The 69,991-nt window shown below is 51.6% G+C and overlaps 2 protein-coding genes across 3 annotated transcripts in view; one reads left to right on the forward strand and one right to left on the reverse strand.

The window, feature by feature from the left end:
* Positions 1–7,572: 7,572 nt before the first annotated feature.
* Positions 7,573–47,927, forward strand: SLC16A2 (solute carrier family 16 member 2). The gene is made up of 6 exons (XM_059859011.1): positions 7,573–7,912; positions 34,146–34,290; positions 38,088–38,550; positions 38,976–39,119; positions 39,777–40,005; positions 41,256–47,927. The coding sequence occupies exons 1-6, from the start codon at positions 7,573–7,575 to the stop codon at positions 41,474–41,476; spliced, it is 1,542 nt and encodes a 513-aa protein (XP_059714994.1). The 3' UTR covers positions 41,477–47,927.
* Positions 47,928–55,109: 7,182 nt separating this feature from the next.
* The window catches only part of RLIM (ring finger protein, LIM domain interacting), a 17,226-nt gene continuing 2,344 nt past the window's right edge, over positions 55,110–69,991 (reverse strand). Inside the window, exons 2-4 of one of the 2 annotated variants that reach the window (XM_059859717.1) lie at positions 62,839–63,027; positions 61,941–62,024; positions 55,110–61,113 (exon numbers count right to left, since the gene is read on the reverse strand). In XM_059859717.1, coding sequence (XP_059715700.1) covers positions 59,579–61,113; positions 61,941–62,024; positions 62,839–63,007 — 1,788 coding nt within the window. In that variant the 5' untranslated portion in view covers positions 63,008–63,027 and the 3' untranslated portion in view covers positions 55,110–59,578. The remainder of the gene's footprint in view (positions 61,114–61,940; positions 62,025–62,838; positions 63,028–69,991) is intronic. The other variant, XM_059859718.1, reaches the window with a different exon arrangement.

Consider the following 69,991-nt stretch of genomic DNA (forward strand, 5'->3'; position numbering starts at 1 on the left):
GGAAAGCATGGTCTTCGGCAGCTTGTCGCTGTCACCAGCTGCTGCTGCCCGAGGATTTGGGGTCCTCTCCTTGGTCATGTCACAGAGACACCCCAAGGGCTGGAGCCCTGTGCTTGGGGGCAGGCTAGGAGAGCTGGGAGTGTTCAGCTGGAGAAGGGAAGAGTCCCTTGCAGTGCCTAAAGGGACCCAAGAAAGATGGTGACAAAGTTTTTAAACCAGTTATGAGGAAGAAGTTTTTTATAGTGAGGGTGTTGAGGCCCTGGCAGAGGGTGCCCAGTGCAGCTGTGGCTGCCCCTGGATCCCTGGCAGTGCCAAAGGCCAGGATGGATGGGGCTTGGAGCAGCCTGGGACAGTGGGAGGTGTCCCTCCCATGGCAGGGGGTTGGACTAGAAGACCTTTAAATCTGCCCTCCAGCCTAAACCATGCCGTGGTTCTGTGCCCCAGTGCCAGCACTGGACCACGCTGAGTGCAAACATCTGCAGGAGCCTCATCTGTTTGGGGATCTGACAAAATCCCAGTCTGGGAGTCGAATCCCTGAATGGTTTGGGTTGGAAGTGACCTTACAGACCATCCAATCCCAGCACCCCTGCCAGGGCAGGGACACCTTCCACTGAGCCCACCTCAGGGCTCTGCCCTTCTCAGCACACTCCAGCCCCATCCCAGGCTGTGCCCACACTCCAGCCCCAGTGACCAGCAGGGATTTTGCTGGCTGGCAAAGGAGAGAGGTGAATTACTCCTTCAGGGGCTGAGACTGCAGGAAAACCACACAGCTCTGCCCATGGCAGCTGCATGCCCGTGCCAAGGATGCCAGCAGAGCCAGGGCAGTGCCCAGTGACCCCACGGCCCTTCCTCAAATCTCTGGCCATGCCCCTGCCCAGCCAGGGCAGCCAAGGGGAACTCTGGGCTGGAGGTTGGGGGTGCAGCAGAGCAAGGCACCCACAGAAACTGAACCTCAGATCCTGGGGGTAGTTCTGGGCCCTCAAGAGAGATGTTGATGGGCTGGAGCTTGTCCAGAGAAGGGAATGGAACTGGGAAGGGGCTGGAGCCTGAGGAGCAGCTGAGGGAGCTGGAAAGGGGCTCAGCCTGGAGAAAAGGAGGCTCAGGGGGGACCTTGTGGCTCTGCACAGCTCCTGACAGGAGGGAACAGCTGGGGGGATTTGGGATCTTATCCCAGGGAACAGGGACAGGAGGAGAGGGAACGGCTTCAGGCTGAGCCAGGGGAGGTTTAGATTGGATGTTAAGGACAATTTTTTCATGGAAAAGGCTGCCCAGTCCTGCACAGCTGCCCAGGGCAGTGATGGAGTCACCATCCCTGGGGGATTTAAAGGATGTGTAGATGTGGCACTTGGGGACACGGGTTAATATTGGGTTTGGCAGTGCTGTGGCAGTGGTTGGACTCAATGGAGCTTTTCCACCCTAAACAATTCCACGATGCCGTGTTGTATGTGCAGCCGCTCCTAGAGGGCAGAGCGAGCCAGCAGAGACAGGTGGTTGGAGCTGTGCGGGAGCTGCCATGCGGGAAGCACGCTGCCTTCCCCTTGCACTGAGGCTGTGGGGGAAGAAAGAACTTCAGCAGCACGAGGGATAATCTGTGACACGGTCTGAGGTTTGGAGGGAGATGACTCACGCTTTGATTTCTTTACGCAGCGCTCCAGGGCGGGATTAAGCCGTGCTTGTCAGGAAGGCGCCGCATCCAGCAGCGAGGAGGCAGCGGGGAGAGCTCCTCATCCCCAGCGCATCGGGATGATGCTCCTCGGTGCTCGTCAGGAGCAAAAAAACGGCACGGATGAGGGGCGAGGGCACCCCAAAAAGGACAGCTGCCATCTCCGGAGCACTCACGAAGCTGGACCTTGGGCACAGGGCTGTGTCCCAGCCCGGAGCCCGTCTCTTCTACAGGCAGCGGTGTAAGGGCAGCCCTGCCGTGCCCGGAGGCACCCGGGCAGCCCTGCCGTGCCCCGAGGAGTTCGGGTAGCTCTGCAGCCCACGCCAGCCCCGGCTGCTGCACCCTCCCTCCCGTCCTCACTCCTGCCGGTGTCCCCAGGGACCTTCCTGAGCAGCGGTCACTCAGGCTGGACACTTGAGAATCATCCTGGACTGCCTTGGCCAAGCTGTCCTGTCCCTGCGCTGGTGCCACCAGAGGTGCTCTCGTCTCAAGAAATAAGTAAAAGTTTTCCGTGAGCCAAACAGAGCCAGAAGTGCAGGCGGTCAGGGCGAGGAGGCTGATGCTGCTGCCAGGACAGCACAGCCTGCGACAGCACCAGGCAGGGGTTTGGGGACTCAGTTTGGACGGGAGGGGTGAGCAGCCCCTCTGCCGTGCCCCGGGACAGAGCTACCCCCTCCTGCCCGCAGCCCTCGGTGATCCCCAGCCCTCGCTCAGAGCAGCTCCGGAGCTCTCAGTGCTGCCAGGAGAGCTCAGCGCGTCACAAGCCCTCGAGGTGCCAGGAGCAAACCCAAAGGGTGGCACAACGGCCCCGGGCCTCAGCCCCTGGAGCCCCCAGAGCAGCTCCTGCATTCCTGGGTGCTCTCAGGCACACACACACCCGAGCCTGGGGGGCACAGGCAGCGTGCCCAGGGTGCCCCACACAGCTTGGGAGGGTGAGGGCAGGGGGAGGGGAGGGTCCCGACGACAGCACCCACAGAGCTGAGCACCTTCAGCACCCCCAGCCCAGGGCCAGCCTCAGCCCAGGCTCCTCCCAGCTCTGTGCACAGCACACGGCGGGTTTGACCTGAGTTTTTTCTGGGTGTCAGAGCAGCAGTGTCCTCTGCTCGAGCTCAGGGGTGCAAACCAGCTGCACAAAGGCTTCTCTGCTCCCCGAGCCGCTCCCCTGGAGGTGTCCGGGCTGGTTTTGTCCCTTTGTGTGGGATAGGAACCTGCAGAGCTCCAGGCCATGCCGCTCCCAGAGATGTTCCAGGCTTGCCATGAGCCAACTTCGTGTCAGGCTGGAGCTGGGCAGTGCCCCCACCCTCCAAAGTGAGGAGCTGATGGGGAATTCACCCTTTCCCAAGGGAATTCATTCCATCACTGGATAAACGATGCAAATATCAGTTAATAACAGTAAATGAATGAACCATAGGGAAAACTTATCCCGAGGGCACATCCACAAACTTTTTGCCAGTGATTCTCTGATCTCCTCAGAGTTTTGAGCAGCTTGGAGTCAGCGGTGGCTCCCACGTCAGTGACCCTGCAGACGAACAGGCACAGCGGGGCCGGGGGAGCGCCCAGCCCCCAACCCCAGCACCCTCCATCTCCATCCACCCCGGCCAGCTCAGCAAGCCAAAGCTGTGCAGCTGGAGTGGGACGCCAGGAGGCTGCCAAAGCTCTTTGTTTTGGGTCGTGGACCCCCAGCTGGCCCAGGAGGAGGTGCCGGGTGCCGCGGCACGGCCGCACGCGCTGCCTCCCGCCGGGCTGCTGCGAGGGCTGAGGTAATCCTGGGTAATTCCTGACTTCCATGGAAGTGCCTCGGGGCCGCGATGATTATCGCTGTAATTAGCCTCTCTGATTTTTCTTGGTGTTCTATAAAATATTAATTTACAGCTGGATCCTTGCCTCCTTTGTGTGCCGGCTCGAGCTGTTGCCATCAGCAGAGCAGCTCTGGCACCTCGTGCCGAGGTCCCGTGGGGTTACGTGGCAGTGGTTGGAGTTGGTGGGGCTGGGCAGGAACTTCCACTTCCCCACAGGAACGTGCCCTTGGAGCTCCTCTTTCAAAGGAAATATGGAAAACCGGTGAGGCACGCTCAGAAAATGCCCTCCACGCCTCTGCAGCTGGATGGTTGAAGGTGAGCAGGCAGCTGAGTGGCTGCAGAAGCCATTTAATACAACATAGATCCACCCTGGTCCTCTGTTTGGGCCAGAAACAGTGGGTTTGCTCAGCTGCATGAAAAATCAGGTAGGGCAGCAGCGTCTGAGCAGCACCATGTTCCCCACCCAGCCTGGAACCACTGGAGTGGACATGGTGCTGTGATTTCCACTGCCAAAAGGAAGCCAAATGTGGGGTTTGGCGGCACCTGGCTCCCTGAAAACCCACTGCTCACACCAGCACTTCCAGGTTGCCTCATTTTTCAGCCAAACTAAGTAGAATCTACTTCAATCTCACCAAAAAGGTGGAAAATGCCACCTGTGATATTTTTGATCCCAGATATTGGGAAGGTCAGGCAGAGGAAGGACGTTGCAGTGTGCTGGTCTCTGCCGTCTCGCTGACACAAGCCTGGGCTCCACACTCTGCAATCCAGCAGCCCTGCCAGGGAGGGAGGTCTGCCACATCCCCAGGGCTGCCCCTGAGCTCCTTTTTCCTCTGGGACAGGGTCTCTGCCAGGCCAGGTGTAGCAGCTGTCTTAACTACAGCTCCAGTCTAAAGAAAGGAGCGCTGCTAATGACAGGAAGGGGCTGTGCCCAGCATGTGAATGTCTCTGCCAAGAGCTGCTCACCACTAGAGATGTTTTCACGGAGCTTTTGGCCCTGCAGCAATGCTGTCAGTGAGGTTTTGTCCTCAGGACAACCCTTACATGTCCCTGATCCTTTGAGAGGCTGCCTAGAACAGAGGTTGGACAGAGTTGAAGGAATAAAGCAGGGATTTATTAAAAGGCCTTCACAGGTTTCACCTTGGGCAGCACAAGAGCCCAGCCAGGGCTGCACCCCAGCTGGACGAGGGTCACCAGTTCTCACACTTTTATCAGTTTTGGTCCATTTCCATGTTGGGGTTAATTGTCCAATTCCAGCTCCAGGGGATGCAGTCCCATCCTCCCAGACTGCTCTCCTCAGTTCTCTGTTGTTTGCACTTTTTGGGCCTGAAGCTGCAGTGGTGTCCTTGGTTCTGGGGCTGGAAAAGGATTGTTCTGTGTGCCTGAGCTGTGAGGAGAGCTTGCTAGCACTTGATATGAAGTGCAGAGTTATGTACCAATACAGTAGAGAATCTGGAAAATATGAAAGCTGAAACTTAAGCCATCATCTCCATGTCACTAAAACCAAGCCAGGTTACAAAGCCACTGGGGATTTGTGTTCTCCACAAAGGCCACATCCTCCCACAGCACTTCCCAAGCTGTTTGCACAGATATTTCCATTCCTCCTCCCCTTCTGCACAACCAGGCACACACTGAGCAGGAGCCAATCCCTCTGGCAGGGGCTCTGGCACCAGGGTTGGAGCCAAGCACACGCTGCTCTCAGCTGTGACAGGAGGTGCTCCCTGCCAGCTCTCCAGGGATGCCAGATGTGGATCTGGAGAGCCTGGAGGTGCTGCTGCCATCCACTGCATCCCTCACCAAGCTGGCAGCTCAGGGCCTTGAGGGAAACCATGTGGCAGACACAGAAGGGTGTTTTAGCAGGGAGTTCAACCGGGGAAGAGCAGCTTTATCTGGTTTTCCTCAGTGTGGCTCTCTCACACTGAAAGTTTTCCTCTTTCATCTTGTGGTTATGAAGCTGCAGAGCCTCTGGGTGGGATGCTTTGTGTTCTTACAGCAGGCAGAGCTGTTCCTGCTTGGATTCCCCAGAGCTTCCCAGGCTGCATCTCCCTCCTCAATGAAACCTCCATAGTCTCACCCAGCCCAGACTTTTAACCCCCCACTTTTTCAGTCTCTTCTGGGATTTTACTCCTCAGTCTCACTGGTCCAGTCCAGCCCAGTGATGCCTGGGCCAAAAATGCTCTGTCCAGGCACCATGCAGCCAACATCCAGGGGAGATGCTGCTCCCTGGGTTTTGTGTCTGGCTCAAGGTCCAAGGAGAATTAACCTCCTGTTTCCCCCTCTGAGAGCCTTCTGCAGCTCCAGAGGGAAGAAATCTCCATAACATGGTGTTTTCTATGGCAAAGGGCTCTCCCGCCTCTCTCACTGCTGTTTTTAATCCAGCCTTGCTTTGCTGCTGTAGAGAATTAACATTTTGGGGGGCAGCTTCCCTGTGCACCACCCGGGGTACCCCAGGCCCCTTCTCTCTCGGGTTGCAGGGGCTTAACACAATAAAACCAGCAGGCCGGCAACCCGAGCAGGCTTTCTGCTGATGTGGAAATCAAAATTTAGCTGCTCGTTGTGTCGGCAGAGGGCAGTGGAAGATGCTTCCAAAGCTCCCAAGCCTCCCCCGGCCGCGCTGTGGAGATGGGGATCCGGGGAGGAGACTCCACCAGAGAGGAAGGGAAATAAAAATGCAGTTCCTCCAGCAGCGAGGCTGACCTGAGCGCGGCGTTCCCGGCGGGCAGCCCACCGGGCGGGGGGACGGGCTCATCCATCGGAGCGGCCCTAGGAGGAAAGGCGAGGGGAGGAGACCGCGCTGCCCATCGGCGCGTCCCTCCAGCCCGGGTCTCGCCATCGCTCACAGAGGCTGCTCAGAGCCGCTGCTCCTCATCCTCTGCCTGGGAGGAAGCGGATGGCGATGGAGCTGGCAGTGATTTGCCGGCGGGAGCAGGCGGGAAGGCCGAGGAGAGGTTTTTCTGGTTGTAGCCCTGTTCCAGAGGGGTTCTCCGAGCCCGGCGAGCCGCGGCACGTAGACTTAAGTCTTCCCAACCCTCAGCCCCTGGCCGGGTGCTGCTCTCCGGCTTCGGGAGAGGCAGGGAGATAGTGCGGCCCTGCCGCCGCCTCCCTGCCGGCTCCGCACCCTGCCCTGTAATTAATATCCCTGGAGGTAAAGAAAGAGCAGCGGGAGGTTGGGATGTATTATTTTACTCTGATAGGAATCTGACACTGACACAGCCATTAGGGGAAAGAAAGAATAATAACTCAGACTTGGCATATATGAAAGTGTAAATACCTTCAGCGTGTGAAAAGACAGGCTTTAATATATCGGTGGGTTTGTAATTATTTATTGAAAGAAGGGGAAAGGCAGAGCTTGCTGCAAAACAAGGCAGAGGCGAGGGAACAGCTCCCGAAATCATTTGGTTTGGGTGGCCGCTGCTCTCCCTCCCGGAGAAGGCAGCGTGGGGTGACCCGCGGCCCTGGGGACAGCCCCCGCAGCCGGGGCGATGTCCGCGGCTTCCCCCGGCAAGAAGCCGGCTGCGGTGGCACACAAACGCCCTCCGAACTTTTCGGGGTAAGGCACGCCAAAAATCGCCCCGGGACGCCCGGCGTGGAAGGAAAGGCGTCCCCTCGCCGGCTGTTTGCCACCTGTTCGGGCGGCTCCGGGGGCTTCGCTGCGGGGCGGAGGGAGCGGCAGCATCCCCCGCCGGGCCGCCGAGAGCCCCCGGGCCGCGCCCGCACGGTGCCCCGCAGCCGGGGCACCGTGCGGGGCCGGGGGGCGGCGGCGGCTCCCCCATCGCTCCCCGCCGCCCCCCGCGCCCCGCCGGGCCCCGCGGGGGCGGCGCTGGCGGGGACCCGCCCCGGGCCGGGCCCGCCGCAGGATGCGGCGGCGGGGGCGGCGCGGCGGCTCGGCGGGCGATGCGGGGCCGCGGCCGGGCCCGGGGCCGCCTTTGAGCGCCGCGGGGGGACGGGAGGGGGGCGCGGGCGGGCGGGAGGCCCCCGCCGCAGGTAGGGACGCGGGGGCCGAGCGGCGCGATGGAGGAGGAGGAGGAGGATGGAGGCGGCGGAGGGGAGGCGGGGAGTGAGGCTGCGGCAGGAGGGGGCGGGCGGGGGGGCCGGCCGGGGGGGGCGGCGGGCATGTGGGACCGGCTGCGGGGCAGTCGGGCGGCGGGCGGCGGCCGGAGCGCGGCCGCGATGGCGCAACGCGACGAGAAGGTGCCGGAGGCGGCGGCGGGCGAGAGCGAGCCCGGGGCCGGGGCCGGGGCCGGGGCCGGGGCCGCGGCTGAACGGGGACAGAGCGGGGTCGCCGCGCCCTTCCAGCCCCCCGAGGGCGGCTTCGGCTGGGTGGTGGTCTTCGCCGCCGCCTGGTGCAACGGCTCCATCTTCGGCATCCACAACTCCTTCGGGATCCTCTACATGATGCTGCAGAGCGACCTAGGCGAGGGGGAGAAGGATCCGGCGCTAGAGTTTAAAACAGGTATGGGCTCCGCGGCCCCTTCCCCGGGCCGGGCAGTGAGGGCGGGGGGTGCCCGAGCAGAGCGGGGATGCCCGAGCGGAACGGGGAAAGGTGCGGCGGCGCGGCCGGCGCTGCCTCCCGGAGCTGGAAGCTCCTTCTCGGCTGTGTGGAACCTCGATTGCTCCCTGCCCCCTCTGTCCTCGTAGCCGTAGCTATATTTATCTCCGACAGCATCATGTGTTTCTAAGCTCCGATGTACTCAATTAAAAGTAATTCGGCTGAAAACACGCCCTTAGCTTGTCCTGCCGGTGTGTCTTGGGGTAAAGCAGAGCAGCGCTGGTGAATCAGCTGCTGGGTGTGAGCCACCCCCTCTAGTTTTCTTTATTATTGTTCTATTTTATGGGTTTTTCAAGCTGCCTCGTTGGCCGGGGGTGGCTTCAGGAGAGCATCTGCCCTGCTGCCGCGCTCCCTCCGAGCCGTGTCCATTCAGTGGGACGGCCGGCGCAGGGCAGGGCTGGCAGCGCCACCTGCGCGGTCACTCCGAGGGCAGCGCGGGGTCTCCAGCACTTCACATCCCTGAAAAGCAGGATCCATGGGCTGCACCCAGCTGTGTGTTTTGGTAGGACCGACAGGACCGGCCAGGGTGCAGACTGGGTAGGGTTAATGTGGAGAAAAGGGATGTTCTTTGCTGCCAAGACCCTGCTGTTGAAGTACACTTGGCAGAGGGACACCAGCCTGCCGGCATGGTGGTCCCAGCTGGACACCGGTGTTGGGAGGCCCAGCCTTGTCCCAGGTCCTGCTGTCCCCCTGGAAGATCACATCCATCCTCGTGATGAACACCCGTGGCCCACCTTGCTCTCATCTGCCAGGTGGAGAAGGGCACTTGACGCTGAGGGGACCTGCCTGTGGCGCTGTCCTTACCCTGGGTGGGACGTGGGCAGCAGCCAGGAGCCAGGAGCGTGCTGGGGAGCAATGAGTGCCAGGGCTGTGTGAGGACCTCAGAGCCTTGTTTGGGGACCAGCGCTGCCCGCGCTCCCTCCCCCGGCTGGCGCATGGCCGGCGAGTGCGGTGGGGAGCGCACCAGGATGAAATTCATTACGGGATCCACCACATGTAGAATCCCAAATTAACTCCGTGATACTCTTACCAGGGAAACGACGGGACCGTGTAATTACGGGCACTAACGGAGTGCCACAGCGAGCTGCGGACGTGTGGCCAGTTGTAATTAGGGTGATTGATGGGCTGGGAGTGTGTGTGTGTTGTGTGCGTGCGCATGTGATGCCCAGGAAGCTCATGGTGTAGCTCTCTGTTTCCTGCTGCCTGTGATTGTATCTAGAAAGCCTAAGGCAGGGCTCTAAAGGTAGAAGCGGTAACAAAAGAAATTAAATACTGCAAGTTCTGGTGGTTTAAAGGCTCTGTGCCCAAGACGGAGGTTGTAGGAGTCAGCATCTGCCTCTTGCTCCTGCCATCTATTTATTTAAGGCTATGACCGCACAGAGGCCTCAGAAAGAAAGGCGTGTGGGTGTGCGAGGTGAACCCAGGCTGGGTAATTAAATTGCCTGGCTGACGAATATCTGCATTTTGGTCTGGGCGCTTAATGAAGAGGCCGCTAATAACTGAGGTCGTGGTGCCGAGGCTCCGGCGGCGGTGGCAGATCCATCTGCGGCACCTCCGGGGCTGCAGCTGCACCGGTTGGGGCTGAGGGCAGCGGGGTGCAGCCCGGAGCCCCCCTCCAGCCCTTCCTCCCTCGCTCCCACCCCTCCCCGCTCAGCATTGCATAATTTCCCCGCGGCGCTCGTTTGCGTGCAAACATAATCAGGAAAATATCGGAGCTCCTTTCCAAGCGCTAAGTGATGTGGTCTTCCTGAAAAGACCGGTGCTGTCTGTTTGTCCTCGACGTCACTCTGAGCCCGCCAGCTGCAGGCAACAGCCGGACCCCAGGGAGCCCCTCATCCCCCGCCAACAGGGAGCAGGTTGGGAGGACGAGGATCCGCTCCCCGCTCCAGCAGCGGCATCCAGTATGGCTGTGGGCACGGCTCAGCCTTTTGTCTGCGCTCTTAAACCTCCTCCGGGTCTCAGGGAGGTGGGTTCCTATCAAACAGGGGGTTTGGAGGCAAAATGGGGAGAAATGCTGTCAGCTGGTCAGGCATCCCTTTAAAAATAGGGTTCTGTTTATGCTGAAGCGGGTGCTAGTCGGCACCAAACAATAGCCGCCCCGGCTATAATTATCAAGGTTTATTTCTTGTTTGCATTGGTCACGTTTTCTCGCGTTTGATCTTGAGAAACGCAGGATCCGTGGAGTTCAGGTCTGGGGTCAGGCTTTGAAAACAAACCCTGTGGCAGCAATGCATCGAATGCATAGGCTCCTCTCTTTAAAGAAATATACTGTGCTGCCTATGTCAACAAGCACGGCGGGCTGGGGCGGGCGGGCTGCTGCGACCACCGCGTGCCCCTGCCCCGCGGGACGCCGCGCCGGGGCCTTTGCGAGGCACACTCTGTGCTCTGGGTTTGTTTTCTTGCGGGGGGAGCGGAGGAATGCTGAGACCGGAATAAAAAAAATAATATACATGTGAGCACTCGGCCAGGGGGAAAAAAAAAAATTGCAGCTTTGCTGGAGAGGTGTTGAGTGATGCTTGAGGGTGTTTGCTGGGAGACGAGCGGTGACGTTTGCCTCCGGTTGTACAGGGCTTGTTCCGGTGCTGAGGGATCCACGGATCCGTGGCTGTCCTGCTGCTGGTCCCACAGTGAGGGCTGACACAGCCAAGGGCCAGATGAGCCAGCCCAGCACCCTCATCTTCCTCAGCTCCAAAAGCCCCTTTGAGTGGCAGCACAGTCCTGGCGAGCACTGACTGGGCGTGAACCTTCTTACCTCAGGGTCTGCTCTGCCTCTGCTTGGATGTGCCCCAGCCTCGGAGAGGGGACCACAAGGTGGCCTTGTCCCTGACCAGGGCTGTGCCCCCAGCCAAGGAGCCACCCGAGGGTCCCAGAGGGAGCTCCAGCTACCTGGGCAGAGCCAGGAGAGTGACATTTCTTGGTGCTTCTTGTTGGTCCAAACACATCCTTGGTGCTGTGCCCAAGGTCTGGAAAGCCCCAGTGGAACAGCCTGCGGAGGCACACAGATTTGGGTTTTTTTAAAAAAAAGGTCTATTTATCTTTTTCTTCTCCCCTCCTCTGCTTTGTGTCAATATCCCAGGTATAGATTAACTCTCTTCACTTAATATTTAATGTTTTGGGGCCTGGAAATGGAACTGAAAGCTTTTGGAGAGATGGTCTGAGGAGCTGGTCTGGTTTGGCTGCAGCTCCTCTGAGTGCATCTCTGTGTCCATCAGCATCCCTTGATCTGTGTGCAGGAATCTGGGGAACAGTTCCCCCCCTGCAGCCCAGCCCCAGACAGGGAGCAGAGGCTGCTGGAGCTCCCTGTGCTGAGGGAAGCAGGAATGGAGAATGGACCACAGTCCCTGAGTGACCATATCCTGAGGCCAAGGCAGGGCTGATGTCACCTTTATTCCTGAATTCTCATCTGTTTTGCTGGGGAATTTCTTTGTGCTGATTTCACATCCTTAGGACAGGTGAGCACAGGTGGAAAAGGCTATTTTTACTCCAGCATTGTAATGATGGCTAAGTAAGAGAGAACAAGGGGCTTTTTTTTTTTTTTTTGGAGAAAATAAAGCACTTCATGCTAACAGTCATATGAAAGAGGGGGAGGAGAAGCCCTGCACTTCACTCTGGGCTGAAGAAGATTCTGTGGGTGGGTGAGCGTGTCTGGAGCTTCAGGAGCTGGGAAGAGAAATCTCAATGTAAGGATAAATCACAGAGTGCTTTGGGTTGGAAGGGACCTTAAAAATCACCACATTCTACCCCTGGCATGGGCAGGGACACCTCCCACTGTCCCAGGCTGCTCCAAGCCCCAATCTCCAGCCTGGCCTTGGGCACTGCCAGGGATCCAGGGGCAGCCACAGCTGCTCTGGGCACCCTGCCAGGGAAGAATTTCTAATTCCCAATCTCCCATCCATCCCTGCCCTCTGGCAGTGGGAAGCCATTCCCTGTGTCCTGTCCCTGTCCAGCTCCCTTGAAGCCCCTTTAGAGAAGCGGGAGAATCTCTCCCCTCAGCCTGTTGGCCACACTGCCTTGATTGCAAGAGGTAATCCTGGAAATGATCCCAGCTAAATTGGGATGATGGGGTCATTGTCCATTGCTGGCCTTTTGCAGGCTCCCATCTCCTGAAGGTGACACTGTGGTTGTCACCTTCTTACCCAAATCTGCAGGATTTGGAGCTTTTACCAATTACCAGGGTGCTGTTCTGGCCCCATTTCACAGCTTGATTGGCCAAGGGTGCTGTGGAGCTCAGCATTCCTGGGGCCTTTCCCGTGCCCATCCGGGCTCCCAGCCCTCCTCTAACCCCAAGGAGGGATGCACTGACATGAGCAATATCTACATAGCCCAGATGGGGATGTAAACTCAGCAAAAAGAGATAAAAAAGAGGTTTTTATTACCTTGCTCTGCAAGCTGGGGAGTACAAAGGGCAGCACAGAGCTTTCCCAGATTTACTGGGGGTTTCCCATGGTGGAATGCCAGCGTGCCAGCACCAGGCTCTGCCCCAGCCTCTGTTTTGGGAGCTGGAGTTTGTGACTACAGAGAAGCAGGGGGGAGTTTCAGAGGAACTGGGGTTTTGCCTGAGCTGATTGCAAGGTGCTGTGTGAGATAAAGCAGCCTGAAAAGCAAACAAAGCCCAGTCATGTTGTTAAACCTGGTTCTTGGGGCTGTCGGGAGCGATTAAGGTTATTAGGAGGCCGGAGTGCTGTTTCTAAGGGAGGTTCTTGTTTTTCAAGACTGCAGGGGCCCTCTCAGCCAGCACATTTGCCATTTTAGTGGTTTTTAATTTACTTTTAAGTGTCCTCCACCGGCCAGCCAAGAAGATGTAAGGCTGTATTTCCTGGTGGCCATTGTCCTTGAGCGGTGGCAGCTGCTGTGACCTCGCTGTGGCCTATGAAGAAGTAGGACATGGGGTTGTGCAGTTGGCTTGGAGTTTTTTTGGTCCTTTTAGCTGCAACTAAATGAGCAAAACCACCTCCACTTTGTGGGGTTTGGATCATAGGTCAAATTTTGAAGGTGCTGAGTTGCAAATCCATCACTGAGACTGCGCTGGGTGCAGGAGGAGGATGAGGAGGAGGAGGAGGGATTGGAGGGTGAAGGGGTTAGTGCTGCTGATCACAGGGCTGGGATGGATGTGGTGGCATCAAGTGACACTGGGGTGTGATGCAGAGCAAGGCAAAGGAACCATTTCATTTCCTGTTTCGGGGAGAAATCCACACGTTTGACAAGTCACCCTTTAATTTCCTTAAAACTCCTCAGGAGCTGGAAGCTGCCCATCAGCTGGGATGGTTCTCATCCAACTCTTTAAACCAGACCTAACCCATCAGGCTGGGCCAAACCCTGGAGCTGGGAGGTGCTGCTGACCTCGCTGGCAGTGCCCAGGGGCTGGCTGGGCATGGCTCCCGTGGGCCTTGTCACCTGCCCTGGGTGACAGCCCCTCTGGCTCTCTCCCTGCTTATCCAGAGCCTCCAGACACGTCTGTCCCAGGGATTATCCCACTTATGAGGCAGCACTGTCAATCACCCCATCCCACCAGCATCAGTCTTCCAAAAGACCTGGTGGTGTGATGGGGACCACCAGGATCGGTGCATGTGGAGCTGAATTCCCTTTAGGGCAGTTTGGGGAAGGAGGAATTACCTGGGTTTCACCTCCCAGGGCTGAGTTTTGCACCCCATGGTGCAGATGGGGGAAATTCCCTGGGGGGCAGCAATCCAGTCCCGCTCCTGCCGTGCTGACAGGGAGGGGACCCCAGTGCTGCTGTGCCTGGCAGGATTTGGCACCATCTGGATACGAGCCCAGAGCAGCCTCTTGAGTTTTATCCCACTCACTCCTGGGCACCTCAGCCAGCGTGGCACATGCTGTGGCCGGATGAAGTGACATGTGGCTGTTGGGGACATCGGCAGCATTTGGGTTGATGCCACGGGCACTTCCAAAGCTGTGCCCCCTCTCTGGAATCAAATGAGGCTCTACCCTGGCTCCACAATCAGGGAATAGTTTGGAAAAGGCCTCTAAGATCACCGAGTCCAACCACACTGGTGTTCTGCCCACTGCTGGCTGCTCTTCGGGTGCCATACAGAATTTTCTGGCACGTCACCAAATACCTCGGGCTCTCCCACTCACTTTTTTTGAAATGATCACCCTGCAGGGGCTTCTTATGAGCAGGTCAGAGCACGGAGGAGGATGCCAGAATTTCCCAGCTGAGACAGAGGCCACGCACCCACATCTTGCAGCCGGTGTTTTCCCTGAGGAATCGCTTTTCCCCAGATCTCCACAACCTCGAGCCTGTGCATCCCATGGCATCACCATGGCAATGGGCAGCAAGAGGACTGGACAGCAGTCCAGCACGTGTGCCAATATGCTGCTGCACCCATGGCAGCAGGGATTTGCTGGGTTTTCCCTTTCTCTTCCTCGGAGGATTGATTATTCCCTATGGCCAGGGAAGGAGATGCTGCCCTTTGGCGTTCAGCCCTGGGGATAAAGGGCTGGTGGAGAGGCGTGTGCCAGGCTGGCCATGGCCGGGGGCCGTGCCCAGCCGTCCCGCCGGGCGGTGCCGTGCCCGGAGCGCTCGGTTCTCCGCGGGCCCTTTGGGCGCATCCAGCCCGAGACAGTTGGGGCGGTTGCAAAACCCGCATGACGTGCGCTGGGAATTGCTGCAACACGCTCGCAGGCGAGAGCCATCCCAGCCTCTCCCGGCACCTCGCACAACAGGTCCTGCCAGCTCGGGGCCGCGGGACGCGGCGCTGCCCGCACGCCCTGCCCGCTGCGCCGCCCGCCCGCGGCTCCCTCCGGCCGCTCCTGCGCTGCCCCGGCCTCCCTCGGTACAGCCCGCGGGCAGGGCGGCACGGCCCTGCATTCCAGCCGCACGTTTGCAGCGTTTTTCCCCCGCCCTTACCCTTTCAGGTGTAGATCCCTGAGAAATTACCTGATGCTTGCCCCGTGTCCCCAGCACATCCTTCGAGAGCTAGAGCGGGGTGAAACACGGGGGAAAACCCCCGGGAAGAGCTGCCGGGTCACAGCTCTGAGCTGGAACTCACCTCGGGCATCCTTGGCAGCTGCGCCATGCCGTGCCGTGCCGTGTCACGCCGGCCTCTGTGCGAGGAGCAGCCCAGAGTGCTCTGAGCAGCCTCCGGGCCCCGTGTGGGATCACCGAGAGGACACAGCGGCAGGAGGGCGGCCCCAGCTCCCCTTTGCACGCCCCAGTGTAGCTCCCCCTCGGGGCTATCCCGCACCTCCATCTCCGCCGGGCACAGGCAGAGGAGCACCGCACCCCACGGAGCTCCCGGAGCTGAGTCCCTGTGCAGCACCCAGAGCCGGGTGGGGAGGGTGTTTTGGGGTCAGTTTTGGGGTCAGCGCTGCCAGCAGCATGGTTCCGGGAGAATCTGGTCTGCAAAACCTCACACTGGAGGAGACGAGCTCACGGAACCCTGCTGCTCGGCATCTTTGGGATTTTTTGGCTCTGAGTTTGGATTTGGCAGCTCATGATGGGTTTTGCTTGCCTTGCCGAGGCTGGGTTGGACGGGGCTTTGAGCGAGCTGGTCCAGTGAAGGTGTCCCTGCCCATGGCAGGGGGGTGGGACCTGGATCTTTGCAGTGCCTTCCAACCTGAGCCATTGCAGGATTCCCTGCAGAGCTGCTGTCTCTCGGGGCGGGCAGCCCCAGCTCTGCCGGGCTCAGGCACTCGCTGCATGGGCTGACTTGTTGGGCTTTGCCCCGGGCAAACACCGGAGCCCTGCTCAAGGAGGAGAAACAACCCTACCACAGTGCCTGCAGCCAAGGAACCTGCTCTGAGCACCCACCCACCACCCCCTCCTGGGGACCAGCTGAGCTGGGGACCCCAGGGCACCTGGCCACCCTACCCAGTGGCATCCCCAAAGGCCCCTTTCTTGGTCATCTCACACCAGGCACCAAAACAAAGCTTTTGTTTCAAGATCTTGGCCTTAATTTGTCCTCCCGCAGATCCTGTGTGTAAAAGGGAGGTAAAATCCTTCCCCCTTGGGGGGATGTAGGTTTTTGCCAGGGAGCCAGAGGGGGTTTTTGGGCAAAACCTGTGCAAAGCAGGGGGAGCTCAGTGAGGTGGGAATAAACCTGGAGCCCAGCGAGGTGGGAATCACATCTAAGGCAGCTCCTTCAGTGAGGATTGCACCTCCCGTGCTACGTCTGATTCGAGTCCGATGGAAAGTATCATCTGTGATTAAAGATTGACGGTAATTACATAATGGGTATGCACCAGATGATGCCCAGACAAGCTCCCTCCTGGGATTTCCCAACTTTTGGAGTGTTTGCAATCATCCTAAAGAGCTACTTTCTACCAAGGTGGGGGGGCAGGTAATTATTGCTTTTACAGCAGCACCCGGCACAAGGCTCAGCAGTGGCACAGTGGTCACCAGAGCCAGGCTGTGGCCACCCTGCCTGCCCTGACAGCTCTGGGGCACGTTCAGGCACAAGACATGCATCCCCCCAGCCTTGCAATGGCAATAAAAACATAAAATAAAGGAGAACAAAAAAATAAGGGCGTAAGCTGCTTTTTGGGTCTGCTGGCAAGGCGAGCAGAGCAGTTGCAGCCGTGTGCTTACGCCGTGACCGGTGACGAAAAGGCAACGTCAGGATGTTCTTGATGGTGGGCCAGCTCTTAATCCACGTATTTCAGCAAAACCCAGTTTGTTTCTTAAGATTTGTAGGAGAGGGGACAGCTGGGGGTGTGGGGAGCTTGTCTGGGATTAAATTTGCCTGAGAGCCAAGCACGCCAAGCTCGCCGGCCCGGGGAGAGCTTGATTAAAGTCAACGCAGAAGCGTTTCCAACAAAATAATACGGGGTTTCTAAACGGGATATTTTCATTCTGGGCCCAGAATGCCTCCTTTTCCCTCTCCGGTGTCAGCTTTAATGAAACGAAATGAGATCTCCAAGAAAAACAAATTGGAGCTCTTAAAAGGCGCTGGGGAGATAAAAATCAGTAACAGTGTTGCTGGTAACACCTTGGGTTATTAAAAGGGAAAGAATGCTAACGATGCAAATCGCCTCGGCCTTTCTTGTGGTTGCTTCCCGGCGGGAGCGTGCCCACCCTGCCAGGGGGGCACGGGCACGGTGCCCCTCGCTGTGGCCCCTGGGCTGGGCTGCAGGGGCATGAAGGCTTTGCCCTTCACTGGCCATGGGATGGGGCACGTTTGGGAAATGCTCACACAGGGAGGATTCTGGAGTTTTCATTCCCAAGGTTCTGGTGGCAGCTCCCAGGGTCAGGGGTGGTGTTGAGGGCAAGTAGTAAAAAGCTTGGAGGAATGGCAAGGAGCAGGTTTCAGGGGACACTAGACTTTAAAACAGCTGAAATCGGGGCTGGTGACGTTGGGAATATGCCACAGCCCCTCCGAGCTCCTTTAGAGGTGATGAACATGAGAATGGAAATAGCAACTTGGGCTTTTTATGGCCTGAGAGCAGCCAGGTGTGGCTTTGCTCCTCATGCCAAGGCATAAGGCAGGAAAACTGGGGTCACTTCCTCTAAATCCAATGCTCCAGTCCCACTGGTGCAGCTGGACCCACACTGGAGGGCTGGTCTCACAGTGCCATGACCCCTGGCAGGCTCTCCCAGCTGCCTGGCCTCGTGCTGCTCCCCAGGATCCTGGAGCAGGGGTGTGGGAAGGGCTGGGGGTGTCGCTGGGGATGTGGTTTTGTCCCTCCACGCTCTGCTCCTGCCTCCCCACAGCCAGAGAGGACTCAGAGCTGCTCCTTCTGTTCATGTGCTCCCATCCTGGCCAGGGCTGACCCTGTCCTGCCTGGGGCTGGGCATGGCAGTGGGCAGGGCACAGGCACAGGGGTGATGCTGCTGCCCCAGGTTCAGGGGGAGGAAGCTGCTGTAGGGTCCTGTCTGTCCATCTGTCCAGGAGAGGAGAATCCTTTCATACAGGGTGGCTTTAAAAGGCCCAGGGTGATGAATTCAAGGCCAGTTCCTGTTCTGCTGCTGTGCCCAGCAGCATCAGATAAGGCAATTACAGCTTTATCACTTAATTGCAGAGTACAATAATAGGAGTGGTATCAGGATAGGCCGTTGCCAAGGAGGGAATATCAGCGTTGTTGGGTTTTATATTTGTTTTTTTCAATATAAACTCATTGGATCCTCAGCACTGCTGGGGGTTTGAGGTCTTTGTGAGCCTCCTCCTGCCTGTTCCCCACCATTCCCCTACCCAGGGGGAAATTCAGCATTAAATAAAAGCTGTGCTGACTGTCCTGATGCCAGGGAAGCATCTCCAGAGTCGGTGAGAACCCAGCCTGGGAGGGGAAGGGGTGAGGACTGACAAGGATGTTGTCAACAACTTCGTGGACAGCTTTTCCCTTGCACCTTGGGAATGAGATTTCCATCCCTTGCAGGTTTTTCCTGTCCTGCTCAGCAGGTGTGGGGTGCACACTCATGGCTGCAAGAGGGCATGGGGCTAATGCTGGGGGTCTGGGTGCCCTTGGGGGGACAGCTGGGAATGAACCCTAAAGCCCTTTGCACCAGGCTTTCCCACTCTCAGTGTCACGTGCAAAATGCTCCATCACCGCCCTGGAACCCAGATGGGAAAATGAAAATTTTATATTTGGCAACTCTTCCACAGCCTGCTGGGGTGGTGTGGGAGAGGTGAGAGACGTTGGCTGCCATACCCAGAGCTCTGCTTGTCTCTGACTCACATGGTCCCATTTTCCACTCCCCCTGTGGAGCCATCAAGGAGGCTGAGCACTCCCAGTGTCAGGATTTGGGGCATTTCCCCACCCAGACTGGCCTGGCTGGTGCTTTTCTGCCTTGAAACTGGGGATTTTCAAGACCCAGGATGGGTTTCTCACCAAGAACTGAAGTTTTGCCTCGCTTGTCCTGATGTCTGCAGGGTCAGGTGATAAAAACTCAGGTGATACAGGGGTAAGGGATAGTGTCACAGGCTTTTAACTGGGAGAGCTGAAACTCCCTTGGGACCTGCATTTAGGAGAGGACCTTTATTAAGGGAGATTGATATAAAATCCAACGTGTTGCCCAAAGCTAAGAAATCATGGCAGGTTTTTTAAAAGCTGTTAAACTCTGCCCTGCTTCAGTTCATCAACCAAAGCATGAACCAAGGAGCCCGAGAGGAGGCACTTCAGGTCCTGCTCTGACCCCTGTGCCTGGCTGTTAACTCCTGCTGGCCCATCCTAATCTCCATCTGGAGATAAGATTAGCCCCAGCCTGGCTTGCAGAGCTGCTTTGCTTCCCTTGGGACAGCATCCTCCCAACCCCAGGGTTCCCAGCCCCACCATCTGCAGCCTCCCCCTCCACAGTTTGTGTTCCACTGACCTCATAAACAAAAATGACGCAAAACAAAACCCCACAAAAAACAATTTTTACAGCAGGCTGAGTTTTCCTACTCCACAAAGGCGGTTGTTTAGATTTTTACTGCCGGATGAAGAAGGAGGACAGAGATAAAAAACAACCCTGAAAGCTGCTGGGGAGATGATGCAAGGCAGAGCAGCGTGGAGAGCCGTGTCTCTGAGGGCTTTAATGTTTCCCCTGCTTCCGAGTCAGGACGCAGCTATTGCAAAATGCCAGGCTGACTGCAGCCCCTGGCCACGTGCTGACACTTTCTGCAGCAGATAACTCCTGCTTTATCACCCTCCTGGCCGGGCCAGAGCCCCCCCTGAGTGCTGGAGGAGGGCAGGATGCTGGGGAAGCAGCAGGTTCTTGGCCAAGTTCCCCATTAGTCAGGGTGACGAGTTGTTCTCCTTTCCCATTTTCTTATGAATGAATCAGTTTTGGCTGGGCCCGATGGTCAGACTGGTTCAACAAGGAGCAGCTGGTATCACTCTCATTAGCAGAGGAGACAAAAACCAGCAAACCAGCCTCTCCCTGGCTCTGCAAGCTCCTGTGATCCCGACAGGCCTGGGGCTGACAGTGGCACTGCCGGGCTCGGCTCCTCCATCACCCCCTTCCCCCCCTCCTCTGGGCCTCTCCTGGCTCCTGAAGCTCCAGGGACACTTCAGAACCAGTGTGGATGCTCCCAGGGCCCTGCATCCCGAGCCTTCTGCTCTCCAGGTGCATCACTGCTGCAGCAGGAGGGTTTTTAGGGGACAGTTTCAGCTCCAGGTTGCCCATGGTTGCTGTTGGGAGCACAGCTGGGCTCTGTTTGCTGTTCCAGTCCTTGGCCAGTGGAAAATTCTTGACATTTTGCTACAACTTCAGCTGGAGCAGCTGGGATTTGGGATTTTGGGGCACAGGGGCAGTGGTGATGTGTGGCTGCCTGTGCTCAGCCCTGTTGTGAGGATCTGCCGTGGTGTCGCTGCTCTTCCCTTCACTGTTGGCACCCAGCAGCCCTGTGTGTAATGCCACCGCACACGTGTGTGCCAGCTCCCTTGGGCAGGATTGCCCCGTGCCAGGGCCACTGCAGAGGCTGAGGAAGGTGATGATGCCTCAGGAGCAGCGTCCTGGTGCTGTCACAGAGCAGGGCAGGCTGGTGTCCTCCAGCACATCCCCATGGATCTCTGCTGGGGACAGCACAGGGGTTGGACCCACGCCACACTTGGGGTGGAATGCCTTTGCATTTCAGGGCTGGAATGGCCCCTCACATCCCTGCACACCCCAAAATCCTGGCAGGCTCAGCTCCACGCTGCTGAGTCCTCTCAGTGCCTGCTGTTCCCTGTGCCCCTGAGCACGGATGGGTGAAGTGGGAGCTCAGGCAGTTGAGAACAGGACTGGGGGCTGTGGGGTGTGCTCCCTCCAGCAATCCCACCCTTGGCACCTGCAGGACAGGATGAGTCTTGTAGGGACAGGGGTAATTTTGTGGGGACAGAGTGGTTTTGATTGCCACCACAAAAAGCCAAATTTCCATGGGGAGGAAGAGGAGGCTCCCTGGCCCCAGAGATGGGATGTAAGGTTTTTAACCCTGACTGGCAGGACCAAACCTCCCCCAGTAACTGACAGAAGCCTTCATTAACCTGCCCTGTTGTTTATTCCCATTTCAAAGCCCTTGATACAGCAAAAAGTGAAGGCTTTTCCTCAGGAAAGCACATTAATGTTTCACCTGCCTTCAGAGCCCTTTGCCACCGGGGCACCTGGAGTGGCTGGGGCTGTCCCCAGTTCCCCTCGCTCTGTTAAACATTGTGTGGCTCCAAGGGAGCCCTGCCTGTGGCTGTCGTGTGGGCTCAAGCCTCGGGGGCCTGCTTTTTAATTTATATGCAGATGTGAGTGTGTGCACAGATCCACACAGGCATATTTATGTCTGTGGATCGCAGATCCCCATCCCAGGGGCAGCTGCAGGGCTCAGGGTGGGCTCCCAGGATGGGGATGGGAAGCAGGGGCTCATCCTGCTGTGACCCCTGCCCCTCCTGCCTGCAGCCCAAAGGGCAGGGCTGGCCCTTCCCCAAAGCCACCCAGTGTCTGAAAAACTTTCAAATGAGAGCAGGTCAGCCAAAAGTGACAGCCCGTTGGCAAAGGGGTGTAACCTGCTCCTTGCTGGGCTAAAAAAAAAAAAAAAAAAGTAATTAGATAAAATACTGCTGGTTTTCACTTTCCTTTAGCGGTCAGATTTGCTTAATGACAGCTTGATCTATTTTTCTGAGATATCCAGTTGTTTTCAAATGCTGTCTTTATTGTAAGGAAGCTCCAAGAGATTAAAATCACATGGATATTTTACCCTTCTCTTGCCCTCTGGGTGTCTGGTTCAGCGATGTGTTGTGATCTTTTTCCTGGTCCCTAGGCTCCAGAAGCACTATCCAAAGGAGCTGCTCTGTGCTGCAGACACTCTCCAGCGTTGGGACAAGAAATAATTTCCTGATGGCCATCAGAGGAAGGGCCCAGATGTTCCAGCACGGAGCTGTTTTGTCCCACAGATGCTGTGTCAGCCCAGGATGACTCCTGTGCCTGCCCCAGGGCTCTGCTCAGCCTGCTTAAAAAAGGCTTTTCTTCATTTATTTCGATTGTTGGAGATATTCTCTCAGTGGAGGAGGCTCTCCAGCGTGGTCAGCCATCACCTCGTGTCCCTTGTGCCGTGGGAGGGCTGGGGCTGAGGTGGAAGAGGCCATGGAGAGAGGTGTTACCTCCTTTGTGAGTGAACCCTGGGGGCAAAACAACATAAAAGCCACCTGGCCCAGGCTGGGGAGGGGCCTCTCCTCAGAGAGCACCTGGAGCAGCCACCACGATTTTCCCTTTCATATTTCCAGCCCCCTGCATCGTTGGGTATTGGGCAGGCTTTGTTTTCGGGGAAATTTGGGCTGCGTTGGGTGGAAGCAAATAAGTACCATGACTGAAATGTTTTGGTAATATTGGGGTGGGTGGCTCTGCCCAGGTGCCACAGGGGAGGAATCCCAGCCCTCTCCACTTCAGGGTTTTTGCTCCAGTGGAGCTGAGGCTGAAGTTGCCACAGTATTTTTTGCTCTGGAGCATGGAGGGCTCTGGGGGGTGGCTGTGGCTCTGGAGATGATGCTGCAGGGCAGAGCCAGCAGGGAAAAACACAGGGATGATTTCTTTCAGCCTTGCTCATCCTGGGGATGCCCCAGCCTTGGCTGATGGGTGTTTGGGAGGTTTGGCTCTTCCTACACTATCCCCATCCCCATCCCCACCACACAGGACAATAGAATCACGGAATATCCCAAGTTAGAAGGGACCCTCAAGGATCATCCAGTCCCACTCCTGGTCCTGCACAGACACCCCAACAATCCCACCCTGGGCATCCCTGGTGCCCTGGAATGGTGTTCAAACACTCCTGGAGCTCAGGCAGCCTCGGGCATTCCATTCTTTGGGCAGTTCCCAGCACCCTCTGAGGGAAGAACCTTTCCTGATGTCCAGCCTGACCCTGCCCTGACACAATTTCATGTCATCTCCATCCCCATCCCCACCCCCACACAATGAGAAAGGATTGGGCTGACTGGGAGATGTGGAGGAGAGGAGGGAGAGTATGCAGTGCTGAAACCTGGGCTGGGGTTGTTCCTGCTAGAGCACAGAAGCATCACTGTCTTCAGCTCCCTCAAAAGTTGCAAAACCCGGGGTAATTAACTGTGTTCTCTGTCCAGTGAGGGGCAGGGTGCAAAGTGATGCTTGGAAATTTTGCAGCAGGGAAGGTGTTAGTTGGGAGAAATACTTGGAGTTCAAGCTGGCCCTTGTCTAGGGGATGGTACAGATATATATATATTAATATATATATATATTAAACACCCTGTAGGGATTGAAAAGACCTGTTGATGAGGCACTTGGGGACATGGTTTAGTGGTGGGCTGGGCAGTGCTGGGTTAGCAGTAGAACTCAATGGTTTCAGAGGGCTTTTTTGGCCTAAACAACTCCATAATTCTATGATTCCAAGACTGGACATGTCCACCACCAGAGGGTTTGGAGGAAAGCTGTGCAGAAATCTGCCAGGACTGGGAGAAGGCCACAGATGTCCTGCAGTGGCAATTATTTGTCTAAAACCAGTGCCTGGGCGGGTGAGGAGCTGTGGCCAGGTCTCCTGGGTTTGGTGTCCAGCCTGCTGGGACCAAATGCTCCCCTTAATGCTCAGGGCTGGCAAAGGGCTGGAAGTATTTTTCTTTCTGAGTGTCCCTTAATTAGCTGAAAGGGAAGGCTGTCAAGTACCCAGCTGGGAAGGAAAAAGATCTTCGTGAGCCTGTGACCAGCCCAACATTTCGCCTCCATTTATTTTCCCTGACTTCTTTGTTTTCCCCTTTGAAAAAAAGGGTGTTTTTCTCTTTCCTTTCATTTAACTGCTATTTATTTGCTGGTAAGTGGAAGGAATTCAGCTGGGATCAGCCTGGCTCCTGCCAGGGACTGGAGTTGAAAAGTTTCCATGGGGGAGATGTAAGAGCAGAGCAGGGAGGTTGTTGTTCAGCCGCCGCCGGCCCTCGCTCCGCGGGTCCCTGGGGCACGGCCAGGTTGCATGGGTTCAATTCTCCCTTTTTTACTGGGATGTTGACAAGTGCCCGTGGGAGTTGTGGTGGGAGGAGCATGGAGCTGGGCCGTAGGGTTTCTTCTTCTTCTTCTCCTCCTCGCTGTTAATGGGAAACAGAAGATGGCTTGGGAGAAATTTGGCAAAGAGGGAAATTTTTCTGTCTCTTCCAGCCTGGAAAAAAGTTTCCTTTCTCACTCCTGTCTCACCGCAGAGGGAGGAGGGTTCCCAAACTCAGCCCAGGAGGGGTTGGTGGGAGCGGGGCAGAGGAGGCAGAAAGTGCCTAATGATTTCACAAGGATGGAGCAGCCTTGGGCCACCAGATTTGTTTGTGAGTGGAGCCCAACCTGCCTCCCACTGGTGGCCAGGATCCATCCCATCTTCCTCCCAAGGCATCAAGGGCTTGGGATGTTCCAGGTGTTCTCACCCTGTAGCAACACTGGGAATTTTTGGGATCCTGTGTGTCAGGTATGACGTCACCATGTAGATGGAGATGTAGTGGTGGATCAGTGCTGGACAGTGGCTCCTGGAGGGATCCTGTGGATTCTGTGCCTGGCTGGGACATGAACCCCTGACCTTGGCGTGAAGAGCTCTGTTGGCTTTGCCCCTCACCCTGGCTTGTGAGCCAGCACTGCTTCACCATCTGCTCCGAGCTGGGCTGGCTGGGAGCCACAGCTCCACACCCCAGTGGATCACAGGGCTGGCCAGGCTGCTCCAGTGGGAGCCACAGCTCCACACCCCAGTGGATCACAGGGCTGGCCAGGCTGCTCCAGTGGGAGCCACAGCTCCACACCCCAGTGGATCACAGGGCTGGCCAGGCTGCTCCAGTGGGAGCCACGGCTCTGTGTCCTGGTGGATCACAGGGCTGAGATGCTCCAGCTGGGAAAAGCCATGGCAGCCACTCACATGGGGCAGCTGGCAGGGCAGGGACTGCTCCCAGAGTCACACTCCAGCCCTTTAGGACTTTCAGGTGTGCCCCCAAAAGTGGCAGCGCTCACCTGATCACAGCCTGGGAAATGGTGGCTGGCCCTGGCTGAGACACATCCCAGCACTGCTGGCCCAGTCCTGGTGCTGGTGCTCATATCCTGGCAGATGCCTTCCCCTTTTTCCTCCCTCCCTTCCTCCTCCCATCCCTCCTGCCCTGTTTGTGAGCAGATGAAGCACTGGGATGAGGCTCCACCACCCCTGTCCCTCAGCTGCTCAGTCCTCCCAGCTGTCTGTGGCTACAGGAACTGGTTACCAGTACAAACCTGCCAGTTACATAAGGTGGCTACGATGGAGTCCAGAGGAGATGGGACATTTTGGGGCTGGAGAAGCAGAAGGGGGTCACACCTCACTGCTGGGGACAGAGGATGGCCATGGTGGGGTGTGGGTGCCGAGCTGTTCCCAGGCTTTGTGACCTTGCACTGGTGACTGCAGGAGGTTAATCATAGTCAAAGCCCAGTGAAGTTTGGTCAGGTCATGGCTTTTCCAAAGAGAAAAGAGAGAGCTTTGGACGTGCAGCAGCCGGTGTCTGGGGCCAGAGCTGACCCACAGTGTCCCACCAGAGTTAATCATTGCCATCACCTGGGAACCTGCCTGGCTTCAGCAGTGGGAACTCTTTCCCCGAAAACTCGGCGTGAGGGGCCTGGAGGAAACTCCAACCCACCAGCATGCATCAGGCTGGGGAGAGCAACGTCCCTTGGCCTTGACACTAAACTAAACTCTAACCCTGATCCAGACCCTAACCCAAACCCTAATTGCAACCCTGATATTGCCCCTGTCCCTGATCCCAAACCTTTGCTGTCCCTTTTATTTTATAAGGTGGATATTGTGTTTATTGCCCTGTTGGAAATGGCAGAACCTGGAGCAGCCAGTGGCAGCCACTCAGGATCCCCTGTTGGGCTCTCACTGCCATCTGCACCCAGAGCTTGACAGAGGGGAAGGATCTGACCTGCTTTGGTCACCCAGCTCCAGCCGGGAGGTCCTGGGGGCTGCCGTGTTAGGAGATTTGGGAGAGTGTAACTCCCAAATCACTCCACATTAAGCCCAGGAATGATGAGACTTGGGTTCTGGCTTCCACTGGTGTGGGCAGGTTCTCCAAAACGGAACTGGGTGCTTTTGATGGGTTCTCCACGATGCTTTTCCCATCCTCCCACTTCAGGGCTCCCATCCTTCAGTTGTATTGCAGGGGGAACATTGAGAGGCATCACAGCTGAGGAGAAAATCCTGTGTTAAAGAAAGGGGAAGATGGATAAAATCAGGAGGCCTGGTCTTGGCACCGTGTGTTTGGGAGAGCGCCGGGACCCTGGGCTGGTGCCATGCTCACCACTGGTGTCCTGATGCTGGAAGGAGGTTTTTATGTATATATATAAAAAATACTTTTTTCTCCCTGTGGGTGTGTTTTGAAAAAGGGCTTGGGAACAATGAAAATTAACAAGCAGATAGAGAATTAAATGCAGGGTTTGAGTCTTCAAATGTGTGCACATTTCAGAGCGCGTGTTTGTGCCAAGACAAACTCCGTCAGGAATAAACATCGTTTTACATGAAAGGCTAATTACAGATTGGTGCTCCGCGGGTGGGAGGAGGGAATTTTCACCAATTAAAATGGAACTTTTCTGTTTTTCGTAAAATTGCTGGATGAAAACGCAGCCAGGGGCTGGCGAGGCGTTTGACAGCGCAGTTAAGGGGGGAGATGCTCATCCCCAGGATTTGTTTTTTCCCCCCCAGGGCTAAAGAGCCTTTGCCAGTTCATTTGGGCAGGAGCTGAGGGAGGGCACTGGTTCTGCCCAACAGCAGCTGAACGCCCGGACAGCCTGGGCTCTCCCACAGAGTGATGGGACATGGGCAAACAGGGTCCAACCCAACATCCCTTGGAGTCCCACAACACCAGGAGAGCTTGGAGTAACAAGATCCTCGACCTCCTTGGGTGTGTAGGTCATGGAAAGACGTCTGGATGGGACGTGGCCCACGTTGAGGAGCTGCAGCTCCTGTTTGTTGGGTAACTTCAGTGTGTGGTAGGTGAATCATCCCTCAAAAATTGCAAGCCAGAGGCAACGCAGAGAAGAAAAGCCTTCCTGGCCTGCGGAGCGGAGTGCTGGGAAGAAAACTCCCGCCTGGGCACATGGTGGGTTTCAGCTGCAGAGTGCATGCTGCCTTGTTGCTTTTGGATGGATTTCACAAGAATTTGCATTTCTGGAGCAGCTCTGAAGCCTCTGAGGCTGAGGCTGTGGATGGGGAGGATGTGATGCAGCCCAGAAATCAGCTCTAACGCCATTTTGCTCTAGCCAAGGAGGAGTTTTATGGGTTTGGAATGAAATGGATGCAAAATGGGGCTGGGACTGAGTTTCTCTGGGATGTTGAGCGCAGGAACCCCAGGCAAACAGTCTGTGCCTGCTGCTTGCCAAGTGAAACCACGGATTTGTCTCCATCTCTACTTAGTGTGGCCACAGAGCAGCACATTTTGGGACTTTTCTCTCACATAAGCTGAGATCTGTCACTTAGTGGTTACAGGAGGTGGCCTGGGCATCGTCTCTTAAAAGTCCCCTGCGTCCTTGAGGGAGAGGGGAGGCACAGACACACAACCAGAAGAGGTGTGGTGGGTTTTTAAAGCAAAGTGCATTCCCAGCCTGCTCTGCTCCAGTGCTCTGTGCTCCTGAACCTGCTCAAAATTGGTGTTTTAAAACTCCCCTGTGGCAAAGACTGGATTGGCACTTGCCTGGTCTGATCTCTGGGAAGCTGTTGCCTTATCCATGGCCATGGGATCATGGCACAATGACAGGAGCTTCCACTTCTACAAGATTCACATATTTCCTTGCCCTCTCCTAATACCACCGTGAACAGGGCACTGAAAGGGTCTTTAGCCAGACCTGGCCTTGAATAATTCCTCTGAATAATTCCATTTATTCCAATTTTCAGGCTGTTGTGGAATTGTTTTCAGAGGAGGGGGGGTGGGGGTGGGGGGGAGAAGTCAGCCAAACCTGATAAAGGAGGACTTTGTTCTGAAGCTTTAGGGTATGGTACCAAGCAGGGCTTGCTATACAATTAATGAGTTTAGCTGGCTTTGAGCTGCACGTGATGCACAGTGGCTGCCACCACAATGCCCTGCCACCACCAGCTCCCATCCAGAGAAGTCTGGCTTCACTTTGCTGTTCCCCAGCCTTGGTTTGGGGTTCTTCAGCATCAGTTTGCTGTTCCCCAGCCTTGGTTTGGGGTTCTTCAGCATCACTTTGCTGTTCCCCAGCCTTGGTTTGGGGTTCTTCAGCATCAGTTTGCTGTTCCCCAGCCTTGGCTTGGGGTTCTTCAGCATCAGTTTGCTGTTCCCCAGCCTTGGCTTGGGGTTCTTCAGCATCAGTTTGGGGTTCCTCAGTTTGGGGCTCCACAGCTTTGGTGTGGTGCTTCTCAGACTTGGTTTGGTACTCCCCAGCTTCAATTTGCTGCTCCCCATCTTTGGTTTGGGACTTCTCAGCATCATTTTGAGGCTCCTCAGCATCAGTTTGGTGTGTCCTGGTGTTGGTTTGGTGCTCCTCACCTTCAGTTTGCTGCTCCTCAGTCTCAGTTTGGTGCTCCCGAGGTTCAGTTTGATGTTCCCCAGCTTTGGTTTGGGGCTTCACAAATTTGGTTGGTAGATATCAGTTTGGTGGTCTCCAGGTTCAGTTTGGTGTTCCTCAGGTTTTGTTTGGGATTCCCCAGCTTTGGTTTGGGGCTACACAACTTCGTTTTGGGCCATTTTGGTGCTCCTCAGCTTCAGTTTGGTGTTCTCCAGGTTCAGTTTCTGTTCCTCAGCTTGAGTTTGGTGCTCCCCAGCTTCAATTTGGGGTTCCCCAGCTTTGGTTTCAAACTTCTCAGCTCTGTTTTGCTGCTCTCCAGCTCAGTTTCCCATCCCACTGTGCATCGTGGTGGCTTCCTCAGCTCTGACTTTTGCATCTGCCTTTATTTAAGCCTTGACCATTCATCCCTGGGACTGGCTCAGCCTGCGGGGGGTGTTGAACACATGGGGCTGAGCCGCTGGGAGCGGTTCAGGCTTCACTTTGAGAGCACAAGGGGATGACGCAAATGGCTCTCCAAGGGCACGAGATGAAACAGCTGCTTGGGTTTCACTCCAGATGTGCCGTGGGAGCCCTGCCCCGAGGGGGGCACAGCCGCCTGCTCCCCCACAGCCCCCGCCTGGGAAGGGCCACCAGGTTGCCTGGGCTCCCAGGCCACCCCAAAATCGAGCCAGGTAGGGCTGGGGAGGGCTGTGAAGATGCGTGACGAGGTTTGTCACAGCAGCAGAGCTTTCCCGCTCCTGGAATGAGTCAAAAAGTGATTTATTTCTTGTAGGAGAGGTGCAGGAGGTGAATTACCTTTGGCTGCCTCATCTCTCCTCTGAGAAACGCCAGGTGCCTGGGGAAGGTGACCCTGTGCATCTTGTCCCCATCCCCTGTCCCAGCTGCGCGGCGCGAGCGGGAGAAGCCGCGGGAAGCGAGGGAAGACACTTCCTCCAGCGGCGGATCTGAGGTCACCTCCTGGCCCTTGATCCCTCCAGCCCGGGGTATGTGGGTCAGCGGGGAAGCACAGCTGAGAGCGACGTCCCTTCCTCCTCTCTCCCTGGAGATTTGCTTTTAAAGGAACAAATAGGTTTGGCTTCAAGTGCTGCAGTCTGATTTTTTAATGATGTATTTTGGAACAATGAGCTAAATACCAGCGGGGTTTGGATCTGCATCTCAGAGTGGTGAGATTTTCTTCCTTTCTCACCTTCCTGCTCCTACCTTGCTCTGCTCTCAGAAAGCTTTTTCTGTTTAGGAAAACGTCAGCAAGGGGGGAAGTTTGTCATCCTGTCAGATGGTCCTGCTGGAAAGAAAGTTGGTCTGGTATCCAGGTGGGACCACCTGGACTGACCCTGTGGGCCCTGCCCACCATGAACACACAGACATGGTGCTCACAGTCCTCAGGGACCCCTCAGCATCATCAGCCCCAGTGCAGGGGGAGCTGAGCCCCCCAACCCCCCTCATCTGCCTCAGGGTCCTCAGGAGCTTTGTCACCCACTGGTAGGAGGAAGAGAAGGTGACCAAAGCATTCCTGGTCCCTCCTCCACTATGGGCACAGCTTGGTGCTCAGCTTGGCACTCTTAAGGTGGTGGGCAAATGGGTTGGTGGGCAAATGGGTCACCTCACCAGATTTCCCTCTGTCCTGAAGCCAGGGTGGGTGGTGTTGGGGGGGATGGATCATCCTGGCTATGCTACTGCAACAGCTGGAAGTGTTCAAGGCCAGCTTAGATGGGACTTGGAGCACCCTGGGATAGTGGAAGGTGTCCCTACCCATGGCAGAGGGTAGAACTAGATGAATCTTTAAGGTCCCTTCCAACCCCAACCCTTCTGATTTTATGATTCTGTGATCTCTTAGACCATTGTATCACTGTTCCCCTTGGAGAACTTCAACCACTGCATTTCCTGTCCATGTTGATGGCCACATTGCTTTGGATCAGCCATGGGCCACCAGCTTGGCTGCCTTTGTTATGTCAAGGTGGGAAGGAAAAATTTGTGGAGCTTTAGCTGGAGCTTTCCCCTTTGTGTGAGAGCTGCTGGTGGAATGTTCTCCTTGGTCAACAGCTCTTCTCCAGCAAAGCAGCATCAGCCCCACACTGAGCTCTTCCCCTAGCCCAGAGCATCCCTAGGACCACCAGGAAGGTTCCATCAGCTCTGTAGGTGGCTTGGGCTGGGGTGGTGGCTGGGGCTGGTGCTGTCCCCCAGCCCCCTGGAGCAGGGTGTGTGCCCTGGGGGGTCCTGGCTCCTCAGCTCCTTCAATCCCTTCAGGAGGGGCTGTGGTGGGAGCAGGTTGGGATGGACAGGTCTGGGCTTGATGTAACTCTCAGTGCCAAACAGGGTCAGCAGAGAGGTAGTTGTCAGGGAGGGACAACACACCTCGAGTCACCTCTCCTATCAGCAACCCCCAAATCAGAAGTCATGTGCATTTCCCCTCACCAAAAGCAGAGGGCTTTCATGCCTTTTGGGTTTTTTTTTTTAATCTAGGAATATGGTTTCTGAAGCATTTTCTGTTTCTGTCAAGACATGTCATCTGTCAAGTTGTTTCTGTCAAAACACCCCTGTCACCAGCCAGGTCCCCCCATGGCACCCAGCTCCAAAACCAGCCCCTTCAGCTGGTGCTCCCAGGAGCTGGTTGGACTCACAGCACCCTAAAACACAATCAAGTCTTAACCCGATCCCTGTCAAAGTTCTGGCAGCTCCTGAGCTCCTTCCAGCCCCATCCTCAGCTGGATTCTCTCCATAGCTTCTTTTAGGATGTGCTTGATAAGCCTCTGTGCCTCATGTGGGGGCTTGTCTGTGTGTTTCCATATCTCGCCCAGCTTATCAGCCACAGAGGGTGGGAGGTGTGGCCAGGCTGGAATTAACCATCCCATGCAAACCCTCTGGAAATCAGGAGCAGAAATTCCCCCCCTTTTTTTCCACTGTGGCTTTAAACCAAGAGGAAACTTCTGCAGCGTTGGAGAAGCTGTAGGAGGGAAGGTGCTGAGCCCTGCCTGGGTTCCACTGGAGGAACGGCTGCCTCTGGCCTTCACATCCAGCAAAGTCCAGGAGAAACTTCAACACCACAGACTGCCCAAAATAAACCCTTCTTTCCCTGGAGCTGATCCAAGGACTGTGCCCAAAGAGGCGGGTTTGGGGCTAGGCTTCACCTGAGCCCCATTTCTTTCCCAACCTGTGCTTTTCTGCCATCACCTCCCTCCATCCTTGCCCCAGCCCAGGTGAAAGGAGATCACTGGGGATAAAAGAGGGGGAAAACTGTGCCCCCCTCCCTCCCCCCTCTGTGGGGGTGTGAATCACGCCGGGATGAGAGCCGGCACCGAGACGGTTTTGTGCTGCCCCCAGGTTTTGCCGAGGTTTCCTTCCAGCGCTGCAGCTGGCCCAGCCCTCCCGGCTTCCCGGGGCTTCGCTGGGAAGCGCTGGGAAGACAAAACCCCGCTCTGGAAGTGAGGCTATTGTTCTTACTAATTTTAACTGGATGTTCTTCCCCAAGCCTATTTTTATTCATTGCTTGTGGTAAGCCCTTTCTCTAAGGTAGAGCAATTTGCCACGGGACTCTTTTTTTTTTTTTTTTTTTTTTTTTTTTTTTTTTGGTGTGTTTACCAATTTTAATTGAGAGATATCTCCTTTTTACAAACCCAGAGCTGGAGGAGCTTTTGAGCGCCCGTTGCTGAGCCTCCTGCCCTGGGTTTGCTTTGATCTCTGCAGGTGAGTGTGCATTTTTGGGGCCAGAGATTGATCCTGCCTATTTGCATGTAAATCCCCAGGTTATTAAGATCCGAATCTGGCCCTTTAAATTTAATACTCCACTTTATGCTTTTATTTCCGCGTTTCTTAAAGTAATTTCCAAAAATAACAAACTTCAAACATGACGGGGCCATCTAACGTTTTACTGCCTTGGCTGGAGTAGAAGGAACATTTCTGGAAGTATATTATCCAATTTAACGAGCCTTTCCCATCCTGGCGTGGCTCCCACCCCTCACCCCCTCTCGGAGCTGGTTTGGACGGCTCTTTGGATCCCTGCCACCTAATCCTATTAGAGGGACTTTCATTACACTGTGCCTTGTGTTTGTAACCAAGAAAATCAGCTGGAGAGGGGGGTCCTCTCCCTTCCCCTCTCCCATCTTTTTGCCTGCAGTTCAGACAAGAGCCCAGCCAGTCCCACGAGGTTCCTGCTCAGCCCTTGCTTTTCATTTTATTACTCCACTCTGCATTTATTAAGGAAGATTTTGAAGTAAATTGGGTACTTGTGAACTTATAATTAATTTGGAAGGGTCAGCTCTTCCCAGCCAGGGGAGGGCTTTTTTGTGTGGTCCTTTTGTGAAAGGCAGAGGTTGGAGAGGCTGTTCTATAGCTGGGATTTGCTTTTAATAGGAACCTGGCTATTTTTTGAAGCTCTTATGGCTCTGGAAGGACCATGAGGGTGTTTTTATGCAGAGATGTGATGAAAAGGTTTGCAGAGTCCTTGGCTTGGGTGAAAAAAAAACAACCAAACCTAAAAAAGGGATAAAAAAAGGTAAAAGGACCACATGTCCTGTGGCTGTGCTTGGCAAACCAGAGCCAGCACCTGGAGCTTGGAGATTCTCCAGGAGGTCCCCTCACTTTGGTGCCAGGTAGGGTTTGGAGCCCCTTGTCCCTCTGTCCATCCCACTCTGCCCCACACACCACCCAGGGGACCTCTTGCTTCTCCTCAGAGCTCTTGGAACTGAAATTCTTTTCCTTCCCACATTGCTTTTCTTGAAATCCTGCATTTCCTCCCCAAAATAGTCACATAAACCATTACAAGGAGAAGGTGGAAGGCAGGGAGAAGACGGTGGACAAGAGGAAATGGCCTCAAGTTGTGCCAGGAGAGGTTTAGGTTTGATATTAGGAAAAATTTCTTCACTAAATGGCTGGTCAAGCACTGGCACAGGCTGCTCAGGGCAGTGATGGAGCCATTGTCCCTGGGGGAATTAAAAACCATGTGGATGTGGCACTTGGGAGCGTGGGTTAGTGCTGGGCTTGGCAGGGCTGGGGAAATGGTTGGACTTGAGGATCTTAAAAGGCTTTTCTAACCTTAACGATTCTGTGATGGGCCAAAACAAAAAATAATCTGTGAATAATTAACATTTCTGGGAAAAGACAGACAGACAGACAGTGGTTTTCTCCAGAGTGGGCTGGAAAGAGACAGGGCATGATGGTCCCACTTGGGCATTGCCTGGTAAGGTCAGGGGTGGAATTTAACCTGGGATAAACATGTGTCTCCATCAGCTCAGCTGCAACGAGGAATCCTCACTAACCAGGGGGAGAGGGGAAGGCCAGGAGTGCTGACTCTGGGGAGTGAGGGAGGGGTGGGTGATGTTCTCCTGGGAATGCAGGGCTGTAGCTCAGGACAGGAACCTCTCCCTGGCCAAAGCTGGGGAGCAAAGGGCTTGGAGGAGCTCAGGGGGCTTTTGGCTGTGGAGATTCCCAATAGAAGTGCTGTCAATGGGGCATCTTCCCATGTGCAGCCAAGGTTGCTTGGAAAGAGCGTTGAAACTTGGTGCCTTCCCTGGGACACAGTAACCCAGCAGAGAGGAATGCAAGGAAAACCTGTCCATACTCCATCATCGTGCCCCATCTGTGGTGCCACCAGGTCTCTGTGTCATTTATGAGTTGCGCTGTTAATTAACAGCACTTAACGTGGCTAATTAACTGTGTGATGGGGCTGCCACTCTGCCAAGACACCTCCAAAGCTGTGCTTGGTCCCTGGTTGATTCCTTCCTGCCCCGTTGTGTGTCCCACCCTGACCATCACCTTTCTCCTCTCTCTCCCCAGCATGGGTCGGATCCCTGGCCATGGGAATGATTTTTTTCTGCTCTCCCATCGTCAGCATCTTCACCGACCGCATCGGCTGCAGGACCACGGCGGCCATGGGAGCCACCATCGCCTTCATCGGGCTCCTCTCCAGCTCCTTCACCAAGTAAGGCACACCCATCTCCTTGGAGAGCTCCTCTTCCTCCCTGTTCCCTGCAATCCCCCTGCCAGCACATTGCTGCTGCCTCGGGGGGCAAAGCAGGTGCTTCCCATCCGCATGAGAGATGTCCTGGCATCCCTGCAGCCCACGTGTGCTCAGCCTATTCCCCTCCAAACTGAACCTTGTGTCCTTAGGTAAAAAGAGAGCAAATTTTACCCAAGCAAGGGACTGCATTTGGGGATTTCAGCGCTCAGGTTCCTCCTTTGATCTTTAAAACAGCAGGAGAGGTTAGTGTGCCTCTCACAGGCAGCTCCAGAGAGGCATTCACAGAGAAAAACATCCTCCTTTGCAACCATTTTCACATTTGGTGCTGAAAGTAAATTAATGCTTAAAATAATATTTGGTGGATTACGCCTAAGAGAGAGTTTCTGTGCAGGGCAGACAGGGAGGGGAAGGCAGACAGGGTTTGGAGCAGTTTGTGGTGTTCCTGCCCTGGCTCGTGTGTCTGCGGCAGCGCAGGGCCACTGCTGCTCCTTGTTTTCCATGCCTGATCCCATGCCATGAATTTCTGCTGGCAGGCATTGGCCAATGGCAGGTGTACCTTGTGTGTCTTTCCAGCCCAGAAATCGGGGCTGGCATCGTTGTGGGAGCAAAAAGAGGTCACCTCTGGGGTAATTTATGTGACACTTATTAAACACAATCTCAGAGGCTCCATGGAAACACCTCCAAAGCAGCATTTGCCCCACTTTTTCAGACTAAAAACATGGCTTTGGGTTGGATTTCAGTTAAAATCAATATTGTTTTAATTAAAATGCTTCAAGGAGTGGGTTTTTAAAGCAAATACACACCAGTTTTCCAGAGGGTGACTTGCCCGTGCTGTGCTCCTCCTGGTCAGTGAGACCCTTGTGTTTGTCCCAGCCCTGCTCCCCTGGATCCCCAAGTCCTCATCTGTGGGATCCTCTCATCATGCTGGGAGTGGGGATCAGTTCTGATCCCCAGGCAACACCCCCAGGACTGTGGCCAATTGCAGATGGGATTTTTGGGTTTCTAAAACCATCCTGGAGAGCGGCATATGCAGCTTCCTCCTCAGGTGCCACCCTTTGTGTTTCCAAAGATGATGGCAAAAGGTGCAGTGGGTCCTGGGGGAAGCTGTGCCCTGGCCTGCAGATCACAGGAGCTTCCCATGGAATCCTGCTTTCCTTCCATTCAGCAAAGCTTGGGCTTTTTTGCCCCCTCTATTGTAAAATGTTGCCCCCTCTATTGTAAAATGTTTGTGCAAAGAGGAAGGGCTCGTGGGACCACACCGCTGCCAGGGGCTTCAAAAAAAAAAAAAAAAAAAAAAAAAAAATCAAACAGTACAGGCAGAGAGGAACATCATTTCCAGGAGAGCTGCAGGACTGAAATCCCCATTTCCTGCCACTCACTCTCGGACCACATTCCTCTGGCTGCCTTTTAAGGGAGAAAGGAGCCCCTTTGCAGCTGGACCAGAGCGAGAGGAGCTGCGAGGGCAGAGCAGGGAGCCTGTGGGATTTGGCAGCGCTCCACCCGGATGGTGAAGGCTGCTCCTGAAATTCAGGGCTTGTGGCTCCAGCTCTCCCTGAACAATGGAGAAGCTTTTTTTTGGTCCCTCCTGCCAAGTCACTCCGCCACAGCTGGAGATCATTCCCCTGTGATACAAGTGCTGGTGCTGAGGGACACAGCCTGACTTTGGTGGGCTCAGGAAAAGCTGCATCAAGGCTCACCCCCCCTTTATCTCCTAGTTTCTCTAAAATGGGTTTATTTGGTCCAAATGGAGGAGCATCAGTTCCCAGCACTGCACTGAGCTGCTCCAAAAGCTCTCTGAGCCACCAAGACTGTGTGGCAAGACCCCAGCACCCAGCTCAGTGCCTCTTGTCTCAAAATATTGGGAATTTTGTATGGAAACCACTAAAGAAACCAAATGTGCTGAAAAGCAAAGCTATGGGGAAGGCTGGATGGGGTCAGTGTGAGGTTTTTCCTCTCTGCTGCCTTGGTCTGAGGTGTCTCCTGCTAAAGCCACCAGAGACCTTGTGTGCTCTCAAAAAAAGAGAAATCCCAGTTAAGGCTTTAGCTTCCCTCCAGTTTAAGGGGGTTGGTTTAGCATGAGGAATGAGAGACGATGGCCAGCTCAGCAGGGCTGGCTTCACGTGCCCCCAGTGCCCTCCCAGCCCTCCTCCTCTGCACTAAGTGTTCTGTACGGAGGGTTGGGCCCCTTTTCATCTGCTTCTCCTTCCCCTCCACAATTTCTGCCCAGTTACTCCTGCACAGAGGAATCCCCCAAACTTCTGCCAGCAAGGATGGACCAGGGCTGTCCCCACTGACAGCTGGAAGCAAAAGGAAGCTGATGGACCTCCTTGTCCCAGGAGAAACAATGATCCATCGGCAACCTCACAATCTGAGGGGACGATGCCACCCTTCCCACAGGACAGCTGCTGGCTGATTCCCAGTAAGCAGGCTGGGAATCCTGGCTCTTTAAGAAGCATGGCTGAAAGGAGCCCCTGCTCATGCAGGGGTGTCTGAGCCTCAGTGAGGAGCAGATGGGAGCTGTGGCATTTGTCTCCAGTTATCCGACACGTCAGCTGAGCTGTGGCACCAGGGCTGTGACCGGGCCAGGGCCGGGGCGTGGGAGGTCGGGCACGGCCCACCAGGCCCAGCTGCTTGCCTGGCTCCCACAGAAGGGGCTTCTGATGTGGTTTTGCTCTGGAGGGGATGGAAATTGCCTTTCATGACAGTCATTTGTGTTGGCGCCGTCAGGCACGGCAACCGTGTTCTGCTTTCTGCTTGGCAGGCTGGAGGGGTGAGCGTGTAATGGAAGGCATGATGTGCTTGTAAAGGTTTTCCCAACTTCCAGCTGCTCTGGGCGATGTGGGCTGCTGTCTCCTCACTTGCTTTGGGAGCAGCACTCAGTCTTGCTCCGAGGGTTGGAGCACAGACCCTGCTTGTACAACACCCTGAGCTGCCCAAAGGTTTTCCTCACACTTTCCTCCCATGCAGTATCCCATGGCAGATCTTTGCAGCTGGATGGATTGCATGGGAATGAAGAAAAAAATTCCTTCATCTGGAGAGAAACACAACAGGTTGTTTGTGCTGCCTAAATCCAGGCTCCTTTGTCAGCTGCCTCTGTTGGGAAAATTGGGCTGGAAACTGGGAGGCAGCTCCTTCCAAGAGCTTTCAGCACTCTCCATCTGCTCTGTAGCAGCCACTTCACTCCCTCTTCAGTGCAGTCACCAATGTGAGGTACAAATGAGATCTATTAACTGTCTAATTAAAACTCCCAGAGGAGCTTAAAGAAGAAGAACTTAATTAACCAGCCTGGAGCCTGGGCAAAAACACCACATTTCCTTCCTGCGTGCCTAATAACCAGCAGGGTTGGTGCCTTCTTCTTCCAAACACTGGGTGGAGAATGTTTTCTGTTAGTCTTTCAGTGGAAAAACTAAAAGGAGTTCTAGCTAAAAATAACCCACCATCCCTACCTTAGAAAATCTTTTTTGCTGTAATTGAATAACCATTGAAGTCAGGTCAGCTTCCCAAGGAGGCCAGGTTGGCTGCTGCCTTCTCCTGGTGGCAGAAAGCACTTCCCAGCTCCACTTCATTTTGCAGCAGATTTCACGTGCCAGCTGTTAGGTGAGGATTATCCTGGTTTGGCGAGGGGATAAGCTCCTCGAGGCCAGCCTGTCTGTGCAGTACCTGCGGCATGTGAGCCCCGGGCCTCTGCAGCACCACGGGGCAGGAGGAGGCTCCCTCACCTCTGCCTCACATCCCCACTCCCATGTGTGTTCTTCCAGGTCCCTGGAGGTCCGTTATTTCACGTATGGGATCCTCTTTGGCTGTGGCAGCTCCTTCGCCTTCCAGCCCTCGCTGGTCATCCTCGGCCATTACTTCAAGCGCCGCCTGGGCCTGGCCAACGGCATCGTGGCCGGGGGCAGCTGCCTCATCTCCGTGCCGCTCCCCTTCTTCCTGAAGATGGTCGGGGGGGCCATTGGGCTGGCACACACTTTCCAAGTACTCAGTGCCTTAATGCTCATCCAGATCTTCTTGTCCATGACCTACCGGCCCATCCTGACGCCTTCTTGTGACTCTCAGCACGATGGTCACGACAAGCTGGGCAGCCGGAGCGTGAGGCAGCAGTGCTGGGCCCAGACCCGCAAGTATTTCAACCTGAGGGTTTTCCGGAGAAAGACCTATCGGATTTGGGCCTTTGGGATCGCTACTGCTGTCCTGGGATACCTCGTACCTTACATGAACCTGGTGAGAGCCATGGCTGGGGCTGGAAGGGGAGGGAGGTCCCTTTGCCCAGAGTGAGGGGGAGGTGGGAAGGTGGGGATGGGCAGTAGGGACAGAGGCACCAAAAGCCTCGAAGCCAAGAAACTGGTGCACATCCTGTAAACAGGAATAGTGATGGATATGGTTTTGTGTGCCCTCTGTGTGCCCTCTGTGCCAGGGTAGGCCAGGATCACTTCTCAGTGCTCCTAAAGACCAGCACCAGTAGCAGGAGAGGAAGGGCCTGCTGGGTCTGGGGTGGGTGGAGGGTGCAGGTCAGTGTGGTGAGGATGCTGGGTCACACAACCAGCCCAAATCCATGAGCCCTCTGCAGGAAATCCCATCCATTTGGGGAGATGAGAGGGATCAATGTACTGCAGCTTCATGTCCCTGTGTCCTTCCCTCCATCCTAGGTCAAATACGTGGAGAAGCGATTTCAAGAAACCAAAAAGGACTGGATCCTCCTGGTTTGCCTCGGGGCCATGTCGGGGCTGGGGCGCTTGGTTTCGGGCCGCATTGGTGACTGCATTCCTGGGCTGAAGAAGATTTACCTGCAGGTACGGTGTGATTTACCACCAGGTATGGTGTGATTTACCTGCAGGTATGGTGTGATTTACCTGCATGTATGGTGTGATTTACCTGCAGGTACGGTGTGATTTACCTGCAGGTATGGTGTGATTTACTTGCAGGTACGGTGTGATTTACCTGGTGTGATTTACCTGCAGGTACGGTGTGTCCAGCCCTCCACGGAGGTGCTGGCCAGCCACAGTGGGGCAGGGATGGTATCTCTACATTGGTGTCCATGCTGTACTTAATAACTGTCAACCACAAAGCCTTTACCAACCATTGTCTGCTGTGAGGGAAGAAAATTGACTACAGAAATGTAAGAGGAGTTACACACTTGACTCCAGGCATCGGTGTCTGTTCAGCAGTCAAACTCCATGGTAGCCACTCTTCCCAAACTACCGACACCCTTTAACCTCCTTGTGGTTTTTGAAGAACAAACTGCTGAAATCTAGCAGCTAATCCAGCAGTTAATCCTTCTTAACCCTTCTTAAAAGGTTATTCTTAAGGGCCTCTCCGAGACAGGAGCAGCGGCTGGATGGCTTTGCTGGGTCCGGGGGAGGGAGCAGTGACATTGACCTGTTCAGTGCCATCTCCATGACTCTTCCTGCTGCCCATCCCCACTCTCATGCCCACTTCTGTTCCCCCAGGTTGCGTCCTTCATGCTGTTGGGCCTCCTGTGCATGATGATCCCCCAGTGCCGAGGCTTCGAGGGCGTCATTGTCATCTGCCTCTTCCTTGGCCTCTGCGACGGCTTCTTCACCACCATCATGGCCCCCATTGCCTTTGAGCTGGTGGGGCCCATGCAGGCGTCCCAGGCCATAGGGTACCTCATGGGGCTGATGGCTGTGCCCATGACTGCAGGCACGCCCATTGCAGGTGGGTAATGCTACGGGGCTGCACCAGGACCCAGTGGGTCTGAGGGACGTGGTGGTGGCAGCCTTCACCCTTGGTGGTGTTTTGGTGTGAGACCAGAAGCGCTGGTTTGAGTTTTCTGGTTTATCAGGTCACGTGGAGGTTGAAGAATGGGGGTGGCATCACTCCATGCCACGTCCTGTGGCATCTCAGGGCTTTTCTCAAGGCTGATGAAAGGTGGTCATTGGGGGAACAGTGAGCCAAGGTCACAATAAGTGATTTCTATTTGCAGCTAAGCTGAAAATTGGCAGATAATAATTTTCTAGAAGTCCTTTTAGATGGAATTGAAATTAGAGATGGAGACACCTGAGCGTCCACAAGACCTAGGTCTGTGTTCCAGCACAGCAATAACCCCAACATCCTTAACAGCTCTAAGTTAAGGGCTTTGCCAGAGCTGCCCCTGGGCAGCAGGACCTCTGCATCAGCAGCACTAAGCCAAAGCTGGATAAGCACCTCCGATCTCTCTGCTTCCGGCAGCAAAGTTCACTGCAACGCCCTTGGGATGGAACATGGGGCTCACAGATCTCACATTGGGAGGGTGCTGCACCAGGACACCCTGAGTGGGGCTTGCTGGGTGAAGGGGCCCTTTGCATCAGCCTAATCCCCAGGGAAGCATCCACGCAGGAGGCACACAGAGGGATTTTCCAGGGCTGATCAATGGCCATGTGTTATTCTCCAAGGATGCCTGGCTGTGTTGGAACTTGCCAGACAAATGTAGAACCTCGTTGGCTTTTAAAGGCTTGGCTATTGTTTGTAACTGGCAGCGTGTATTTCACAGCCGGAGATAAAACATCCATCAGGGCAGGGCTTCCAAATGGAGACAATCAGCAGAGGAACAGCCCCTGCCCACTTTTCCATTGCCTCCTGGCTGGCAAGCCTCTGGGAAGAGGTGTTGGGTTTAACACGTCTCAGCTTGCATTTGGGATTGTCTGGGATGTGGACGGTTGTGTCCCATTCTGGAGAAACAGGAAGGACGGCTGAGGCTTTCCTTCTCCACTCCCTTGGTACACAGTGTTGGCTGCACACATCCCTTAATCTAGGGCGTAAAAACTCCAAGAAATGCAAACGGAAAAAAAAGATTATTTTAAAAACCCAAATCTCCCCAAATCTGGTGGGTGACGCAAGCCGCACTCCAAGGAGGGAACAAGAAGGTCATTAGACTAACAAGCTCATTAGACTGACGAGGCTCTAATGTCACCTCTTTTCTCTTCCAGGATACCTCAACGATTATTTTGGGAATTACGACGCGGCCTTTTACTTTGCCGGGGTGCCGCCCATCATCGGCGGCCTGGTGCTCTCCGTGGTGCCGCTGGTCCACCAGAGGATGCTGAAGAAGCAGCGCCTGGATTCTGGCAAAGACAAGATGCTGGTGTCGGAGGCAGTGGTGAACGGGGAGCTGCTGCCCGGCTGCCCGGCCTCTGAAGCGCACATGTGAGCCACTCCCAGCTCTCCTGGGACACCAGCAGCCTCTCCATAGCCCCAGCACAGGCCCTTTCCCAGACGGACCGAAATTCCCAGTGATCGCAGATGCACTATGTTTGTAAAGGAGAAAACACAGGCATTTCTTCTAGTTAAAGGCTTTTAACTAGCAGAAATGCTCTTCTTTTTTTCCTTTCTTTTTTTTTTTTTTTTTTTTTTTTAGGGGACAGTTTTGATTTCAAAGCCACCTTTTTCGTTTTCCCCCCTAACCATTTTTGTAAGGAGAACTCTCACCAGGATTCAAACTTGATCGAGCTCCTGCTCCTCTCCCGATTTTCTATACGTCACGACAGAGGTTTACAGATAATAAATGCCTTTTCCAAGCAGGCCACGGATGGAACTTGTTGAACCTTGCAGCTGTCCATCCTCCTCCTCCTCCAGTGTCACTCGGGTGTCACATCCAAGTGAGACAGCCCCCTCCCCGTCCAGCACCTGGGGCTGTTTTGGAGTCAGAGATGCGAAGGAGGAAACGCTGCTTTAGTCTGATGCACAAACCAAATAAATGTCAGCGAGTCCCGCTTTCATCTTCCTCTTTCCTCCTTTCCCGCTGCTCTCCCACACCCCCAGGGAGCTGCAGCTGGGATGACAGGGAGCTCAGCTGGCTCCAGCCATCGGAGTCACACGGGAGCACACCCTTCCTGCAAAATATGCCTTAAAAACGCGTGGATGAGACCAGCAGGTCCCTTGGCCGCTTTCCACCTCCGTTTTCCCACCCGGCAATTAATGATTGGGCTTTTGAGCTGCAAAAGAGTGGGGCAGCTCCTTGCACAGCCCACAGTGCCCGGCTCTGTGGGGCCAAATCCATGGGATCACCACCAAAAAGGGCACTTTGGTGGCACACAGGGTTGGGACAGAGCCCCTGTGTCATGGAGCAGCTCCGTGCTGGGAGGTGGATTCCCTGCTGGGCTCAGGGGCACCCACAGGTGTGGGGATGCTGCTGGCTCAGGGCAGAGGGTGCCTCTGCTGCTTTTGGGGGCCAGTTGTGTATTATACAGCAATAAGCACGAGTCAGTATTGGTGGGGAATCCCAGTTTTCCAAAGGGTTTGACAGCCCCAGTAGCGTTTAACTTGTAGCCTGTGTGTTGTCACTGAGCTGGTGCAGGGCCAGTGCTGATCTGGGGGGAGAGGGAGAGAGCGCAAGGAAATCACACAGCCAGTGGGTACCCACCACACTGAGTGGCAGCAGAGCTCATCCCCAGCTCGGGCAGGAATCCATCACTGCCCACAGAAAATTGTAGAAATTCAAATTGCCTAGAGAAGCTGTGACTGCCCCATATCTGGAAGCGCTCCAGGCCAGGTTGGGCAGGGGGCAGGGCTGGGAGCAACCTGGGATAGTGGAAGGTGTCCCTGCCCATGGCAAGGGGCTGGAATGAGATGAGCTTTGAGGTCCATTCCAACCCAAACCATTCCATGATTCTATGATCATCTCCAGGGATTGCTTATGAGCATGGCTAATGAGTGAGAAGGGAAGTTCTCCTGCCCTGGTGGGTCCCTGTGTGAACAAGGAGCCAGCTGGGAATGGGGTACCTTTTCCTGGGAGAGAGTAAGAAGCAAAACTCACATTCATCCTGACTGCAAACCCATCCTTCACCAGATTTTCATTTTGTTCACCTGACACTAAAAGTCTGAGATGTCTGAAGAAGGACGTGTGTCATGGCAATCATCCCTGGGTCTCCGGACGAGTGTGGGGGCTTGTGACACCAGGACATGTCTTTGCTGTGGAAATTTGGGCTCAGTGGAGGCCCCTCCCACAGGCAGCAGTGGGACTTTTGTACATAATAGGCTCAGGACCCTGCATGTCCCTCTGGCCCTGTTTTTAACCCCTGTTGGCTGATGCATTGTAAGGTCTTGTGGTCTCGTGGCCCTTCTGTCCCTGTACGAGCTGGAAAATTACCTGGCGTGTTGTGACGTGTCTGTTTACGATATAAAATGAGATGTCTACTTGTCTCTTTCTTGGATACACTTTTCCATGACTGTTCTCACCCTTCATGGCCTGTATTGCATCCTCTGCTGTGGCTCTGCTGAGCTGTCACTGAGTTTTGGGAGCCACGGGAGGCAGATGAAGCTGCAGGAGGAGGCAGGGCTTGAACCACCTAACCCTGGCTCCAGCTGGGATCTGCCAGACTTAGCCTAGGGCAGGGCATTAATCTGGTGCTTTTTGAGTGGGAGCCTTGGAAGTGGGGCAGCTTCAAAGCCCTCTGACAGCTGAAGGAAATAAAAAACTCCTCATTGTAACTCCTTCTGTGAGTTTTGGGGCATTAATTCACATTGGTATTTGATGAAGTTCATTAAATCATACTTTGGACCTTAATGCCCCCCAAAGGAGAGATTATGAGAGGTTTAAATTCCAGAAGTAGCTTCTTCAGAGCAAGCAGAGCTGTCTCCAAACCCCATCTGAGTTGAGGGAGTGGCTGCACAGCAGAGCCCACTGACGGCTGCACCCAGACTTGTGTGGCAAAGCCTCCCTGGCTCCGATGGTGATTTATGGTTCAAATCCCCAATTTCTACAGAATTCCACTTGCCTTAACTGCCCCATATGCCTGCAAAGGCCCTGGGAGGAGCCTGCACTCAGTGCAAGGGGTGCTTAGCACTGCAGTGGCATCAGGGCAGCTGTGTCAGCCCAGGAGGGGTGCTGGTACCCACATCTGCCCCCCCATGGCTTTTATTATGGACCCTCTAGGAGATCTGGAGTGATGAGGTGCTTTCTTGGCCACCCCAGCTTGGTCAGAGGAAGCCAGCCCTCATCCTATCCCAGACCCATGTCTGGTACCAGCCTCCCAAAACCACACTCAGTGTCTTTGTCTGGTCAAAATCCTGCCCTTGGTGGACACAAGGACAAATTCTGCAGGTTTGGACAACAGCCATGAAAGGTCTCCTCATCAGCAAACACAGATGGGAATGGGAAGGACAAAGGTTGGAGCAGTGTCAACATACAGGGAGTATTTGGGGCTTGTTTGTCAGATTGCTGCTGCTGTGGTTCTCATTTGGCCCTTTTGAACACCAGGCAGTTTGCAAGAATTTCTGCATGTGAGAGGTGGGATTGTGAGCAGGGAGGGGTTGCACTGCTCTCAAAACATCTGCTCAGCCTCTGGTGGTCTGGTGCTGTGATGCCAGTGGGTCCCAAACTGCTGCAAAAATCTTCATCCCAAAGCTCCCCCTGCTCCATCAGGGTCATCTTGTCCTAGCCCAGCACATCCCTATCCCCCTTTGGGGCTACCTTTTACTCAGTTTTCTGACTAAAAACCCACCCCTCTCCCTGCCCTGGAGTGCCAGGCTGTGATTCCTGCCCCTCTCCCTGCTCTGGGAAAGGAAGGGAAGGGGGAGCCCAGCACTCAGGCTCAGCCAGCTTTGGGAGCCAGCAAGGGAAGGGGAGTGGGCTGAGCCCCTTGGGTGGGAAAGGGGTGGAAGGGAGGGGGAGGGCCCCACTGCAGCCCATGGCCGGGGTGTCTGCAGAGTGCAGAGCCTTATGTAAGTGTGCAGGGAGCACAGGACATGTCCCAGCAGCGCCTGCTCGGGGCTGGGCTGGGGCTGCCTCTTAAATCTTTACCTTAAGGGTGTTCAAAACCAACTTGTTGTTGTCTTTTCTTCTTCTTCTTTTTTTTTCTTTTTTCTTTTATTATTATTCTACTGCAGAGTGAGGCATCGGGTTTAACTCCTCTGGCTCTGGCTGTGGGATGGAGGGGGACAGCTGAGCTGGAAGGGCTCCCAGGATGGTTTTGTTTGTGATGGGAAGGGTAGGAGGGCTTTGGGAGCTGTCTGGGAAGTGCCATGATTCATGGCTTAGTGCTTTTTTCAGTTTTGGAACAATTTGCAGGAGCTGCTTCACTGCAGCTTGCCCTGCCCTGAGGTCCTGCAGCCAGGCAAACACAAGTTTCTAAGTCACAGAGCTTAAATTTATCAAATTCTGGCCTCTCTCCAGCTGGGGTTGAGGTTTCCTAACATTTCTCTGCTGTGGGAGCTGTGGGAAGGCCACATCCTAATTGCCAGCCAAGCAGAGGGCTTTTGCAGGTCTGCTGTGGTACCGAGGGGTTTGGAGACCCCCAGTTTCAGGAGGTTTTGGCTCTGCCTCCCACCATGGTGGTGCTTTGGGGCTGCCACTCAAGGAGCTTCACCACCCCCTGGCCTGAGCTGCCGGGAGGAGCCAGCAGGGGGGTGGCCAGTAGCTGGGCAAGGACATTCCTGCCCTTCCTACCCTGGCAGTGCCTTGGGAATGTTCTGCATGGCAGCAGAGGCTCTCTTTGGTACGTGGGTGCCAAGAGCAATTTGCTCTGGGCAGCCTGGTTTGGTGCTGAGGATCTCACCTGCTCCAGATTTGAACCCTGGCTGACACTTGCATCTATAAGTGGCCAAGTAATCCTCACCTGGGCAAAGGTGAACTCGGATCAAGTCCTCTGAATGCAGGGGAACAGATCCAGCTGAGACTTTTGCTGTCTCTCCATTCTTCACTGCAAACTATTCCTGGTTTTTGTGTGCTCCTGCACCCCACAGTTTTGTTTGGGGTCACTTTGATTATTTTAGTTTCAATTATTTCTAAGCTGGCAGAGTCTGCTTCTGCTTTTCCAGCTAGAAGCAGAAAATTGGAATGACTTTGGAAGGCAAGGCAAGCAGAGCAGCTCCCTCCCTCCACCTTTATGCCACCAAATGTGGACTTGAGCTCTTTTGGGTGCTTACAAGCACCCTTGTAACCTTTGGGGACAATGATGTGGTTGACAAGTGCTCCTTAAATCTGAGTAACGCCAGGCAAGGAACTGGCACAGAGAGGGGCTCCATGGGCAAGTAACAAACCAAAATAAGGCTGTTTCCTTTCTTTTTGAGAGCCCTTGGCAGGAAAGCAAACACAGAGGTGGATGGAGCTCTGAAAGGGCTTTGGTCTCCAGGGGTGAGCCTGTGCCATTGCTCCAGGTCCTTTATCTGCTGGCACAGCCACTCCGTGGACTTAGGCCCTGGTGACAGGGAGGTTATCACTGGGCTTTGGTGGGACCACTGGCACAGCCCCTGTCGGGGGGGCTTTGTACTTTTATTTTTGCAAATATTTTGCCGTGCCCTCAGTGCTCCCCTCAAGGCCAGACTCTGTGAGTGTCCCCACGTCCCCTCTTCCCGTGAACCTCGGCGATGAAATCCTACAGGTGCAGGGCTAGGATCCACCTTCCCAGCCAAGAGGAAGGACACAAAATGCCTCCGGTTTTCTGCAAAACGTGGAGGCTTTGCACCTCCAAAGTTTCTCCTCTTTCTGTGCCCTGCTCCCCGAGGCTCTCCCTGCACCCACCTCCGCCCACCCCGCAAGCACAGCCCCTCCTGTAGCTTTGGAGACCAGACTTAGGGGCAGTTACACCAAGGAATTCAGCTCTTTTTCCGTCCTTTTTGTAGATTTTTACAGTGGTGTGTGAGGTGAGTTTTTTACTGGAGCAGGTTTATGCACTGAGGTGATGCTGCCCCTCAGGTGGGCCATGGCCAAGCTGCCCGAGCCCGGCCGGGGTTTGGCTGCCGAGCGCGTCCCACCCGATCCTTTGGGAAAGAGCTCGGCTTCCCCAGGCCTGAACTTTCCCAGCATATCCTGTTTCAGCCATCTAAACCCGTTAGAGCCAGAGGCAGGATTGTTCTGGGGAGACTGAGGGCAATCAGGAAATTACCCCGCTCCCCCTCCCCTGCCCTGGGATCCAGCAGGATGAAGCCAAATATTTGCTTTTGGATGGGTGGATTTTGGAGCTGGCTCCACATGAGAGCACCGGGGCGGAGGCTTCAATTTTGGCCGTTTTGGGTAATTGTTTTTGAAGCAGGACCTCCAAGCTTGCTGCCATCACCCTGCTCAGCAGATTCCAAAGCCAGGCCCTGTCACAGCTGGCATTTGCTCCGTTGTTGATGGAAAACAGTCTGCCCATGGGTTTCTGGGGTGGGATGCACACTCTCTGTGTCTGTACACACTTGAAAGACTCAATAAAAGGCTGCAGCACCGTTGGTAGCTTTGCAATCCTATTTTTTTCTGCTGTGCTCCAGGCTCTGGAGCAGCAGGAGCTGGGTGTGGCTCTGAAATTGGTCCTGGGAGGTGCCCAGGACTGCCGGGCACCCCGGGCAGAGCAGCAGAGCCAGTGGTCCAAAAGCAGCTGCCCAATTCAATGCTGAAATCAGATCCTGAAGCTTAAAATTATTACTTTTTTTCTTTTCTTTTTGTTTTTTGACATCTGCTCCTTGTAAGTGATTTATAATCCCTCAAAATTTTGTATCTGGAAGTAAAGTGAATGTGTCTCTTAAAAGTTTGCCTATCCTTTCAAAATGTGAATTTCTGACTGTTGGAATAAAAAAAAAATAAAAAGAAAGAAACCTACCCCATATTAGCACATGTTTGTAATTAATGTTTTATGAATGTTGTTTAAAAGATTTGTGTAGAATAAACCAGTTTAAAAAGAAAAGGGATTTGTTCCTGTGTTTTTCCAGGTCTTTCCTCATGGCTGGTCATGGTTCTCAGCAGCTTCCCCAGGTGCTGCCAACTCTCCAGAGGGGCTGGAGAGGCAAAAGTTTATCCTGGGAATTATTTTATTAAGTGTTTGATGCACCTTGAGGAAAGGCTGAGCTGAGGTGCTGGAACCCAAAGGGGGAGATGTTCCCACGAGCTGGTGAGGGGTGACAGCTGGAAGTGGATGGTCCTTGTCCCACTGAGGCATTTAGAAGTAAAAATGATTTTAAAATCCACCCTGAGAACACCTGGGTGCCCAGAGGGTGCCCAGGATGAGCCCAGAGCCTCCTGGATGTTTTCCATTCCCCTGGGGGGGGGCAGCTTTGGGTCTGGATTTTACCCCCCAGCATCTCCAGGGCTGCAGCCTCTTCCCTCCCTGGGGGCTCTCACTCAGCCACAGCACCAGGGCTGGTTTGAAGGGTCACTAATATTATTTCTTCCACCTGGCAGTGGGTGAGGGGCACAATGAGGCCTTCCAGGTCACAACAGAATTCATCATTTTTGTCTCTAAGAGAAGATATGGGAAGGTTGGGAAAGATCAGGGTGATAATTCATGAGTGAGGTTACAGAGGCTGTGAGACACTGAAAACACAGCTTTCATCCAGGGTTTTCTACTAATGATTTGTTTATATGAGGTGCTTTAATTGCCATTGGATGAAAGCTGACACATGCATTAATTTTATATAAGTTGGGCTTTTTTTTTTCTAATGTGCACCTCAACTCTTTTTCAAGTTGGGGATATTTACTGCAAATAGTGTTTAAAAAAACCCCATCAGGAGATAAGAGATGGTAAACAGAGATTCAAAGGGCATGAGAGTACAACAGTGAGCTCCTCAGAGGACTCTGTGCTGTGCATGCAGGGACAGAGCAAGGAGGGGGAATGCTGCATCCCTTTCCTGAGAGAGGGAAGCACAGCCCTTCACTTACAGGCACCAGGAAAAGTGGCAATTTTAGCTTGATATCAAAATTATCTTCTTGGGATGGCTGGAAAGTTGAGGGGAACTGGGAGGGTGCTGGGGTAAAAGTGGGCAGTGTATCCACGGGGACACTTGGGGGGTGATGGAGGGGACACCCTACCCTGCTGCTGCTCCAGCACCCCCAGGAGCAGCAGCTCATCACAGCCCATCCCCACAAATTCCATAGAAATAAATATATATACATACACATGTGTGTATATACACACATATATACATGTGTGCATCTCCAAAGGTGTGTTTGTGCACGGAGCCCTGGAAATCCCCTCTCAGCTTGGCTGAGCACAGGGCAGGGAGCACCATCCACCTCCTCCTGCTCTGCCAGGCTGCTGGATCTCCCCTAATTTACAGAAAAAAATGGGGGGAAAGCATTTTGCATCAGACAAAACCCTGAGTTTTTCCACAAAAAGGCTGTGAATGAGAAAAAACCAAACCAAACCACAACAAAACACATGGGTGTTTTCATTACTATAACTCAGTGGTTCAGTAGTTAGATATCTATTTGTACATTAACATTGAAATATCATGGATTAAACCAAGTTAATTAGATGTAATGGCTGATATTTGCGCTACAAAATACGTGTGTTTTACATATTAAATATACATAATGACAAGTATGTTTTCTAGATCAAATATGAGCCACATGTCAATGTTTTGTATTAATTTAATAGCTTTAAATTAAATATTACTTAGACCAGGATGTGCAAACAGCATCTATCTATCTATTGATTTTTTAAAGTTTGCACATAGGTTCAGACACAAATATATCTATTTATGGATGTGCAGTGTGTACATGAGCTGGGCTCTGCTGTGCCCAGCCACTGCTCCTCTCCCTGCGGGCTCTGGGCTGGGTTTGCTTTCCTTCATTGTCTTCTTCTCCATCTTTTTTTCTTTTTGCAGGACTTAAATATTATAATCTTTCAGGGGAAAAAAAAATAAAAAGGCAAAACCCCCGTTTGCAAGCGCCTTTGAAGGACTTGAGGAGTGGCAGGAGACTTTTTTCAACCATCCCCGCGTTGAAATGCAAATCTTTCCTAGAGCCGCTGCTATTCAAAGGAGCAGAAATTGGGGAAATTTCCCTTCCCGAGGCTGCTCGGCCGCGGGCAGGCTCGGCAGGGCGGGCTGGGCCGGGCTGGCCCCGGTCCGGTCCCGGCCCCAGAGCATCGCCCGCGGGAGGAGGGACGGGGAGAGCCCGGCGGGCTCGGCCTGAGCCGCGTTCCGTCAGCGGCACCGGGGCTCGGAGCACAGCCGGGAAAAGCAGGAACGGGCTGGGATCTGAGGGAAACACGTCACGGGGGAGGGGATTGAGAGCCAGGAGAGAGACCCAAAGAATCAGCAGCCAACATCAGCATCACAGAATTCACAGAATCACAGAATGACCAGGTTGGAAGAGACCTCCAAGACCATCGAGTCCAGCCCAGCCCCAACCCCTCAGCCAAACCCTGGCCCCCAGTGCCACATCCAGGCTTTGTTAAACACACCCAGGGATGGGGACTCCACCACCTCCCTGGGCAGAACATTCCAGAACTTTATCACCTTTCTGGAAAAAACTTTTCCCTGATATCCAGCCTGTATTTCCCTTGGCACAGCTCGAGGCTGTGAGCTCTGGGTCTGTCAGTCCCTGGAGGAAGAGCCCAGCCCCAGCTGAGCACAGGCACCTTTCAGGAGCTGTGCAGAGTGATGGGGGCACCCCTGAGTCTCCTTTTCTCCAGGCTGAGCACCCCCAGCTCCCTCAGGGCTTTCTCTCAGGGTTTGTGTTCCCAGCCCCTCTCCAGCCTCGTTGTCCCCTCTGGATGTGCTCAGTGTCCCAAGGTCCTTCAAAGTGAGGGGCCACAGCTGGGCACAGCACTCAGGGTGTGCCCTCACCAGGGACAGGGACAGGGGCACAATGAGCTCCCTGCTCCTGCTGGGCACACCATTCCTGATCCAGGAGCCTTTGGCCTCCTTGGCCACCAGGGCACTCTGCTGGCTCACGTTCAGGCACAGTTGACCAGGACCCCCAGGTCCCTTTCAAATTACAAAGCATTACAACCAGCTTTCCTATGTTTTGCCACTTCTTTATATAAACACCTACAAAACACGCATCTCTTCAAAATCCTACTTTTTATTTTCTAACGACTTATACATTTCTTTTATTCAAACTACTAATCTCATAACTTTCTTCAATTATTATTACAAAAATACTCCAACAAAAAAATCAAATATAACATGAAGTTCTTTAAATTTCATGCTAAGTAATCAATCTCTCATTCAACTGCATTTCCTCCATCTTCACACTTTCAGTGTCCAAATCCAAACTCATATCTATATAGATCTATGAAGATATCTATCTATCTGTAACCACTTTCAAATCTTTAAAAAAAAAGTTTACTATATTAAAAAAATCTCTATCCTAAAAAAAAAACTTCAAAAAATTCAATTACTACATAGTTTAATTCGTTTTTAATCCAAACTTTATAGTCATAACTAGTATTCTTAAAAATCTTATTTTAAAATAAGATTTAATATGTTAAAATAATGCCCCCCCCCCCCCCCCCCCCACCGGTGTGGGGGCAGCCCAAACTGGTCCTGGAGAGGGAGCAGAAATCCCTTGGGATGCAAGGATTGCCCTTGGAGTGTGAGCACTGTCCTGGCCAGGCTCAGGGCTGTGTTGGCATTTATATTTATATTTATATTTATATTTATATTTATATTTATATTTATATTTATATTTATATTTATTTCTAATAATTAGGTTATATTATATGTATAATAATAAATTAATAAAATATAATTAATAATTATAAATAATTGTAAAATAATATAAGAAAAAATATATAAAATTTTATTTATATTTTCTATTTATTAACAGATTTTTATAATCTGTTCTGGGCTCACCTGGAGCATGGCTCAGGCCAGCCTGTGCTACTGCTGTACATGGCCAACACCACACTGTGCCATTCACATTCTCTGAAAAATCCCTTCACCCAGGATTTTTCTCCTGAGAAGCTGAGAGGCCTCAGAGAAAAAGGAAAACAATTCTGATCTCATTTGCTTCTCCTGTGCTGTGCTCATGTGGAATGTGTTTGGAGATTGCTCACCCACAGGGGATTGTTCCATTGCATTCTGCTGGGAGTTGTTTTCACTCTTTGGCCAATTAGGGCCAAGCTGTGTCAGGGCTCTGGAGAGAGTCAGGAGTTTTCATCATTATCTTTTTAGCATTCTGTCAGTATCCTTTCTGTATTCTCTAGTTTAGTATAGTAGAGTATTCTTTAATATAATGTAGTATCATAAAATAAGAAATGAGCCTTCTGAGAACCTGGAGTCAGATGCATCATTCCTGCCTTCATCAGGGCATTCCCAGCAAATACAGCACCACACAGCCCCAGCAGTGCCTGCTGCCCTCCTGCTCAGCCCCACAGACCCAGACTGTGCTCCTGGGCCTGCTCTGCATCCCCACAACCATGGCATCTCTCCATGGCTTGGATCTCACCTGTTCTCCCACCTGTGTTCATGTTTAATCCCACTCAGACAAACACAGTTCAAAAGGATTTTTTTTCACCATTTAGTTTTCCTTGGGTTTAATTCTCCTCTTATTCCCCTTCCCATCCTCTGTCCTTCATCCCTTTCCATCTTTTCCACTCTCACCTTTCCCTCCTGGCCATGTCACACTTTTAGGGAAGATGGGCAACCAGCACTGGCAGCAAGTGGCTCTCAGGGCATTTCCCCCCTCTCTTCCATCCCATAAATATTTCAATTTATTTAGATGTATCTTTACAAATTAACTCACAACCATCCCAAAGGTGCCAGCAGCAAAGGCTGAGTCATTTCCAAGTTTATTTAGGATTTATTTAGTTTAGTTTAGCAGTACCCAGAGAGATTAACCTATTTTTTCCACTGCATCTTTTTCAGCCCTTGACCTGCATGGTGAGCAGTGAATGATGCTCAGGGCAGGCACAGAGTGGTCCCATCTCCATTCCACAAATCCCTGCTCTGGAGAGGAACCTTATGGGCTCCTGAAATGAAGTTATTTTGACTTTTTACCCCTATAAGCCCTCTGGTACCTCCAAACCCACTGGCCAGCCAAGGTCTCGCTCTGCAGACACAGGGCAAACCCTGGGGTTTGGGTCTGGAGAGGTGCCAGAGCTGTTTCAATGCTGTGAAAGGAAAGATTAAAGGTATTAAAGCCAAGAAACCAAACCAGGCACTTTGTCCTTCAAGGCATTTTCTACAGGAAACAACAAGCAAAGCTAAAATCCACTGGCCTAACTTTCAGCCTGGAGAAATCACATTCTGCACATGCATCCTGAGAAATGGAAGCAGCGTGAAGCCATCCCTGCTGGACACCAGGAGCCTGGCTGGCTGCTCTCCTGGCTGTGCCAGGGTCGCAGGGAACATGTGCAGCCCAGCCTGCCCAACACCAGCACAAAGGCACCTCCTTGCAGCCCCTTTCCCTGGAATCCCAGAACCCTGCTGGTGTAGGGAGCCAGAGCTCGAGGAACCCTCCACAAACGTGGGATGAAGTAATCATTGTTGAGGGGACCTGATGCCTGGATTTTCACACGCTTGGCTTAGCAGGGGATTTACTCAGGGGCACAGCTGGAGCATGTGGCAGCAGCATCTCATTAGTGTCACAGACAATGCCCAGCCAGTCTAAGACTGAAAAGTAGGGTTAATTTTCCCTATATAGATTTGTTGTAAGAGTTTAGGGAGCCACAACATAGCTGAGGTTAGATTTATTGTGTTAAAAGTCCCAGAACAGGTTCAATCACACTTGAAATAGCTGGGAAGGGCAAGGAGGAGCAGCTGGCCTGCGCTACTCTCCCCCCTTCTCTTTCCAAACACTCCATCCTACAGAGGAAGAGTCAGAAAAGGGAGAAGCCCCCAAAAGGATGGCTATTCCTGCCCCTCATCGCTCTGGGATGCACAAGGTCACCAAACACAACCTTTCTCCTCCCACCCAGCAGCAGGACCAGCAAAGCAGCCAAACACATTGCCCTGAGAAGGTCTGGATGTGCCATGGAAATATATCCTGAAGGGAGGAGTAAGACATCGTAAAAGGTTACAGAGTTTAAGCACCAAGAGGGAGGAACAAGGTTATATAAAGTTTTACAGGTCAGGACAAAGACCTCAAATATATTAAAGAAAATAAACAGAGGGATGAAGTCAGCCACACACGAGTGCCAAGGCTGGCTTGGGCTCTTTAAGCAGTTTGGGGGTTGACTGAGAGTTTGTGAGGAACAAATCCAGGGTTACCCAAACTGAAGGAGATCCTACTGAGGGAGATGAGGGGTTGGAGACAGCTACCAGGCAAAGAGCTCCTGACACACAGCGTGGGAGTCACTTCATGAATAGTAACTGAAATCAAAGCTACACCTGTGTTAAACACCCACTTTCAGACTGAACTGAAGTCTCAAAGAGCAAGAAGCATGTGGGAATGAGGAAAAACCTCCTTTATCCAAGAGCTCTCCCTCTGGAGAGTGAAGCTGGAGCAGAATCCCAACTCCTGCATCCCTGGAGCAGCCCACAACTTCTCCTTGCTGGAGAAGAGCATGGCAGTGCTGAGGAGCATCAGCCCAGCTGTGGCACTGAGCCCCTGCCCTGGCACCCAGAACTGTGGGTGCCAATCCCTTTTTCAGGCACACAGCACCTTCCTGTCCCTTTGCACCGATGCCATCGCGCTGCTCTCGGCGAGCGGCTCCCACTTCCTACCCGAGGAATGGGACTGAGGTGGGGGAAGCACAGATCATAAATACAGCTTCCCACACCCTAAAAAACTTCCTTCCCATTCACAGACTTCAGCTGCTAATTTTAGGACAGAGCTTTAAGCCACATGTGAGACTCTCCCTGAATCCTGGCTGTATTTGCAGGGAGACAGCCCTGCCAGCCCTGCACGGGCCCAGCTTTTCCTTGGAAGACAACTTGGAGATGCTGCTTTTGTATCCTGCACTATCCACTGCCAGATTGACAAAGTCTGGGACACAGAGGTATTTATTTCTTTGGTTTTATGTCCTAATGCAACAAATTCTTCTGAGGAGTTAATTCTGTACCATTCCAGCTCCTTCCTTTCTGCCTCAAGGGGAAAGGTGCATGGAGGAAATAAATTCCTGCCACATCCATCACTACGTACTCCAGTGCATTCCCACCATAAGAATAAACCCAAGGAGTGATGATCCAGCACAAAATGAACACTTCATGCATTTTATTGAGTCTATTTAAATTTGCATTATAACACCTTACATAGGGAACAAACTCCTCCTAAGTGTTAGCTGGCAAACCTGGTCAAACTGTGTCCAACAACCTCTGAGTACCAGTTTGTATTAAACAAGTCCAGTATAAGCAAATGTAAAGCACTGTTAAAAAAAAAAAAAAAAAAAAAAGAATAATAAAGAAAAGTGTTACATTCACAGTGGAATTCAGGGCTTCCCAACCAACAGCCTTCCCAGCAGAGTGAAATTCAGAAAGGGGCTCAAATATTGTAGCTAAAGGGAATAAAACCAGAACTAAATCAAATAAATTCAATGTTATGTTTCCTCATAAGACAAAAGAGATACAGTCTATCTGAGAGGTTGGGAAGCCCTGGTATAACAGATGCAAACCTCTTTTTTTAACACACCACCACTTATTTGTACTTTGGGTACGTTACCATTAATTGTGTCTCTTCAGCCTCCTGCTTCCCCCCTTAATCGAGGATAAACAAAAAGCCTACTGTACATAAGGGCTGCAAATATTTCTGAAGTTGTTATAAATTCCCTCCGTGTGGCTCCAAGCCAACCTTCATGCAAAGCTCCTCCTCCTGGGAGAAGGCAGAGGAGCAGGCAGACATTTCCAACAGCTGGGCTCCTCCTCGGCTCCCCAAAGGCAGGAGAGAGCTTCCCCGGACTCGGCGATCCCAAATGAAGGGTGAGGCAATGAGGGATGGAGGCTCGTGCTGTGGTGTGGAGGCTCAGAATCCCCTCAGCCTCACCTGCACCTCTCCTCACCCTCCCATTATCCATCCCCTCACTGTTGTGGTGAGACCACTGGGTTGTAGGGAACTGTCTGGGGAGCTGTTTATCCACCGCGGATCCACCCGGGCAAGGGGCCTTTGGAGTCCCACATTTGCATAACCAGGACAAGTGACAGGAAACTGGGATGACACTCATTATGGGCCATTGTGCCAGCTCTGGTGGGAAACCCCTTCGTCTGCAGGGAGACACAATGGACAATTAGGGTGGGTGTCGTGTCCTGCAGCTGCTGTGCCTGCACGGCAGCGCTGCCTACAAAAGGCCCTTCAAATTCCCTGATTTCTATGCACGAAGTACCTACACAATCAAACCGTTTTTAAAACAACTCAACTGCCTCCAAGTTCTCTGCAAAAAACCCAACTTGTTCGAAGAAATAAAAAATATGCACGTGAAAGGGAAATCCAGTCAGCACCAGGAATTCAGTCTTTTCACAGATAAAGCCCCCCCACCCAAACAAACATACAAAAAAAGTGAGCACCCACAAGTCTGTGTTTGTTCACAATGTGAATTAAAATATGAACTAACAGCAACTCACAACAAATGTAATTATTAAAACTGTGTTTGTCACAAGGCTTTGGCCAGGGGACTGCTGTCATTGCCGCGGGTAGGGCTCTGTCCTGTCAGAAAGGAATGGAGCTCACGCACCAGGCATTCCCAGCAGGAGCTTGGACATTTGGGAAAAAACCCCATGGCAACCACTGAGTCGGGCAATGACAAGGAGAATCCTCCGGAACAAGAGAAAAGCAAGGAATCCCGCTGGTGCTGAAGGCAGATCCCACACGGTGGCACTGTGACCCAGGCCACAGCGCACACGGCACTGCCTCTCCGAAGCCACCATTCCTTCAAATCAGCCCTAGGAACGTGCCAAAACTCGCCCTTTTAACCCTTCATACCCCTACAGGCACGAGTGAAGATGCTGAGTCCCTCCAGAAATATAAAAAAATACTAAGGGAAGAGCTAAATACACATGTTCCCTATCAAAATAATTCATGAAATGTAAATTAGTCTAATTATGAAAGTGTTTCACATTTTGTAAGCAACTGAAATGTTAATATTGGCTTTTCCTAACTCCACTCTAAATTTAGATAAACAGAAATTTAATTACCCTAATTAACCGAGCTACATAAAGAAGTTTTTGCTGCAGACAATGAGCCCCCAGCCCCTTCAGCACACTCAGTGCTGCGAAAGGCAGAGAAACCATGGAGAACCATCAACGTCTCTTAAACTGAGATTAAATTATTTGTTCTTGGTAACATCTGGGAAACCTCCAAGATTTTATTAGTTGCTCTTGTTACAGAAAGATAAAATGTTAAGACATTCCATAAGCTATAACAAAACTGTTGTTCTGGGGCAGTTCTACCAAGGTGGAAATTCCACGGAAGAGGAGGGGTGACAGGTACCACAGCCATGCTTTGTGTGGGTTTGGGAAAATGGGCTCCCTTCCTGGTGGTCACCAGCTCTGGTCTGAGGTGAACATCTCTGACTTCCAACATTTAACATGGTACTCATGTAGAGAGGGTTTTTTTTCCTTCTAATTCTATGCTCTGGAAACTGTAACTGAGAGCGAGTATTTGCTCTGTGAAATTCAGAAGTGCTATTTTGCTGTGAAATTTTGGCACAGAAAAACCAGCACCCAGAATCAACAGCCAACTCCAATTTTACAGTGATGTGCATCCAAGGAAAAAGCCAAACCCATGAGCTGACTGATTGTTCTGTTCCCAAAGAACCCTTGTGCTCCCTCTGCCATGGTGGTGTGTCCCACCAGGAGGAAAGAGCTCAACAGCCAGTCAGGGCTTCCCACTGAAACAGCACAAAATGCACATGGAGAGAAAAAAAAACCCCAGAATTTTGGAATGCTGTGGAATCCTGAACTAGCTGATGAGATGTTAAAATGGCTTAGAGCAGCGATTATAGTTTATGCACCCACCACTATAAAACAGCAAAAATGTGTTTTAATTAGGAAAAAAGAGATAGGCCAGCTTTGGTTTCATCATCTGAGGAATAAGCAACATTTCCCATTCAGCCAGCAAGAGCAGCTCATACCCCTTCAGAACTACTGCCCTGGAGTGGAAATAAATAACAACCACTTTCCCACTGCTCATGTAGGCCAGGAAAACCCCAAAACCTTAGAGACTAAAACAAATAAGGGGTCAGTGAGGGTGAAGGATGTTTCCCCACACACACACACTCCGATGAGAGTTGAGGCACATTCTCCAATTCTCAACTGCAACACACCATGTACATAATTTTAAAAGTAAATAAATTCATTTTCATTCTGTCCAATAGGAATATAAAGAGCTTGTTGGGTTTTTAATGTTAGTCTCAAGAATCTCCTACACATTGAAGTGAACTCATTTTAAAATGTAACCCAATACTAATGATGTGCTTTCCAGTTATTCCCTGCAGTACCTGCACTACAGGCTACCAACACCAGACCACTCAACACATCCAGAGGTTACCAGTACAGTTGAAGCCTGTGAAGAGTTAAAAACCAACCTGTCCATACTTGTTTGCTGAAGTTACAACATTGCCTCAGAAATTGAGAGGAAAAGCTGATAGAAAAATTGGGCACAAACCTCAGTGAACAAGTCAGTACACACAGGTTTGTATTATTCCATATTTGCAACCATACCAAGAAATAACCAGCCATTAGAACAGTTTCTAATTTTTATCATCTTTTTTTTTTTTTTGTGGCATTACTGAGCCAAAACACTGCAACTATAACATTTAATTTCCGGTTTTTTTAAATGCAATTAAATGTCTAATCCAACTGTTTTTATGTTACAGTAGCTGTTCACATAAATAGTACAGATATGCACTGCTCTTGACAGGTACACAGTCACAAAAGCAGCTCTCTCATGTTCAGTTTGCTCTCTGTGTAGTGGGGTTTGTATGAAAAGCGTTCTTGATTTCTAAGCATGGTACAATTGTAATTCTTAATGCGTTAGTACAACAGTGCATTGGAAAAGTACTGAGCTTCTACAAAAAAGCTTTACAATTTTAAAACAGATTTTTTTTTTCCTTTATTTAAACAAGCATAGGCAATTCTTATATTTCCACAACAAGATAAATATCCCAATTACGCTAACAGCTCATCCTACAGCGTGCCATAGTGATGGGGAAAGGGCTAACATTAGTGTTATTTACACAGACATGTCCAATATTAACCCAGGAGGAAAATTAAAAGTATGTTCAAATGTGCAATTAAATTAATATTATTTTTTCAGAGAGTTGGATTTCTTGCAAAAAATTCCTCTATGACTCATGGACACTGAGCTGGGATAACTTCTCAAATAACTCCTCAGAAGCACAATCTTGAGGAAAAACTGTTTATTGGGCTGGGGTGGCAAGGGCTGGGAAGGAGAAAGAACTTAATATCTTCACAAAGAAAAAAAATATTTTGAAGTGGGGAGATGTCTTTGGACAAGTGAAATTGAACACCCAAACCAACTAGAACTCGAAAAACCTAATTAAAGAAATTTTCCAATTCCCAAAGCTTGAATCCAGAGAAAATGCTTTCATGAGGGAAGATTCACTCCGAGTCATTACTATACATTGAGGTACCACTCAAAAAGTGGCCATAAAGGAAGTGACTTCTTTGCCCATCACTATCACACCGGCTGCCTGGCCATCGATTCAGCTCTGCTTTAGACCACGCTCTCCCTGTTCCCAGAGGCCAGGACTGCCCTGCGGCAGATAGGGCAGGTGGAGTTCTCCGACAGCCAGCGGTCAATGCAGTGCACGTGGTACTCGTGCGAGCACGGCAGCTTGCGGAGCTTGTTGCCCTCCGTGTACTCTGTGATGCACACACTGCAGGTTTTCAGAGCGTCGCTCTCACCAAAATTCCTCATGGCTAGGTTGTCAATTTGTTCTTTGGTGAGTCCTCTCGGTTGGTCATCGTCATCTTCGTTGAGTAGGAAAAACTGTGCAAGGCTAAGGAATGGCAGAGAACCACTTTCTTCAAAAGTGACCGATCCCCTCATATTCCGGCCTTCCCGCCTGGCACCAGATGTTGAGCTAGCCTCGTGCCCCCCCTCGTACACCTCCCCTGAGCTAACATCTGCATTCTCATTGCCCGAGGCGCCCCCGCCTCCGCTCTGCGGCTCGGAAGTCTCCACATTGTGACTCGGAGTCGCCCCACTGGAATCTGCATCGCTATCGCTGTACATGAAGTAGCTGAGCTCCCCGAAGCCGGTCATGATCTGCCTCAGCATGGTCTGGATGGCCACCGACGTGGTCTCGCTCAGGCCCGTGTTTAAGATCCTACGGATGGGGATCCTAATGGTGCTGACGTAAGTTCTCACCCCAGCCCGCTCCGAGCGGGAGAAGGTGCGCCGGAAGCCTCCGCGCTCGCTCTCGTAGGTGACCGTGTTGTTGGGGGTCTGGGACCGCGAGCGGGTCCTGTTGGCGATGCTGTCCCTCTGCCGGTACTCGCCCGGGCGAACTCTTCTCACCTGCAGGTCCAGCACTATGGTGGGAGGCCTCTGCCCAGGAGCCGTGGACTCGCTGGTGCCGGTGGTTTCTGAAGAACCTGCTGCTTGAGGAGCAGGCCTCGTCTCAGGGGGGGAAAACAGAACTGCATTTTCACTTGGCACCTCAGTCCCCACTGTGTGCTGCCTTAACGTCACGTGCTGCCTGGTTCTAGAGCTGCCCTCAGCCTCGCCCGCTGAGGAGTGGTCAAGTGTTTGAGATGATGTGTTGTGATGAGACCTGCGAGGGGCCTCGCTCACTGCATTAATAGGTGACCTACTTCTATCAGTCCTAGCCCGCGTCCGCCGCTGTTCTGGACTCCTACTCCTGGCTCTCCTCTGCCCTCTAGGAGGGGAAGCCTCCTCCGCTGTCAGCTCCTCCGCACTGCTCCTTTCTGATCCAGGCTGCCTTACAGATGGCGATTCAGACCTTGGAATTTCAGAGTCACTTTGGCTGTTTTCCAAATCCTCCCCACTGGAAGGCTCTACAGATGGCTCATTCTCAGTTTCTGGATTCGTGTTCCCATTATTACGGTTGACATTTATTTCCAAACTGAATCTGAAGTCGCCGCTATTTGGGTTAGTCCGGCTCACTGCTCTCCAGGACTGGTTTCCTCGCTGCCCGCTTCGTGTTGTGTTTCCAGTCTGTCGGACTGAATTAAGCCAGTCTATTATAGAATCTCCATTTGAAACATCTTCTGCGGACTCTGCACCTGTGAAAAAGACAGGGAACTACCAAAATTAGAGTACTGAGCTAATTTTGGAGCCATCTTTTCCAAGAACATAATTGCTTAGCTTAACGAGTGACAATTTAGAAGTGCTGAATCCTACCGAGTGCTACGGTGGTTTCACAGGCAGTGTGACAATTCTGTAACTACCAGAGCTCTTCTAAGGGAGCAGGAGTGGACATTGCTCTAATATGCACAGATAGGCTGCAGCCATCACAGAGCAAACAAGTCATCAAAAGAACATGTATTTTCTATCATAAGTAAATGGAAAGTCACATGTCAGGTGTCATAACACATCAATACTCTGTGTTTTCCTTTCCAAACAATTAAGTGATCTATCGACCGTGAAACAGAGAATTAAGGTTGTCCTGAACCTTCACCTGCTGAGCTTTATAGCAAATCTGTCTCACTGAAGAATCTACCCCACTGGTCAGCTCCAAGCATCCCCCACCAATCTCTGTAGAAGGGTGACACCAAAAGCAATGCAGCGTCTTTGGAAGGGAAGAATTAAAAAAGAAGGATCACCAAAAAGCATCCCAGAAGGGAGCAGACAGAAAGGCAATCTTAAAAAAAATGAAATAAAAAAGAAATAAACCTAAGCAAAAGTTTATTTTGATAGAAGTAAGAAATGTGTTATGAATGAAATCTGTCCCAAACTGACCTCTGCAGCAGATATCAGACATAAGGTTCACTGAGTTTTGAAACAAAGCTCACCTTGCACCTGCCTAGGCTTAACTTGTTCCACTCCTGCACTCAAGTTAAGGTCCGTATGGGGTGCTAAAGTTAAGAGTTTTCACAAATACTGTATATACCTCTATTCTCATCACTGTTTTGCTGTGGCGGACCTTCTTTAACTTGGTGTAGCCTTCTCAGCAACTCTTCTTCAGTAATTTCACCTTAGAAAATAAGCAAAATTTTCCAAAAATATTTCCAAATCATATATGTATGGCAAGCATTAACAAAAGCTTCTAAAGAAGGTACAAGCCACTGCTTGTGTTCTGTCTAATTAAACCCTGCCATAATGGCACTGCCAGGCACGTTGCTAAGGGGAAGTTCAGACACTTTAGCACTGTTGTCCCAAGTAAGTTTTCCTGAAGCTGAAATACCCAACAGTTCTATCCTATTCAAGAGAGATGTGCCCTCTGATTCTGTAACCTCAAAAACTGAGCAGCAATTTTTGTCATCCTCCACCCATTAGGATGTCCAGCATGAAATATTCGAGGTTAACACTTCCACAAGCAGGAACAGAAGGTTTAAATAACTTGAGTCATGATTTGCATTAGGCATCAACCTATGAAGAGGAAGTTTAACACATTGATTGAGAGCTGACATCAAAATGTCCATGCAGAATCTCATACCAGACTACTTACCCTGGTTACAAACTCCAAACCTCACCAGCACAAAATCTCTGCACACAGAGATTTTTTGTCCATCTAAGGTTCACAGCTGGAACTGGGTCAAATCTGGGTGTTCCTGCCAAGTTGTGCAAACACCAGACTTTTTGTATCTGATGAATCCACATCACCCTATGTCTCCACAAGTCAAGGGACCATTTGAATTTGAATGTGCACAAATTAGCAAGAAGCTACTTCCTACCACGGAACACAGCTGCAGCACACAGACGGGTTAAAGGGCTTCGGGGGAACAAAAAATGACACAGATTTCCTACAAGCAACTCTAGCAGGATGGACATAGGCAAGCATTACCTACCTGGTGTTCCTAGCAAATTGTTATCTCTCATAAGCCTGTAGTCCTCTTCACTCAGGTTGTTCACAAATTGATAGAAAGCTTCTTCTCGGTCTAACCGATCCAGCTGGCTCTGACGTTGGGCTTCTGATTGATCAATACTTCCTTTATCACTAGAATCTGAGCTTTCCATCTTGATGAACAGAAGTGTACCTAAAAAGGGAGAGGACAAACCCTTCAGGAGAGCAGTGAAATACAGCATGGAATTTATGCATGTTTGTAATGGAGGGTGAAGTACAGGTTAAAGCAGTTTGCTAATGAAGCTTCAGTTAGGATCAGGTTCATCACCACAGGGATCAAAAACAAAGCTTGAACCTCCTCAAGAAGTACAAACAAAACTGATGCCCAAATACTCATCAAAGCAGCAAGCTGAACACAGAATATCATCTGCCATAAGGCTTAGAGCCCATCTTTGAATTCACATAGTAGGCGACCATGATTATCAGCTTTTTGCATAAAATATTCCTGATATCACAACTGCCTCTCCAAGCAGCCTTACAGAAGTGTAGTACAAGACATAAGCCATCCTTGATTGTGCTCTCTGAGCACAGGATTAGGTGTTCCTTGCTTTTTCCTGCCTGCTACAGAAACACCTTCTTCACCACACTCGTGAATTTTAACAGAATGAAGTGGTTATGAAGAACTCAAATGAAGATGCTGTCGAACTTTGTACACAAAAAAAAAAAAAAAAAAAGGACAGGTTCTCATTCCCTCAAAAACCAAAAAGAGTTTGTAAAATCAGCTTTATAGTTTTACATCAAGACAGGAATTTGCTTTCAAGTTTCAGCTTTTACTGAACTGATGTTGATGAGCAAATTTCCAAGACAAAACTCCAGCACATACCAGCTACACCACTCCTTTAAAGAGCTGTCTTCCAGGCTGCATATTTTAAAATACAACCTTCTCATATTGTTTTTCATTTGGATGAAATACTTGACAACGTCTCTCTTTCAAGGAAAATAATCGATTAATGCCGTGTCTGTATCTGATAAATATTACAAGGAACAGATGCAAATGCAGGAGACATTCTGGCACTGGCTGTGCCATGCAAATACATCAAATGAAGATAAAATAACCAGTTTCCTTGATCACTCTGCCTCACTATTCACAGCACCAAGAATTTTCCTGTACAACTGGTGGAATCTAGTTACTCAGAGGTGATTAAGAAGCTAATCCTCTGCATGCTAAAAAGCTCTGCAATAACATTCCCCATCTGAAAACATTCTTTTCATTTAAACCATACTTCAAGTGACATGGAAATACTGGAAGAATAAAGCTTTTCTGCTTCTCACTGGAAAATTTCCAACACTTAGACATCTGTCTAGTGCAAAAAGCATCTTTTTTTGGTTTGTCAGCACAGCTGTCAAGTCAAGACTGCCCACAGTTTACATTAGTGCTTCTCCAGAAGAGCAGCACTGCATGATCTCCACGGGCACTTTATTTCAGCTGCTATGGTGAAAATTAAAGTGCACCAACCACCTCGGTGTGCAGCACCAGAAAAATTCTGCAGGATAGGACATCCCGTTACTGCAGACTTGAAAATTATGAAACTGCTGTTCTGACCCTCTTTGTCTTCAGTTCTGATGCAACAGAATTTGATTTTAAGCTAGTGATATTAACTTACTGCCACTTAGGGCTACCTGTGCTGTTTGGTTCTGTGAGGTTCTGCCATTTACCAAAGCAATTACACACTTTTTTCAGGAATCAGGAAGCAGCAGCAATTACCAGAGTCACTCCTGAGTCAGATGGGAGCCTATCAGCTTTCTCTGCATTTCTAAATCCCTGGAGCAATCTAAAGACTGCAGACTGGCATGTGACATGCAAGTGTTGTGTGCTGTGACGTGCTGTTAAACACCGATAAAAGACCCCATTCACAGGACAGTTGAGCAATAGTTTCTGCAGGTGTGTTCAGCTCTGACCCGGCTCACTTAAGAAATCCCTGTGCCCTTCACATGCCAGGCACGTATTTCTAGTGAGAACACAGCTTCAGTCAACTTTTTTTACAAGCTTTCTGCAGCAGAATTATTACTTCAAGTACCATTATTTAAAGACACGCTGGAGAAGATACTTTTAAAAGCAGTTCTCAGTGGTTCTGGCAATATCTGAATAAAAGTCTCAAGTAGAACGAGTAACTTGCACCCAAAATAAAACCTTGAAATGCATCATTTCTTTGGGAATACACATCAAACTTGGAAACACGTGGAATATCTTCAGAAAGATGGCAATATTAACACCTTTGTAAGCATTAGATCAATTCTTCAACAGCTCTTAAAACAGAAAGGTGCACTACACATACAAAACATAACATTTGTTTACTACTTATTTACTACTTCCCTTTTAACTGAAAATGCTTGCAGGCACCTTGGCTATCTAATACCTACGTGACTCAAAGATATTTGTCTATTCCATTTCAGAAAATGAAGGTGTACCATTCTTGGTCAGGGAAAAAAGGAGAGTCAAAATAAGTCAAATGGGGGGGAATTTAAAATCTCTTCTTCACCAACAGGCTGATGTACAGTTCAATGGGTGATTCTTTAAGAAATGCTTGGAATAAGTCAGTACTACTAATTTCCAGGTTTGCTCCTCTTTTCTCCTCCTTCATCACTTATCTTCCCTCTTAAATCATAAAATCAGCAAATGGTCAAGGCTGAATAGAGTTTACTGCTCAGAGGTGGGACGAATGAAGAATTTAATTTACATGAGGACTTTTCTGCTAGTGACAAATTGCTGTATTGCCCTATTGCAAGCTACTAACAGGTTACACCAGTCCCCCTTATCCCCCAGAAATGCTGTGAATCTCTCTGGGATGTTTACACTGATGGAAATACAGATGGCACAGAAACACAGCAGCAACACCACATTCTCTCTACGTGACTGCAGACAGCAAAAGGGATGATACATTTCAAACCAGAGCTCTGATATTAAAACCAGCAAATGAAAACCAGGATTTCCATCCCAAGGCTTCTGCTGCTTTCTATCTCCTCCCTGTGCACTCAGCTCATTGTGCACATTGTGCATCATAAGCCTCACCTCCAGCCTGCTGCAGAGCTCTCCATGGCCAGACTGAACCTACTGGAATGTTTAGACTGCTCCTGCCTCAGCAGGCTCCATAGAGCCCATCTGGCTGGACAGGAGGATTTCCAAGGCCCTGCACAGAGAGGCAGAAAGAACTTGAAAATCTGCCCCTCAGGATGCTGCACTCAGCTCACACTGCAGACAATTAAGACTGGCTGAAGGAAGCCAGTAGTACAGGGAAGCCTGATGAGGGAAAACCATCAGGTGTACTATTAGCTTACAAAATAACCAATATTTGGCTATCTAATAAGCAAGTATAGTTCAAGTCTGCTTTTCTTTCTTCCAGAGTAAGACTTGGTTCTTATCCAAGCTAAAAGATGCAGAATTTCCTCCTTCAGGGTCCTTCCTTGTCAGCACTGAATTGACACAGGGTGGGGAAGGTCACAACTACGAGCAGGAAGTTCACATCTGCTGGTTATTGCCAACTTCAGCTGAGATACCCAGGTATGAAAATCTCTTGACAGGGAAGTGAGGGGGTGACCATCTAAGGACTGCACAAAGCAAGAAAATCAGAGATAGGATAAAAAATTTTCTCCTTGGAGAAAAAAAAAAATTCTTCAGCAGCTTGAATATCCAGACAAGAGTAACTACAGTGAATTCTTAATTGGTGCTCCCATCCTGCCACAAATCAGAAAAGTATCTTCCCTGCAGTTACGCTTCAACAGCCTCAGAGATTTCCAAGCACAAATGACTGCCTGTCTCCCCACTGCTGCTCCAGACTGCAGTAAGCCCACAAAAGCTATTGTTTGTTACATTCTTTTAATTCAAGAGGAAGTAATACTGTGGTTTTTTTGATAGGGACAATTTAAGAGTACTGGATAGTCCCTCAATAATACAAAGTTATCATTCTTAGAGCATAAGAAATATTTTGTGCTCTTTCATGCCAGGTTGTTTGTAAACTAAATCCAGTCAGGAATGTGCTACTGCCTCAAATGTGGTGGGAGAGCAAGCAGGGGTAACATGTGTGTGTCACCCATTTACCTTCAACAGTAACACAGCCTACCTCCATATTGCATAATGGACCATAAGGCACAGTAATAAATCCCTAGTTCTTCCTCCTTCAATAAATAATGTGTATTATGTCCTGACATCAGTTACCTGAATTGAACACCAAGACACTACATTAGCCTGCATTCTTGGGCTTTTTTACATTTAAAAGAAATCTTTTAAAATTTAAAATAAAATATTAGAGCTCTCATTAAATCAACTATGCAGAACTTAGAAAATCTGACAAACTATGAAATCACTAATTGGCAGGCTTAAATGAAAAAGCGACATCTTAAAATTAAAATTTTCATTAGATTTATGGGGCATTCCTCAAATTTTTACAGGACAAGGCATGGAACTTAATTAAACTGAAGAAAGAACTCAGCTGCTCATGAGTCAGGTGTGCAAGAAGTTCCTCTAGAACTCCCCCATGTCGGTGTTACCGGTATTTCAAGCTCACCAGAGGATCTCTCGTGCCCTGGGTGGCAGGAATGGTTCCTGAGTTACCTCACGTCCCAGCAACACAGTTAATACCTCTGGATAAACAAAAAAGAGGATGGCAGTGTGGGTGTTCCAGAGATGTCCTCAGCAGAAGGCCAACTTCTCATTTATGATTCATACCCTCATCTTAATTAGCTACTCCAACCGGTAGAGCACCTTGCTTACTTGCACTCTACAGAACTGATCAAACCCTCGCACTGAAGGAGTGACTCAGGATGGAAGCCAGAAGCACTGACTTGTTTGCTTTGGGTCGTTAGAGGCTGTTTTCCCTGCCCAGGCTGCAGTGAACATGCCTCAAAGACACTTCAGCTCGAGAGAAGCAGAGCACAGCTGCATGTCCAAGCGCTTTCCACGAACTGTGACTTCAGCAGCTCTGACGTGCCATGGCAGCACGGCCCCAGCCAGCCTCGCTCCAATTCCATGTCTCAAATGACACAGGAACAGCAGCTAGAACAGGCAGTCCTCTTACCCCAGCTCCTTCAAGCACAAACTGAACCCACTTCACACACAGCACTCATCCAACCCACTCCACCTCATTTTCCTAGAAGAATTCAAAGTTGAAAAACAGTTTCCATGCCAGTCAGTATCCAATTTCTCCATGCTCAAAACTAGCTGGAAGTAAGACATAACAGAAACTACATTTTAATCTTAAATATTTCATCACTCAAGTCTGCAAGCTCAAAAGCAGGAGCAAAAACTGTCAGTGAATCCCATCATTAAAGGAAAAAGACACTCTAAGACAGCGAAACAAAAGTCATCTATCTGCATTATACATGGAGCTTCATTATGTCAAGTTTGTTTGGCTTTCTCTTTTTGTGCAGGTGCACAAGCTTTCTTTTGTGATCACACTGAAGGCTTTGATACCACAGGTCCAATACACTCATCTCCATCTTAGAAACAGTAAACAGGAACAAACTTTTCTAGTTTCCAAAGCGGCATCATGAATTTTGGGATTTTTTTTTCCCCCTGCTATTGTGGCTTTTTAATTCCACTGTGATGAACAGCAGATTTAGGTTCTTATTAGCTTTTTAATAAACCTACCATAAGTTTTAAAATCAAGAACTCCCTGTCCCCTTCAAAGTTATCATGAAGCATGCACCACTCTTGCAAAGCTGGAAGAAAGTTTTGTATTCTAGGGAAGTGTTCTGTGAAAAGTGCTGTAAAACTTAAATGCCACTTTAACAAGGAGTGTTAAACATTGATTCAGCTTTTTCACTACCCCAATGTGTTTCAAAGCAAAGGCCCTCAAACAAGATGTCATTCTGAACATACATTTCAACAACAGAAAGCAAATGAATACTTTTGCAGAACAGTGGCAGAAAGTTCCACAGAGTAAAAAAACCCCAACAGACCAGAGAGCAAAAACACTTCAGCTGAACCAACTGCTGAGATAAAGAAGAGAAACACTAACAACTCCTGATAAGTCAGAAAGAAGTGAGGAAATCAGGGCAGAGCTTAGCAATCCCAGAACACTGAGAGCATGTGGAACCAAGATGGAGCTCTGAAAATAAAATGCAGTAACAACTGCCAAAATGCTGGGCTTTGCCTTTTATCATCTGCACTTACTAAAACAGCACTTCTCACATACAAGTGGAAAATAAAATTAAGATAACACTGCCTTTGCCATCACATTCAGATAGCACAGAAGAGAAAGCTTGGTGTCTGAGGTGCAGCAAGCTTCCAGCACTGCAGGTCATGAAATGATGCTCTTTTTGCCCAGAAATGAGCTTCCTGCTGGGTCAGCAGCAGAAGGCCCACTCTGAACTCAAAAGAAGTAAAGCTGCACACAAGTAACCAGTGTTGACCCTGAGAGACAGCAATGGAACAGGACTGATATCCAAGGACAAGCAGAGTTTTGATTCCTGAAGAACCACAAGCTGTGGTTAGTGAAAGCACCAAGCCAATCAACACTCACTGACTTGTAACTAAAAAAGAAAAAGCCATCTTTAAATTCACTGCTGAATCTTGCTGTCTCCACACAACTGCTGCTAATGCAGGCACTGCTAACAGTAGAAGAGCAACAAGCAGAGAATCACTGCAACCACAAGCCACAGAGGAATTCCAGTGCGTTGATATCTGCTGCCCAACAAACACAGAAGTGGGAAATAAAATGAAGGCAAATTTATCTGAATTCAAACAGGCATCTGCACCATGAGAATTCCACTTCTGATGCCATCCCAAGGCAGGAAAGCCCCAGCATTTTAACAGGACTATGTGCACATACACCTTGCACATCAAAACCCAGAGTGCTCTGAGCACAAGATGATTTTAAATACTGAACTAAGATAAAATATGTGCTGGCTCTTCCTGCATTCCATAATCATCAGGTGGCTTTACGAGACATCCAACCCTGCAGACCTGAGTCAAAAGCTGAGCCTCAACACAGCACAGCAGCCAAAAGCTCCTGACAGGCACCTTGTTAATACAAACCTGAGCAGTCTGAAGGAGACACAGGCTGGTGTTTATGACCTTACCTGCAGCCAGAACCTATGCAAAAGCAAAACCAGTCCCTGGGATGCTCCTGGCTATCCCTACTCAGCACACAAAGCTCCTG

Source organism: Haemorhous mexicanus, chromosome 14, assembly GCF_027477595.1.
Source record: "Haemorhous mexicanus isolate bHaeMex1 chromosome 14, bHaeMex1.pri, whole genome shotgun sequence".
In the NCBI taxonomy this organism is placed as follows: Eukaryota; Metazoa; Chordata; class Aves; order Passeriformes; family Fringillidae; genus Haemorhous; species Haemorhous mexicanus.

Excerpts from the sequence above, each read along its gene's own strand:
- SLC16A2 (XM_059859011.1), top strand. The coding sequence starts at position 7,573 with ATGTGGGACCGGCTGCGGGGCAGTCGGGCGGCGGGCGGCGGCCGGAGC. Across the intron at positions 34,291-38,087 it reads CTCTCCAGCTCCTTCACCAA|GTCCCTGGAGGTCCGTTATT; the intron begins GTAAGGCACACC and ends GTGTTCTTCCAG. Across the intron at positions 39,120-39,776 it reads TGAAGAAGATTTACCTGCAG|GTTGCGTCCTTCATGCTGTT; the intron begins GTACGGTGTGAT and ends CTGTTCCCCCAG.